This window comes from Rana temporaria, chromosome 2, assembly GCF_905171775.1.
Source record: "Rana temporaria chromosome 2, aRanTem1.1, whole genome shotgun sequence".
NCBI lineage: Eukaryota > Metazoa > Chordata > Amphibia > Anura > Ranidae > Rana > Rana temporaria.
This window is the reverse complement of record NC_053490.1, coordinates 271,474,315-271,546,403: the sequence shown is the minus strand read 5'-3', so window position 1 is coordinate 271,546,403 and position 72,089 is coordinate 271,474,315. Positions and strand designations below refer to the sequence as shown.

The window sequence follows — 72,089 nt, the reverse complement described above, 5'->3', positions numbered from 1 at the left end:
AAAAGAGAATAGATGCCAATCAGTGCCCACAAATGGGCACTGACTGGCAACATGGGCACAAGCGATGCCCAGCAATGCCATCAGTGCCACCCCTCAGTGTCCATCAGTGCCACCCCTCAGTGTCCATCCATTCCCAGTGCCCACCTATCAGTGCCCATCTGTGCCACCCATAAGTACCCATCAGTGCCACCCATGAGTGCCCATCAGTGTCGCCTATGAGTGCCCAGTGCCGCCTATGAGTGCCCATCAGTGCCGCCTATGAGTGCCCATCAGTGCCGCATACCAGTGCCGCCTATCGGTGTCCATCAGTGCCGCCTCACCGGTGCCCATCAGTTCCGCATCATCGGTGCCCATCAGTGCCACCTCATCGGTGTCCATTAGTGCCACCTCATCGTGCCCGTAATCAAAGTAGAAAACGTATTTATTTACAAAAAAAATTACAGAAAAAAATAAAAACTTTATTTTTTTAAAAAATTTCGGTCTTTTTTTAGTTGTTGCGCAAAAAAAATCGCAGAGGTGATCAAATACCACCAAAAGAAAGCTTTGTGGGAACAAAATGATAAAAAAATTGTTTGGGTACAGTGTAGTATGACCGCGCAATTGTCATTCAAAGTGCGACAGCGCTGAAAGCAGAAAATTGGCTTGGGCAGGAAGGTGCGTAAGTGCCTGGTATGGAAGTGGTTAAGGGACAGATGCCGTTTGGCAGGGTTCGTCTTCCGATCCCAACCTGAGGGCCCTCCTGGCCTCAGGGATGTTGAGCTGTTTTGTAGCCTTGGGGGGCTGGCCCAAGGCCTAGCAACTGAGAGTAGGCTCAGGAGTTTCTGGGGCCAACTGATCCAGTGATGGTCCTTCGCTACCGTGTCTATGGAAGGAAGCTGAACCAGTGGGATTCAATTGATGGACGTAGCCTGGTGGATTTACCTCACTGTGCTGCCGGTCCGGCTTAAAGATTCTTGGCACCGTGAGTCGTGTAACTTTTGTTGGAACTATATCGAGTGTGCAGTCGGTTACATTTTCTTGTGGCAGAAGATCGTGGGGCGACCTGACGACACTCATCAAGTCTGTGGCAGAGACTTTTTCGAACTTCGCACCAGCTGCTAGGCCAGTGAGAGTAGGCCTATCTGGTGGTTGCTAAAATCCAGTGTGGAGCTGAGTTAATCCTCTGGATCTAAGTGGTACCTGTGATCTGAGTCTTTCCCTGTCCCTCTACCCCTCTGTTGGAGAACTTTGTTAATAAAACCCTTGAAAGAGACTTCGTGTTGGTGCTACATTCTTATGAACAACTCTTCAAGGACAACCCCTGAAGCGAGCGTATAGAACAGTAAGGTAACAGCAGGCCCAAATCTAAACCAGCTTCTTCGGGGGTAGTTTACCTTAAAGCTGAACTAAACCCATTGATTTAACGGTTTCCCAAAAGAGTTACATTCAAGGCATGCTATCATTGACAACTGACACATTTTCTGGTGCTCTCAATCAGACTGTGAATCCATCGAAAAACCTTGGGTCATAGCTGATCACATGTGAAGCACCATGGCAACTTCAGATCAAACAGAAGCTAAGATGGCAGCTTCCTTGGCTACAGGAGGGTTTAGTTCCACTTTAACAATATGAAGTACCCTCTAATCCAGCAGAAGTTCCCCTTGATACATACACAGTTGAGAGACTGTGCTCTTGACCAACACAGCTAAGGTGCCCACAGCCATACTGTAGAAGGTTTACTGTCAAGATCTGGCCACCTTCTGGTAACTGATGTAAAAGAGTTCCATTGACAGGAAACTTCAGCTTGATCGAATCTTCCAGTTCTGTTCAATAGTAATGGGGGTAGGGGAATAGTAGAATTCGCACACAAACCTGTTTGATCAGTGACTCTCCTCTCCCTTCGGAAGAATATTAAGGCTGAACTCTTGTAAAACCGAAAAATGTTGATTTAAAAACAATATGGACTGTCTACCTTAAAAATATTTGTGATTCTTTTCAGCAACGTTTGTGATTGCGACACATTTTTTATGCTGCATTGCCTGGAGGGTCTAAGCTTTTTAATTGAACTGATGGTGTCACCTCCCTTCTTCCAGCCTGTAAACACTGGGTGACTATAGCTACTCCTGTTAGTGGCTGACGCATCTGTAATATATTAGTATATCCAGGTACATTTTAGGCATAGCACTCTGTTGATTAAAATTGGCTAGTCAGAAGCTAAGGGTGGGAGAACAGCACGCAACAGTATTTGAGGAATCAAGGGTGACCAAAAATATTTTTCTTCCCCCTAAACCTGGTCATACACCAGTAGAATCTTGTTTGAGAAGATTCATTTTTAGAACGTATGCTCGATTTTCGAATAATTAATGTGGCCAAATCAGTTTTAGCTTTCGCCAGTAGAAAAATTGAAGGTGAAGGATGGGATTAATGAAGTTCTCAATGTGATTGTCGTTTTGGTTTGGGAAATATCATACTCGTAATTCACATGTACATCCTAAAATCGAACATAGAATTCAAATGCCCTGTACACACGATCGGATATCTGATTGAATCTAATCCGATGGATTTTTTCATCAGATACCCGATGAAGCTGACTTTCATTAGTCTTGCCTACACACCATCAGTCAAAAATCCGACCGTGTCCAACGCGGTGCTGTAAAACACTACGACATGCTGAAAAAAATTAAGTTCAATGCTTCCGAGCATGCGTCGACTTGATTCTGAGCATGGATGGATTTTTCTGCGATGGAGTTTTTTAAACAGACGATCGTTTTTTTTCTATCGTTTTTTTATCCATAGGAAAATTTTAAAACTTGTTCTATTTTTTTTTCAAACCGATGGGGCCCACACACGATCGGTTTGTCCGATGAAAATGGTCCGTTTTCATCAGACAAACCGATCGTGTGTACAGGGCTAAACAGTGACAGAGGCATAGCTTGCAGCTTCTGGGCCCCTATGCAAAATTTGACCTACGACCCCCCACTACCACCTAAAGCTTTTAACATGCACCAAGATTCTCCTATAGTTTTTTAAGACCTTTATTTACATATTGAAAGGGTAATTCAAATGATTTTGAATACCCTGTAGCAGGGGTAAGCAGTCTTTGAGGGGTGGAGATCTACCTGAACAACATGAAAGAGATCATGTTGTTCATGAAAGAGGTCACCAAGGTGCGGCGTCCTTTTTTTGTTATGTTTAAGCCCCCGTCTGCGGACCAGTTTCAGCAGACATGTTCGGTCGTGTGTAGGCCCGAGCGGGCAGGATTCCAGCAAACATTTGCCCGCTGGGCCTTTTCCCAGCGGGCAAATATTTCCACACTTGTTTTAAAACAGCCCGCTGGAATCCTGTCCCCTCGGACATGTTCGGTCGTCTGTACAGACCTACCGTACATGTCCGAGTGCCGGCCATCCCTCGCATGCGTCGAATGACTTCGACGCATGCGTGGAAGCATTTAACTGGCAGGGCCACCCACGTCGTCGCGTCATCGTCGCGGCGACGGCGCGGACACGCCCCGCATATTGTTTACGCGCGGATTTCTGTATGATGGTGAGTACAGCCACCATACAGAAATCCCCGGGCATACATGTACGGTGAAAACGGTCCGGCGGACCGGTTTCATCGTACATGTATGCTCGTCTGTACGCGGCCTTAGAGAAATGAAGGCCTAACTAAATAGTTAGGGATACTTATAGAAATATAATAAAATAAATGTCACTGTAAAAATATAAACTTAGCCTACCTTAAAAGTGGACAGTTTCAATCAGTAAAGCAGTGGACGGTGTCAGTAGGGCAGTGGATGGTGTTAATAGGTCAATAGATGCTGTCGGTGGAGCAGTGGATGGTGTCAGTAAAGCAGTGGACGGTGTCAGTAGGGCAGTGGATGGTGTTAATAGGTCAATAGATGCTGTCGGTGGAGCAGTGGATGGTGTCAGTAAAGCAGTGGACGGTGTCGGTAGGGCAGTGGATGGTGTTAATAGGTCAATAGATGCTGTCGGTGGAGCAGTGGATGGTGTCAGTAAAGCAGTGGACGGTGTCAGTAGGGCAGTGGATGGTGTTAATAGGTCAATAGATGCTGTCGGTGGAGCAGTGGATGGTGTCAGTAAAGCAGTGGACGGTGTCAGTAGGGCAGTGGATGGTGTTAATAGGTCAATAGATGCTGTCGGTGGAGCAGTGGATGGTGTCAGTAAAGCAGTGGACGGTGTCGGTAGGGCAGTGGATGGTGTTAATAGGTCAATAGATGCTATCGGTGGAGCAGTGGATGGTGTCAGTAAAGCAGTGGACGGTGTCAGTAGGGCAGTGGATGGTGTTAATAGGTCAATAGATGCTGTCAGTGGAGCAGTGGATGGTGTCAGTAAAGCAGTGGACGTGGCAGTAGAGCAGTAGGGCAGTGTACAGTGTCAGTAGAGCAGTGAAAGGTATCATTAGGGCAGAGGACATTGTCAGTTAGTAGAGCAGTGAATGGTGTCAGTAGGGCAGAGATTGGTGTTAGTAGGCCAGTGGATAGTGTCATCCACTGTCCACTGTCCTAGTGACATCAACCTCTGCTCTACTGACACCATTCAGTAGAGCCGTGGACTTTGTCAGTAGGGCAGTGGATGGTGTCAGTAGGGCATTTTTTTTATTTTTTTTTATTACTTTTTTTTTATATATATTATGTCAGCCCTGTTGGGGGGCTTTGGTGAAATTTCAGGGGTCTAAACAGACAACTGATGTTTCACCTTTGAGACAGAGAAAGGAGATTTAGAACACAGCCCACCAATGAAGGTTCAGCAGAACAAAATGATAGAACAGGAATAGCTCTGTACAGAGCTTCCAGTTCATTCACAAACTGAAACATAGTAAACACAGTTTACCAGGAAGCAAGTAACTTGGACAGGAGGGACGAAGGGGGTGGCATATACAGGAACTGATCTCTTTCACTTTCCTCTTGCAACAGCTGAATGCTGGCTGGAGAAGAGGCTAAGCAGGCTTTTAGCGTCTGCAGGAGGAAAATGGAGGGGATCAGCTCCTGTGCTCCTGGAGCATGGGGCTGGGTCGAAATTGCGACCCCTGACGTTACGCCAGAGGTATCACAGACAGCTTTTTAAAGACGACAGAAATTATCCCCAGCAGGACACAGAATTAAATTAAAACCTGAGAGAGGTTCAATCAATCCTCACTGACAAAACTTTCTTCCCCCTGCCTCAGCAAGTTGTGCAGCTCCTACCCTCTGTCCATGATGTGAAAAGAGGACTACAGACACTGATATAAAGGGAGGATAAAAGGGGCCTGTAATGTGAAGAGAGTCTATGATATTGTGAAACAGGGGAATCTGACATGAAGGGTGCTTCTAATATGAAAGGGGGGGGGGGGCCGAGGCACTCTTATATGAAAGGGGACTTTGATATGAAGGAATGGGGGGGGGGGCTCTGATGTGAAAGGAGGAGACTCTGATGTGAAGGGGGGGACTCTAATGTAATAGGGGGGCTTCTAATGTGAAGGTGTTTTGTACACTTATACACTGTTTTGTTGTATCCTTGCCTAGATCCCTGCTGATCTTGGATTTGAATTTCCCTCTATATTCAGAGGTGCTTTCCGGGCCCTTCCATCATCCCGACCTCTGTAACATTATACCCATGGACTAGTGAGATATATTACCTCACTTTTACCTTTTGGCATTCTCAGAACATTAGCATTTTTCTATTTTGGTAAGCAATTTAACACACTCCCAGTTCTATCCCTTTTTTCCCCCCTCCCCTGGCCCCCCTCCATTCCCTCTCCCCTGGCTCCCCCCTCCATTCCCCCCTCCCCTGGCTCCCCCCTCCATTCCCTCTCCCCTGGCTCCCCCCTCCATTCCCCCCTCCCCTGGCTCCCCCCTCCATTCCCCCCTCCCCTGGCTCCCCCCTCCATTTCCTCTCCCCTGGCCCCCTCCATTTCCCTCCTTCATTCCCCCTCTCCCTCCATCCCCCTCCCCTAGCCCCCCCTTCATTCCCCCTTCCCCACCCTCCATCCCCCTCCCCTGGCCCCCCTCCCCCCTCCATCCTCCTCTCCTGACCCCCCCTCCATGTGTCCAAATATTAAAAAAGTCAGCAGCTGCAGTATTTGTAGCTGCTGGCTTTTAATATATTTTTTTCAGCGGACATCCGCTTTAAGATAGCCAAAGTAGTCCTTAAATTGAAAAAATAATGGAAATATCTCTGAGTGGTTTATTTGTGACAATCACAAAATTATGGGATTAATTATTTGGTGGGCAAGGCACAAAAAAGAAAAAAGAACATTTTTACTTTTCAATTGCTTTCTTAAAACATTCTGGAAGAATCGCAATGTTTTCTCAAAGCATTCCTGGAAGTGTCCCGGTGTTTAAAGCGGAGGTTCACCCTAAAAACAATTTTCTAACATTACATTGAGCTCAGTCTCGACATTGACAGTATGCCGATTAATTTTTTTGCTGTACATACCTCGTATAGCTATTTTCTTAGCCGGCTTCCGGGTAGTGAATCCCGCGGGAGTGGGCGTTCCTATGCAGCAGTTAGTGATTGACTTGATGACAAAAACTACCCCCCCCCCCCCCCGTCGCATAAGGAGCGTCACGAGTTGCCGAAAGAAGCCGAACGTCTAATCAGCGCTATACAACGCCTGCGCACCAACGTGCAGCTTCTTTCTGCAACTTGTGACGCTCCTTATGCGACGGGGACGGGGACGGGGGGGGGTAGTTTTTGTCATCAAGTCAATCACTAACTGCTGCATAGGAACGCCCACTCCCTTGGGATTCACTACCCGGAAGCCGGCTAAGAAAATAGCTATACGAGGTATGTACAGCAAAAAAATAAATCGGCATACTGTCAATGTCAAAAAAATAAATCCTGTCAATGTCGAGACTGAGCTCAAAGTAATTTTAGAAAATAGGGTGAACCCCCACATAACACTTTCAGCGTATGGGGTCCCTTTAAAGAGCTGATATTGCTGTGGCTAAATTATTTTTCTGCTATTGTTCTTTAATTGTAAGGAAGGTTTGTTTCTGAGGAAAATCTCACATTTACCGACCTGTCATTGGCCCTTTAAGTTTGCCAGGAAGAGAAACAAACCAATGACCAGACTTCAAAGACTTTGGCCCAGATTCAGTAAGAATCTGCGCCTTTCTTACGCAGGCACAGGGCAGCGTTTTTGCCCTGCGCCCGCGCAAATTTTCTGCGCTGCCCGCGATTCACAGAGCAGAAGCTCCGTAAATTGCGGGGGCGCTGTGTTAACTTGCCCGGCGTAAGGGCGCCTAATGTAAATGATCCCGCCGGGGGTGGGAATCATTTAAATTAGGCGCGCTCCCGCGCCGAGCGTAGAGCGCATGCTCCGTCGGGAAACTTTCCCGACGTGCATTGCGGCAAATGATGTCGTAAGGACGTCATTTGCTTCAAAGTGAACGTGAATGGCGTCCAGCGCCATTCACGATCCACTTACGCAAACGACGTAAAATTTGAACATCGCCACGCGGGAACGTGGCCATCCTATAGCATTGGCTGCGCCTGCTATTAGGATGTGTAACGTTACGCGAAACCCGATGTACGCAAATTACGTAATTTGCGTACGCAGGGCCCGCGCAAGTTTGTGAATCGGTGTTAGTATGCAATTTGCATACTATACACAGATCACAATGGGAGCGCCCCCTAGCGGTCTTCGCTAGAATGCAGCCTAAAATCTGCGTGGCATAAGAGCCTTATGCCGCGCAGATTTTAGGCTGCAGTCGGCGTAGCGATGTTCCTGACTCAGGAGCATTCGCTACGCCGGAGCAAGTAAGCAATTGCGCCGTGTAACCTATGGTTACACGGGCGCAATTGCTTCTTGAATCTGGCCCTTTATAATTTCTCTGAGAGCTTTTTGCCCTCAGCGGCCCAGATTCAGTAAGAATCTACGCCTTTCTTACGCCGGCACAGGGCAGCGTTTTTGCCCTGCGCCTGCGCAAATTTTCTGCGCTGCCCGCGATTCACGGAGCAGAAGCTCCGTAAATTGCGGGGGCGCTGTGTTAACTTGCCCGGCGTAAGGGCGCCTAATGTAAATGATCCCGCCGGGGGCGGGAATCATTTAAATTAGGCGCGCTCCCGTGCCGAGCGTAGAGCGCATGCTCCGTCGGGAAACTTTCCCGACGTGCATTGCGGCAAATGACGTCGTAAGGACGTCATTTGCTTCAAAGTGAACGTGAATGGCGTCCAGCGCCATTCACGATCCACTTACGCAAACGACGTAAAATTTGAACATCGCGATGCGGGAACGTGGCCATCCTATAGCATTGGCTGCGCCTGCTATTAGGATGTGTAACGTTACGTGAAACCCGATGTACGCAAATTACGTAATTTGCGTACGCAGGGCCCGCGCACGTTTGTGAACCGGTGTTAGTATGCAATTTGCATACTATACACAGATCACAATGGGAGCGCCCCCTAGCGGTCTTCGCTAGAATGCAGCCTAAAATCTGCGTGGCATAAGAGCCTTATGCCGCGCAGATTTTAGGCTGCAGTCGGCGTAGCAATGTTCCTGACTCAGGAGCATTCGCTACGCCGGAGCAAGTAAGCAATTGCGCTGTGTAACCTATGGTTACACGGGCGCAATTGCTTCTTGAATCTGGCCCAGCGTTTTCTGTCAGCAAGTCAGTGATCATCTCATTCTCCCTCCCCTCTTTCACTGTGGCACTCTTTATGGAGCTAATGTCCCCCACAAGGTGGGTGGACAACGTTGTTGTATGGACTGGTGATAGAACTTTATCTTCTTTGCTAAGTCTTTGGTTTATGTTCTTAAACGGTTAAAGTTCAATTTATTTACTTTATAATGTAACTTCAAAAAAGGGCCACAGCCATGAAAAGGCATATTTTAAATGTTTTTTTTCTTTTTCTTTTTCTTTTTCTGTTGAAAAGCCTGTGGCGTGCAAAACACAACCCAAAAACTCCACCCGGTGCAGGGAAAAATGTGCACACACATAAAGAGTGACATCATAAAAAACTGCGACGAGTGCATACGTCAGTGGTCCTCCGAAGAGGACCCGTCTCTGATCCCCCGGGGCGTTAGGCTCCTGACAGGGAAAAGAGTTACTGTGGTCCATACAGCCGAAGCCATATGGACCCATCTTGGTCCAAGCAGCCGAAGCCACAAGGACCCAACATCCTCAGAGGGACTGCCGAAACAGAACCCTCCTCGGTGAGGCTCCCCCGAAGGGAGACCCCATGAGAGCCGGTGAACCTAACCAGAAGGCCGAGTCCACCAACTCCCAAGACTTTCAGAGACCGGCCCGAGGACCAGCACCCTACTCGCCACACATAAAGTACCAAGCACCAAACAAAAAGAGTGACAAACAAAACAAACACGGGGGTAAAATAATAAAAGAAAGTGGGGAAAAGGAAGATGGGAGAGTGAGGAAAGTGACCAATGTGAAATACATTGGCCGGCCCTCCGGCCAGGAAACAAAAATTCCACTGGTCCTAGCCAAAAGGCCCGGCCCAAGCGGCAGGTGTGAAAAGTGTGTTGTGGAGATCAGTGACCTGAAGGTGCCACACGATGAGTGCCCCTCAAACACTCGTGCAATGTATGGCACCCCTGGACTGCCACTCCAGGGGCACAATCTCCACGGGCTTTTCAACGGTCCCTAGCCCCCGGTCCGGACCGGCAGCACCCTTCCCAGCCAGGAAGGTGGGAGAAGAGGTCGGGGAGAACCCACCTAAGCAGGCTCTACCCACAACCCCTATCTCTCCCACCTAATCACATTCTGGAAGTACTACCCGCTCCTTCCCGTTTAAAGGAGAAGCAAGGGTTCCCTCCAGAACAACTGACTGGGGCAGATACCACCAAATCCAGGCCAACGGCCAGGGACCCGGCCTCTTGGCTTCGACCTCATGCCTCTCTGTCCTGATCAGAAGGCTTCCACCTCCACGCCAACAGGCTTAGCGTCCGCCGACTGCCATCCCTTTCCCCCTGCCACAGGGTACCGGGGACAGTCAGCTTAGCACCACCTATTGGCAACTGATAAGAACAGATACTACACTTGATCTTAGCCAAAAGGCCGAGAAGCGATATTTTAAATGTTTGCTGTTTAATTATTTAATATTTACTGCTGATCTTATAATTGTTGGTGTAGTATGGAGGTGGAGGGCTGAGCAGTCCCATGTCACTTGGATAAAGTTATGCATGTGACCGAAGATTCTGAAAGAAAACATGTGACCCGGGGGTATCTGCACATACCTCGTTTCAACTTGTAGGGTACCTTTGAGCGCTGAAACTTTCTGTATGCAAATGAAACAGGCAGGAATGAAGCTGAATGAGAATTGTTATGGCCACAGGGGTGGTGATGTAAAATTGGAATTTCAAGATGGCTGTCTGGGTCACTACTCTACTAAAATATAATGGGCCAGATCCACAAAGAAGTTACGCTGGCGTATCTATTGATACGCCGCGTAACTTCTAGGATGCTCCGGCGTATCTTTTTTCTGTATTCAGAAAACAAGATACGCCGGAATTTTGCTAAGATCCGACTGGCGTAAGCCTCTTACGCCGTCGTATCTTAGTTGCATATTTACGCTGGCCGCTAGGTAGCGCTTTCGTAGATTTACGCGAGGAATATGCAAATTAGGTAGATACGCCGATTCACAAACGTACGTCCGCCCGGTGCATTTTTTTACATCGTTTACGTAAGTTACCCCTGCTATATGAGGCGTACGCAATGTTAAGTATGGACGTCGGGCCACCGTCAAATTTTTTACGTTTTACGTCGTTTGCGTAAGTCGTTCGCGAATAGGGCTGTGCGTAAGTTACGTTCACGTCTAAAGCATTGACGATTTGCGGCGTAATTTGGAGCATGCGCACTGGGATTCTTTCATGGACGGCGCATGCGCCATTCGTAAAAAACGTCAAATACGTGGGGTCACGATTAGTTTGCATAGAACACGCCCCCAACCAGCCTCTTTTGAATTAGGCGGGCTTACGCCGCCCAATATACGATATGCCGCCGTAACTAAAGGCATAACTTCTTTGTGAATACAGTACTCGCCTTTCTAAGTTACGGCGGCGTAGCGTTTCTGAGATACGCTACACCCGCCTAAAGATAGGCGCATGTACGTGGATCCGACCCAATCAGTTTAAATGGTCTTGCCTTTTTACAATTCATGAATACCACAGTGGAAAACAATCACCAATGAACCCCTGTACAAGAACAACAGCTCTTATGCAAAAATGATAAACTCTGTCGCATTTTGTGGGCAGTATCACTGTGTTTATTCATAACGGAAGCATAGTAAACTTTGTTTACAATGCTTCAGTTTGTGAATGAACAGGAAGCTGCTCTGCACGAAGCACTTCCCATTCATTCACTGTCCAGTGCAGTTGAGACTGCAGAAAAAGGCATGTCTGTGTGTGTGTGTGTGTGTGTATATATATATATATATATATATATATATATATATACACACACACACAGATACACACCCTTATGGCAGAGATCAGTGGGAGATCTTTCCAATCTCCCTGCCGGCGCTAATGTGCATGCGTCTTCATTAGGATGTACCCAGGCACACCCAGCACACCCCCTGTGCACGCCTATGCCTACTTGGCTTGTTGGGAAAAGTTGTTTAGTATTTAGTGGAAAGAAAGATTCACATGCAGTTATTTTCTGTGCAATTTGAGCCCATTCATTTTGAATGAGCTGAAATCGCATCGCACCAAAAATAGTGCATGCACTACTTTTGTAAACTTCCTTTAACCGCATAGCATGGTACTTCTGTACCATGTGATCCAGTGCAGGCAAGTATTGACACCCGCTGCAGGTCACAACTGGAAGGCATTTTGAACTCGGTGTGGGAAGCACGGACAAATGCAGGTTTCCGGCACCACTTTCTAGTGTGAACTGACCCTCAACATGTCCTCTGGATTTAAAATGCTACAAATTATTCCAGTTATATCATAACATTTTGAAAAGCTTCACAACACATTTTTCTAAGCGATATACGACACCCAGGGGATTGTCTAACATCTGCATTTCAGCATTCTCCTCATACTACCTGCAGTGTACATTGATCACCCAGTAAGGATAGTTTGTGGGCGGGGTCTACTGCGCCCATGCACGTGGGCTAACAGTGGCGCAGAGCATGCTCATCAATACCTGAGACCAGACAGAGACTGTGGTCACGTGAAGAATCCCTGACTTAGAGATGAGTTTCCACTGTGTGCAGTAATAAAGTGCAGAGTTCCTTGTCTCATGTCACCACGCAGTGTAACTTGTATGTTTGCATTAGGAGGGATGTGCCTCACTACCATAACAGAATGAGGTCCCGCTCAGCACCTAGCACGGACCTCATGCATGCTGTCACCTTCTGTAACTCTGTCCTTTCGGCACCACATGACCAGGCCATAGATCTCCGTAATGCTAGTCTGCTCCCAGTTGCCATGGGAGATGGACTGCTAGGGACGGAGCCAGAACATCGACCCCCTCACTACCAGAGGACCTGCCACCTTACCAGATACTAATATTAATGACTAGTTGCTGGCAATTTGTTCCTTCACTTGACTACCCACAGCAACTACACTTTTCTTCCTCAGCTTGCTGAGTTAACCTTTTGTAGTAGTGTTAGGGATGGTTCACGCCACAAAAATGCATTTTAAGATCTGTTCTGCATGCGTTTTTTTGCAGGCACATTTTTGATGCGTTCCGATGTGTTTTTGGACGCATTTATAGATGCATTCCAGGTGCTTTATTTTCTTTTTTTTCCATTTTTTTCTTCACTGTACTGAGCTGCGGAGCGTTTTTGATGCATTCTGGTGCATTTTTGATGCATTTCACTGCGTTTCTAATCACGTGCTTAAAAAAAATAAAAAATTAAAATCCATGCGTCCAGCTCCCTGCATGTAGATTAGGGGCCGGGGACATGAATTAGGGGAGCTGCACCCCTAATGGGCGGTCGGTCGCTGATTTATTTACTACTGTATTTCCATGTAGTTTTAGTAATAGATTCATTCTTATGTTTGTCAGCTCCACCTAGTGGCCAAAATGCAGATCGTTTTCTGAGCTACCTCAAACAGAAAATGTTCCACATTTTAGCAACTAGAGCGACCTTTATCACCCTTTTTAATACAGAGGAATCCTTGAAACAATTTTACGGTCTCAGGGAACCCTTGCTAAATATTGCTATCTCTACTCATGATACATTAGTGTGATGGTCAGTGGGAAGAATGCTCTTTACTTTGGTGGTTAGTGGGAAGAATGCTCCTTACACTTGTGAAGAATTACCCCCCTACAGATAGATAAAAAGATCAATGGTGTCAGTAGGAACTTTTCTAAAAAAACAAACATCAATACCTTTTTTTTAGCTTTTTATAAGTGATTACATTGATTCCCTCTGCTCTCAGCTGCGTAAGAGCTGGGGGAAGGAGAAGCAATAGCACACTGCGCTTTCCAGGTAAAGGCTTTGCAGCGGGGGGGTGTCGGGGCAGGTTTGATCGTTGGAAGAGAGTACACTGAGTTCCTAGCATAGCTAGAGAACTGTCCATGGTGTTTTCTGCTGCTTAGTGTGGTCAATTTTTAGTAGGAAAGCAGAGGGACTATCAGAATCACCAGGGATTTCATATAAAGGATGAAATACAAAGAGAACAGGATACTTTCTTATACAAGTAAAAGGTACAGCAGGCACATATCAGGAATTTGAAGTGTTGGGGTAACAAACGCTTTAAGGAGATTTTACAATCAGATTGTTTAGTGTATGCTCAGCCTTAACGAAGTAGTAAACCGCTGGCAATTTTTTTTTTAACCTGCAAGGCAAAGGTATATTGTGCTAGTATGCATCGCATACTAGCACATTATGTGAAACTTACCTTAGAACGAATCCCTTCCAGCGGTGAGCTCACTGCTGACAGGGCTTCCATCCTCACCCGTCTTCCTTCCGGTTTGCGGACTCCAGCTGTGTGAGTGGCCAGAGCCACGATGACATCACTTCCGCGCATGCCACGTGGGAGCCACTGTTCCTTCAGAGCGCATGCGCCAGTGATGTCAATGACTGCATGTACAGTAAATATCTCCTAAAAGGCGCACGTTTAGGAGATATTTACACTACCTATAGGTTAGCCTTATTATTGGCTTACCTATAGGTATAAATTCATGTATGGGAGTTTACTCCCACTTTAAAGGAGTTGTAAACCCTCAAGGTTTTTCACCTTAATGCATTCTAAAACCTTCTGTCACGCAGCACCCCCACCCCCACAAAGCCCCCGTTTTACTTACCTAAACCCTGTCTTTCTCGCGTCGGGGACAAACACACCAGCGACAGCCGGTGTCTCATGTCCTGATTGTATAGATTGATAGCAGCGCAGCCATTGGCTCCCAATTTATTTATTTTTGTAAAGCTTGTGGTTAGTGAACACAATCCAAAAACTCCACCCGGTGCAAAAAAATTGCACACCAAAAAGTGAGACACAAAAAGTGCACAGGGTGTCCTCCGAAGAGAAGAGACCTTTGCCCTGATCACCCGTTAGGCTCCTGACGGGGACTAGGGTACTTCACATGGTCCATCTGCCCAAAAGCAGATGGACCCAGTTTTCTGGGAGGTCTGCTGAAACAGACCACCCCAAGTACTAGGTGGGGCTCCCCCAAAGAAAGACCCATGAGAGAAGCCAAAAAGCGATGTCCACCCCCTCCCAAGATGTTCAGGGCAGGCCCAAGGACCTACACCTTACTAATCAAACATAAAACATGTACAAACCCAACAACCAAAGAAAATACATAAAGTGACAAACAAGACAAACAACATAAAGGTGGGGAAAAGGATGTGGAGAAAGTGCAGGTGCAATTGTGCTTTACAATGGCTGGCAGGGATGGACTGGCCATAGGGACTACAGGGAGTTTCCCGGTGGGCCGATGGCTCAGTGGGCCGTTTTTTTTTTTTTTTAACAAAAGAGTTTTTTATTGAAATAAAATAAACAGAGCATACATACAGTTGCCAGAGAATCGCCATACATAATTCAACATGTTTATACAGCATTACAGAATGAAGATACATTAGATTACCACGCAAGGTGACTGGTCATGCGTTTGTGAGAGAATTTCCCCCACACAGTGGGGTCAGCGGATAAGCACATACCAAATGTAATTTTAGAAGCTGCAGACTGCATAGCCCTCGTCTCCCACCAGCCCCCCTTCGCAGAAGTAGTCCTCCCCCTTGGGGGTCACATCTATTATGGAAGCAAGATCCCCCCTAAAGGCACAGGGGCAAGCCCCTGCTAGCCTACCGCACAGTGTGTTAGGAGACGAATGGAAAGGGGGGGATGGGCAACACTATACCAAAGCCCCTCATTCATCCGTGGTCCGTACAAGTAGTCCAGCAGGATCCCACTCGGCCCCAAGTACCGTTCACCACCACTCCCATAAATATTAACCTGGTTTTTAGTATATACTGCCTCCCTAGTCAAGGTCCAAATGTTCCGCTTTCACCCAAGCCGCCCACACCTTGTCAAACTTCCCAGGGCAGTTGCGACCCATGTATGTTAGTTTGTACAGAGGAAGAGCAGCATTAATCAGCATCCTCCACTGTCGTATCGTGGGAGGAGAAGCCTCCCTCCACTTCAGTAGAATTGCTTTCCTGGCGTAAAAGGCTGCAAAGAAAATAAAAAGTTTTTTAGCCGAAGTCGCAGGCAGAGTGTCCACTATTCCCAGAAGCAACAGCAAAGGGTCACAGGGTACGCTGATCTTACATACCGTTTCGATTACATTAACCACCCCCTGCCAGTAAGTTTGCAAGACGGGACAGGACCAGACCACATGGAAGAATGAGCCCTCCTCCACGCCGCATCTGGTGCAGATAGGGCTCCTCTCCGGGCAAATTTTGGCTAAGCGCTGGGGGGAGAAGTAGGCCCTATGCAAAAATTTGAGTTGAATAAACCTGTCTCTAGCCGACACCACCAGGGTGAGGTATTGTTGTATGCCTTCCTCCCAGTCGTCGTCAGCCAGCCCCGGAATATCCGTCTGCCACACCGAAAACAACTGGGAAACCTTAGACGTGTCCAGACCCACCAACAGCGAGTACAGAGCAGACAAGGGTTTAGTCTCATCCGCCGCACTCAGCATTCGCTCTACCTTCGTAGTTTCAAGTGTAATGAGCCCAGGGAATTGTACACATGACGCAGTTGGAGAAACCTAAAAAACATCCGATTCGTCAGTCCTTTCCTTTGTTTTAACTCATCAAAGGTGAGTAGTCTGTCCGCCGTGACTATGTCTGCAAGCGTCTTAACCTCGAAACGGGCCCATAGGGCCGGGTCAGGTATGGAGTGGAAGTGGGAAAGACGCGGGTTTCCCCATAGTGGAGTACGCGGGGACCAGCAGCTGGGGCTCTGAACTTTGGATCGAACGACTTCCCACACCCTCAGGGTAGTTTTCATCGAGGACGTAACAGCCGGGCTAGATCTTGGCCCCCGATGGATAAGATTGCGGAGTAGGATCCCAGGAGTGCGGCCTCCAGAGTAGCCGCCGGGTTGGCCGGCTCCTCCGAAAGCCACCACCGGAGTGTGACAAGAACCGCAGCCCAATAATACTTCTGGAAGCAGGGAAGAGCCAGCCTGCCGAGAGTAACCGGCAGCTGCAGGGTAGATCTAGCGATTCTAGGGGTGCCCCCACACCATATGAAAGAAGTGATCAGACCCTCTAGTTTCTTAAAAAACGTATTAGGGATCGGGACTGGAGTTTGTCTAAAAATATATAAAAATTTCGGCAAAACCGTCATTTTGACCAGGTTGACCCTCCCAACCGGAGTGAGGGGAAGTGTCCTCCAAGCAGCACAACTCTGGGTTAGGAGGGACAAAACCGGAGTTAGGTTCAGGGGGATGAACTGGCTCAGGTCCCTATGGACCTCCACTCCCAGGTATCTGAACTGTGATACCCATCGCAGTGGAGTGTCCGCCGGGACCGAGGCCTCCGAAGGTTTTAGCGCGAAAACGACTGATTTCCCCCAATTGATGCGGATGCCGGAGAATCTGCCAAACGTATCAATAAGTGCCAGGGCCGCCCCCAGAGAACCAGACGAATTCCGCAGATACAACAAGGTATCATCCGCGTACAGGGATAGTTTTTCTTCGACCGGGCCTATGGGGATACCCCTCACCTCCGACGAGGAGCGGAGAAGGATTGCCATAGGTTCAATAGCTAGGGCGAAAAGGGCCGGGGAAAGAGGACAGCTCTGTCTTGTGCCCCTGTAGAGGCGGAAGGGCTGGGAAAGCGCCGACCCCGTACGCACCTTGTCAGTGGGCGCACTATATAGGGCCTGTACCCAAGGCACAAACCTGGGACCAAAACCGAACCGACGCAGGACCTCCCATAAGTACGTCCACTCGACCGAGTCAAATGCTTTTTCAGCGTCCAGAGAGGCCACCACGTCGGACTCGGTCAACGCCCCCTGAGCCCCCAGCACCGTGTATAACCTACGGAGGTTAATGTCTGTGCCCTTCCCCTGCATGAAACCAGTTTGGTCTTCATGCACCACCGTATGAATAATAGTGTTAAGGCGCCTAGCCAGGACTTTGGTGAGGATTTTAGCATCCGCATTTAAAAGTGAAATGGGCCTATAAGAGGCACATAGCTCAGGGTCCTTGCCCGGCTTGTGTATCACCACTATGACGGCTTCCGCCATGGAGGGAGGGAGACTGCCTTCCTTAAGAGAAGCTACTATCATGGCGTGGAGTCTAGGTCCAAGAAGTTCCCCGTATTCTTTGTAGAATTCCGGGGGAAGGCCATCCACACCCGGAGTTTTCCCCGACTGTAATTCCCCCAGGGCCTGCTGTACCTCCTCCAGGGATATCCCACCATCAAGGTATGTACGCGCCTCCTCCGTCAGGGTCGGGAAGGTCAACTGTCCCAGAAAGGAGTCCAGCTCCTCCCCGGACCAGTCAGCCCTGGATGAGTATAGAGTCTCGTAGTAGGAGGCAAAACAAGCATTTATAGTCATTGGGTCGACTTCCACCACCCCACCGTCGTTTTTAATCCTGGCAATAGTGGCCGTAGGCTGCTGCTCCCTGGCCAACCAGGCCAGGAGGCGTGCTGTTTTCTCCCCCTGCTCAAAGATGCGCTGCGTCTGGGCTAGTTGTCTCTTCCCCGCCTTAGCCACCCTGATAAGCATGACCTCCCGGTAAGCCGACTGCATATCCGAATACGTGACCGGGTTCTGCGTGGCCACGTACCGGGACTCCAGATCCCGGGCCTTGGCCTCCGCTTCCTCAAGACAGATCACGGCAGCACCTCGCTCACGGGATATGGCAGACTGATAGCACCCCCTAGTGAATGCCTTGAAGGCATCCCACCTGGTACTCAGGGACATGGAGTCCTCATTGGATCCCCAGTACTCGGACACGCGCCTAGAAATCTCCGCTGTGACCCTCTCCTCTGAGATCCAATAGCGAGAAAGCCGCCACAGTCTCTCCGAAGGGGGGGTTCGTGTCTGTAGTCGGAGGAGCACAGGCGCATGATCCGAGATACCCCTGGGAAGGATCTGTACCTCACAAACCTTCGGGAGCAGTCCCCCACTGACATATATTAAATCAATTCTTGACATGGCCCTGAAGGAGGTGGGGTGGCATGTATATACTCTGTCCTCTGGGTATTTCCAGCGCCAGACATCCGTAAGACCGTACAGGGAAGCCCATCGCTGCAGGGGAGAATCAACGTTATTATCCGAGGCCAGCCTATCCAAAGATGGATTGGGGACCATATTGAAATCCCCTGCAATGATAATGTTGTCCGTGGGGTAGGCAGCCATTATAGGAACCAGGGACTTTAGGAAGGACACCGTGGCAGGGGGCAGTATATAGATGCCCACAATCACCAGCTCCACCGTGTCTACCACTGCATGGAGAAGTACAAATTTACCTTCAGGGTCTATTCTAACATCTAGGAGGGTGTAGGCGAGGGACTTGTGGATGAGTATGCTAACCCCCCTGGCATAGTTGGAGTACACAGAATGGTAAGAGTGTCCCACCCATTGTTTCCTCAGGCCCAATACTTTCCTCCCTGTTAGATGGGTCTCCTGCAGGAGGCATATGTGAGGAGAGTATTTCTTAAGGTAGGCCATAACCAGTGATCTCTTTATCTTGTCATTCAGCCCGCGGACATTCCACGAAATTAACCTAATGGGAGCCATGGGGGTCGCACTAATACAGGGCGGTCAGATCGGGTATGGTAGCGCCACCGTGGGGAAGGGTACCCCATCGACCACACTGAAACAGCCACCTCAAAAGCATTGGGCCCCCGGCCTATGCAATCAGCACCGGCCGAAGAAGGCGTCCAAGGCAACATACTGTATGCTATAGTCTGGCAATCACATTGGCAACTCACATGAACATAAAAAAGGGAAAAGAACAAATAAACAAAACAACTCAGCCCATCCCCCCCACCCCGCACGTCCGGAAAAAAGACCGGAGTGCATTGACCCCAAACCAACCCCATCAACCAGTAGGAAAGTCTCCTATGGGGACAACTGACAAGGCGACCCGTCCGAAGGCACCGGGAGAGCAGACACCCGGCTCACCAGTACCAACAAGGGAGGGCACCACCCCCAGACCTGTGTTAATGGACCGGATAATGTGGATCCACCCAGGGTGTTGTAAAACACATAGAGCCCAGCTTAAAGATAAACCTAGTGCAAGATTATAACTGAAGAAGTTGTTGAAAACAGTTCACCTAGGCGACGCTAGGGGCACAAACTTAAACGTTACAACCAGGAGCCGTTAAACAGGCCCCGTAAACCTGGAGGCCTAGGAAAGGCCCCGGCCATCTCCCCCAGCCACCTCCTCACACCCCAGAGCACCCGATCCCAGTCCAACATCCCCCCCCTACTGCGAACACAGCCCCATCAGTCCCCCAGGTTTAGCAGGCTCGTGGCCATTAGGTCCAGGAGGGGAATCCTTGTAGATATCAAGCCGGGTCATGGGGGGGGAAGGGGCAGGCGGGGGGGCAGGGGGCCAAACGAACCAGGGGCATGGAGGCACAGTCCTGCCCCGCCACATAGGCGGTAAATGTAAAACTGAGCAACGTTCAGGTGCAGTAAAAATATCAAAGGGAGGTGGCAATAGGGGGATAAGGCAAAGAAGTCAAACCATCACAGTTACCGCTGCCTGGGTAGGGTATCCAGCCAATGCGAGGCATCCTCCGGCGATGTGAAATAACGAGTGGATTCTCCATCGATGACCCGCAGTTGAGCCGGGAACAGCATGCTATATTTCAGGCCTTTGGCGCGAAGTTGGGCCTTGACATTGTCGAATGTTCTGCGAAGCCGTTGAGTGTCAAGGGAGTAATCCGGGAACATCTTCAGGCGTGTGTTTTCAAACCGGAGCTCCTCCACCCGTCTAGCCTCCCTCAGCGCCAGATCCCTGTCGCGAAAATTGAGCAGCCGGAAAATGAAGGTGCGCGGGGGGGCCCCCGGCACGGCGCGGCCCGGCGGCATCCTGTGGGCCCTCTCGACGACAAAATGTGGAGAGAATTGGGCCTGCGGCAGCAGGTTGCGGAGCATGGTTTCGGTAAACGCCGTCGGGTCCCGGCCCTCAGCCCCCTCCGGGAGGCCCACCACCCGAAGGTTGTTTCTCCTGCTGCGGTTTTTGCTGTCTTCCGCTCTCGACTCCAGGGCCTTAACTCTCACCTGAAGGGTGTGCAGGGAGGCTCGCTGGTCGCGGATGGAGTCCTCCGAGTCCCCCACTCGTCGCTCCGCCTCCCCCAGACGCTCCCGTATACCGTCCAGGTCTCTCCGCAGGAGCCCAAGGTCCAGCTGTAGGGTGTCGATCTTACCCGTGAGGGTGGTTTGGCATCCCTGTATCGCCAGCATGAGAGCCTGGAAGCGATCCTCCTCCGATGCGCTCGCTGGGGAGGGCGCCGTTTGCGATGCCATGTGCGCGCGGCCTACCGGTGTGTGTGTCTGCTGCGGCCGGGGACTCGCCTTAGCTGTGGAGCTGCCTCTCCGTCCGGAACCGGATTTGCCTCTACGCATACCCGGGGACACCGGCTGCCAGTCAAGGTAAAGATATTCGGTGGATCCTATAAGTGATGGGGGATCAGGTCTCAGAGAGCGGAGCTCCTCTCAAACACGTCCATCTAGGTCGCCATCTTGGCCACGCCCCCCGGGCCGTTTTTTAAAACAGAGATGCTGCTTGGAGGACTTTTTTTAACGGCCTGGCAGCGCCCCAGTGTGAAAGCACTCAGGCTTTCACACTGGGACTGCAGCGGAAGCGTTTTTCAGTCGCTTTACAGGCGCCCAAAAGCGCCTAAAAAATGCCTCAGTGTAAAAAGGGGTCCTACACTCACCCCCTCTCTTTTACACTCACTCTCTTTTTCTTACACTCACCCACCCCCTCTCACCCCCTTTTCCTCCTCCCTCTCTCTCTCTCATTCCCCTCTCTCTCACCCTCTCATGATATAATAATGGATGTAGGGGCCTTTTGGTGGGCGTAATTTTTAGGGGGGGGTGGGGGCAGCATTTTATTAAAGTGGGCCGGTCTGGATGAAGTCCAGGGCCAAATTTTTGTCCCAGTCCAGCCCTGATGGCCGGCCTTCCGGCCAGTAATAAAAAATTCCTCTGGTCCTAGCCAAAAGGCCCGGCCCAAGAGGCAGGTGTGAAAAAAGTGTGTGTGGTGCAGTGGCCAAGGTGCCGATAAAACTCATAGTGACACCCCTATTCACAGTGGGTAATTGCGCACCCCTGGACTGCCACTTCAGGGGCACATAAACCACAGGCTTCTTTCGGAACCTGTTCTTCAGCCAGACCCAGTGCCTCTCCATCCCCATCAGGAGGTAACCCTTCCAGCTTTCTCGGGGAGAACCTAGTGCCAGCCCTCAGTTAACGTCGAGCAGTCTGGGTTCAGTTCCTACCAATACTAACCTTCCAGGTTACCATTACATCAGAGGGAGGAAAAAAGTTCACAGCCCTGAAGCTTTATTGAACTGCCAAAGGATACACAGGGAAGGGGGGAATCTTCAGACCTCCTCTTCCTCCTTAAAGTCCATCAAGTTATAGTCTCTGAGCAGACAGCAATCTCTGAGCAATCAAATCCAATGACGTGGGGGCTGAGTCCTGCTGTCTGTTTCAATAAACGCAGAAGCAGGACATGGGAGCGCACCCGCATGAGTGCCCCGAGGGAGAGCACTTCTCCGACAGGGCACTTTAGAAGAGGGGGAGCCAGGAGCGCTGCCGAGGGACCCCAGAAGAGGAGGGTCGGGCCCACTCTGTGCAAAACCAACTGCACAGAGGAGATAAGTATAACATGTTTGTTTAAAAAATAATAATAATAATTACCTTTAGATATCCTTTAAGGAGATTGTACAATCAGATTTTATTGCGCAGCCCTTAAAATTCCCACTTGCCTGCTCACATTTGGCGAGTGGAAAAAGCTTGAGGGCGAGTGTGAGGCTGTCTCGGAGGGGGGGCACGAGTGCTATGGCAGGCAGGGTTATATGGAAGACGTTTTTCAAATGATCGGCCAGGGGGAAAGAAAGGAGATCATCACACAGAGAGAGGATCGCCTGCTGTTACAGCTTTGATTTGAATTGCCTGGCAGCTGCAGTCACACAAAGTCCTGCCTCCTGGACTGGCTCCTTTGATAGACAGCACACTGGTCCAATGCCAGGACGTGTGGCATCTATCATAGAAACTGGTCCAGGAGGCAGGACTTTGTGTGACTGTGGGCGTCGGGGCGATTCAAATCAAACCTGTCGCAGCGGGCGATCCCCACTATGTGTGATGATCCGGTCGGCTCTCCTCTTCCTCTCCTCTCCTCTCTCTGATCCCTGTGCACTGGTCAGTAGGGTTGTCCCGATACCACTTTTTTAGGTCCGAGTTTAAGTACCGATACTTTTTTTCATGTACTCGCCGATACCGATTACCGATACTTTTTTTTAATGTCATATGACAGTTTTCAAATTTAAGAATGTCTCTTACATGGACGTGGTCAGTGGGCACAGGGTATGGTGCACATCAGGGTACTGGGCACAGCAGGGCACAGGGTACTGGGCACATCAGGGTGTTGGGCACATCAGGGCACAGCGGGGTACTGGGCACATCAGGGTACTTGGGCACGGCAGGTCACAGGGCACATCAAGGTACTGGGCACATGGTATGGTGCACATCAGGGTACTGGGCACAGGGTATGGGGCACATCAGGGTACTGGGCACAGCAGGGCACAGGGGACTGCGCACATCAGGGTACTGGGCACGGCAGGGCACAGGGTACTGGGCACATCAGGGTACTGGGCACGGCAGGGCACAGGGCACATCAGGGTACTGGGAACGGCAGGGCACAGGGTACTGGGCACATCAGGGTAATAGGCATGGCAGGGCACAGGGTACTGGGCACATCAGGGTACTGGGCACAGCAGGGCACTGGGCACATCAGGGTACTAGGCAGGGCACAGGGTACTGGGCACATCAGGGTACTAGGCATGGCAGGGTACTGGGCACGGCAGGGCACAGGGTACTGGGCACGGCAGGGTACTAGGCATGGCAGGGTACTGGGCACATCAGGGTACTGGGCACAGCAGGGCACAGGGTACTGGGCACATCAGGGTACTGGGCACAGCAGGGCACTGGGCACATCAGGGTACTGGGCAGGGCACAGGGTACTGGGCACATCAGGGTACTAGGAATGGCAGGGCACAGGGTACTGGGCACAGCAGGGCACAGGATACTGGGCACATCAGGGGACTAGGCACGGCAGGGCACAGGGTACTGGGCACATCAGGGTACTGGGCACGGCAAGGCACAGGGTACTGGGCACATCAGGGTACTGGGCACGGCAGGGCACAGGGTACTGGGCACATCAGGGTACTGGGCACGGCAGAACACAGGGTACTGGGCACGGCAGGGTACTGGGCATAGCAGGGCACATGGTATTGGGCACATCGGGGTACTAGGCATGGCAGGGCACAGGGTACTGGGCACATCAGGGTACTGGGCACTGCACTGGGCACATCAGGGTACTGGGCACGGCAGGGCACAGGGTACTGGGCACATCAGGGTACTGGGCACGGCAGGGCACAGGGTACTGGGCATATCAGGGTAATAGGCAGGGCACAGGGTACTGGGCATATTAGGGTACTAGGCATGGCAGGGCACAGGGTACTGGGCACAGCAGGGCACACTTTCCTTTCAGTTTCTTTTAATGCAGAGTAGCGCAGGAAGCGGCTCACATCTGTAATAAGTCCTTACTATCCTCTATCATGTTGCGCTATTCCCCGGCGGCCCCTCCTCTCCTCTCCCCTCCTCTCCTCTCGTTCATCTCAGATGATGTCACAAGCATACAACGAGAGGAGAGGAGGGGAGGGGCCACCGGGAACAGCGCGACATGAGAGAAGACAGTAAGAACTTATTACAGCCGCTTGTTACCCGCCCTGCTCTCTGCCCCCCCTCCCCACTCTCTGCCACGCTCTCCGCCCTGCTCTCCGCCCCGCTCTCCGCCCGCCGCTCTCTTGCCAATAGACAAGTATCGGACAGGGCATCGGCAGCATTTGCGCGAGTACAAGTACTCGCGCAAATGCTCGATACCGGTCCCGATACCGATACTAGTATCAGTATCGGGACAACCTTACTGGTCAGGCTGTGCTGATGGGAACTGGTGAGGCTGCATTAATGGGCACAGATGAGGCTGTGCTGATGGGCACTGGTGACGCTGCATTGATGGGCACTGGTGAGGCTGCATTGATGGGCACTGATCAGGCTGCATTGATGAGCACTGATCAGGCTGCATTGATGGGCACTGATCAGGCTGCATTGATGGGCATTGATGAGGCTGTGCTGATGGGCACTGGTGACGCTGCATTGATGGGCACTGGTGAGGCTGCATTTATGGGCACTGATCAGGCTGCATTGATGGGCACTGATCAGGCTGCATTGATTGGTACAGGTGAAGCTGCATTGGTGGGCACTGGTGAGGCTGTACTGATGGGCACTGGTGAGACTACATTATTGGGCACTGGTGAGGCTGCATTGATGGGCACTGGTGAGGCTGCATTTATGAGCACTGGTCAGGCTTCTCTGGTGGGCACTGATGAGGCTGCATTGCTGGGCACTGGTGAGGCTGCATTGATAGGCACTGGTGAGGCTGTGCTGATGGGCACTGGTGAGGCTGCGCTGATGGGCACTGGTGAGGCTGCATTAATGAGCACTAATCAGGCTGCACTGATGAGGCTGCATTGATTGGCACTGATGAAACTGCATTGATTGGCACTGATGAAGCTGCATTGATTGGCACTGATGAGGCTGCATTGATGGGCACTGATGAGGTTGCATTGATGGGCACTGGTGAGGCTGTGCTGATGGGCACTGGAGAGGCTGCATTAATGGTCACTAATCAGTCTGCACTGATGAGGCTGCACTGATTGACACTGATGAGTCTGCATTGATGGGCACTGATCAGGCTGCATTGATGGGCACTGACCAGGCTGCATCAATGGGTACTGGTGAAGCTGCATTGATGGGCACTAGTGAGGCTGCGCTCATGGGCACTGGTGAGACTACAGCGCGTCACGACTTCCCGAAAGAAGCTCGGGTCGGCTCGGGTCTATTCGGCGCCTGTGCACAGGCGCCGAATAGATCCGAGACGACCCGAGCTTCTTTCGGGAAGTCGTGACGCGCTGTGTGCGCCGTCGTTTAGCATGCCAATTGATTGGCATGTCAATAGGAACGCCCACTCCCGCGGGATTCCCTACCCGGAAGCCGCGGTGAATTCCACGGCTAAACGATATCTACGGGGGGAAAAAAATAAAGGTCAGTGACATTTTATATGCAGCACGGTGCTGGATGCAGTGTTAGAAATTTTTTATAGGGTGAACCTCCACTTTAAGGTGAAAAAACATGTACCTTTACAACTTCTTTAAGCAGATTGTATTGTGTATGTTCAGCTGTAAGCAGATTGTACAATCATTGTATTGTGTATGCAGATTGTAATGTGTATTCTCAGCTTAAGGAGATTGTACAATCAGATTGTATTGTGTATTCTCAGACTTAAAGCGGGGGTTCACCCTTAGAGGGCACTTTTTCCCCTTAGATTCCTGCTCGTTTTTACTAGGGGAATCGGCTATTTGTTTTAAAATATGAGCAGTACTTACCTGTTTACGAGATGCATGCTCTCCGTCGCTTCCTTCTTGATTGACAGGCTTCCGAGAGGCTTCCGACGGTCGCATCCATCGCGTCACGATTTTCCGAACGAAGCCGAACGTCGGTGCGCAGGCGCAGTATAGAGCCGCACCGACGTTCGGCTTCTTTCGGCTACGAGTGACGCGATGGATGCGACCGTCGGAAGCCTCTCGGAAGAATGTCAATCAAGAAGGAAAGCCCGCTCCCGAAGACCCATACCCGGAAGCGACGGAAGAAGATGCAGCTCGAAAACGGGTAAGTACGGATCATATTTTAATACAAATAGCCGATTCCCCTAGACCGAACGAGCAGGAAGCTAAGGGGAGAATTTTTTTTTTTTTACAAATGGGTGAACTCCCGCTTTAAGGAGATTGTACAATGAGATTGTATTGTGTATGATCAGTTTAACAAACATCTCTCCACACATGCTGGGATAAAAATACTCTTTTTATAATAAATGAACCTGGTTTAGTGTAATTTATTGATTTAAATTTACAGCATTGAACTACAACCAGATAGAACAACGTGGCTTTAGTTGTGTTATTAGCTCTCCAATCACTATGTAGATGTCATCTGCCTGCCTGTCCTCGCTCTGTACACCTCCCTGCCTGCAGTACATTATCAGCCCCGCCTCTGCAGATCACGTGAGCCCTCAGGGCTAGGAGTCAGCTGACACATGTCATGTGACCATAGCAGGAAGCATTGCTCGCACACTGACATGGAGTCAGTAAAGTTTGTGTTGTTCGGGCTCTGGATTATCTGTGTATGTGGAGAAGTTGTGGACAAGGCTGGGGGCCCAGTACCGCTCGTTATATGGCATGGGATGGGTAAGGAGGGTAATATTGGGGGGAGGCTGCTCACTTTAGTTGTAGTGTAGTACACTAATCCTCTGCTTTGTGTTCTCTCCTAACCAGGCGACTCCTGCTGTAACCCCCTCAGTATGGGGGGCATAAAGAAGCTGGTGGAGCAGCAGATCCCCGGAATCTATGTGCTGTCTCTGGAGATAGGAGACAACATAGTGCAGGTGAGTGAACACATTGTACTATGACATGGGGGACTGTGCTGTGTGTAATGTCAGCAATGACTTCCCTTTATTTCCCTTATTCTGTATTTACACACTGCCTACTAAATACCAGCTTATAATCACATTCACTTTGTATAAAAGGTATTTTTGGAACAAACAACCATAGCTGTATGATATACAAAATACAATGATATTTCTGCTTTGTTTTATTTACTTTGTGCTGGAAAGGACAAAATGTGAAGCCTGTATATATGTGTGTGTGTATATATATATATATATATATATATATATATATACACACATTTACTGCAGAGCTTTTAAACATTGCACTTTCATCTACTGAGAATCCACCCCCTTGTGTTAACTAAACCCATTGCTTTAACAGTTTCCCAAAACGGTTACATTCAAGGCATGCCGTGAATGATATTAGTCACAGTTGCTTGTGCTCTCAAGTGAACTGTCAAATGGCATAGCTGATCACATGTGCAGCACATTGGTAATTGTAGATCAAATAGAAGCTAAGATGGCTTCTATTTGATTAGCAATACCCACTACATAATGCTGTTCTACTAAATTAGGCGTCTCCAAGCTTTCTAAACAAACTCAGAGTAGAAAAGGTCCCAACGGCAGTGGGAAAAAGCAATGCACCATCTTTGGTGTCGGTGGGAGAAATTGCGTCCCATCGTTGGAGTCATTGTGCCTCATTGTTGGTGTCATTGGGAGGAATTGTGTCCCGTCGTTGGTGTCATTGGGAGGAATTGTGTCCCGTCGTTGGTGTCATTGGGAGGAATTGTGTCCCATCGTTGGTGTCATTGGGAGGAATTGTGTCCCGTCGTTGGTGTCATTGGGAGGAATTGTGTCCCGTCGTTGGTGTCATTGGGAGGAATTGTGTCCCGTCGTTGGTGTCATTGGGAGGAATTGTGTCCCGTCGTTGGGAGGAATTGTGTCCCGTCGTTGGTGTCATTGGGAGGAATTGTGTCCAGTCATTGGGAGCAATTGTGTCCCGTCGTTGGTGTCATTGGGAGCAATTGTGTCCCGTCGTTGGTGTCATTGGGAGCAATTGTGTCCAGTCGTTGGTGTCATTGAGAGCAATTGTGTCCCATCATTGGTGTCATCGGGAGGAATTGTGTCCCGTCATTAGGAGGAATTGTGTCCCATTATTGGTGTCACTGGGAGGAATTGTGTCCCGTCATTAGGAGGAATTGTGTCCCATTATTGGTGTCACTGGGAGGAATTGTGTCCCGTTGTTGGTGTCATTGGGAGGAGTTGTTTTTCTTTATCGTACATCACGGGACACAGAGCAGCATAGCCATTACATATGGTTATATAGTGCACCTTCAGGTGATGGACACTGGCACTCTCCGACAGGAAGTTCCCTCCCTATATAACCCCCACCCATAGTGGGAGTACCTCAGTTTTTTCGCCAGTGTCTTAGGTGTTGGTGCATTGAAGAGCTCTGCCTATAGTTGTCCTCTGGACCAGGGCAAGCTGACCGGATCCGTCCAAGGTGCTTCATAGCCAAAGTGGACGGTACCCGGGCCCCCAGGTCCTGGAGGGGGTTTTGCCTATAACGCTTCTCCTTTGCGAGAGCTGGACTCTGGGTTCCAGGACTGGTTTCCTGCAACCAAGTAATTCCTGTTGCCAGCAGTGCTATATAGGTCTAGGAGTGTGGTGTTCCTAATCTGGACCCCGGTACCTGAAGGTCTATGACGTTACCCACGTTTTAGGGGGAAGATTGGGCCTCTTGCAGTTGGCAATACCCTGCGGCGTGGAGAAGGTAAGAGGGGGCCTGCGGAACTTGGTTTGTCAGCAGGCCCCCACAGGGGACTCTGGGTTTAGCCCGCTTTATGCCTCTGTGCATGGGCGCCTCATTCCACAAAGTCTGAATGACAGGATGGTTTCTATGTACCCATTAATGCTTCCCCTGGCTGGTTCTGGTAGACGGCTGCATACCATAAGGTTTACAATAAGAGCTGCTATTGCGCTAGGGGGGGTCACTTGTGTAGCATGGAGGTCTTACCATCCGCGCAGCTACATAACTCCCCCGTAAGCCTGTTCGGGCGTCTCACTCCCCTGCAGCTCCACGTGTGTCTCTGCTCCTCCAGCAGCGTCCGGAACGGGCGCGCGCGCGCGCGCACGGTGTAAATAGACGCGGCGACGCTGCGTGAGGAGGCGGAGTTTTCGGGGCGGTCCCTCTTCCTGCTCTGAGAGCCTATATTAGGCTGGCAGTCGGTCTGGGTCGCCGTGGGACACGGAGCAGCGGCAGGTTAACTGCGTGAGAGCAGTACCTTGCGAAGGGAGAGTGACACCCGGTGGTGGATCTGGTGAAGTACACGTTTTCTTAAAGAGCCTGCGGCTCGTTTCTTGTTTGAAAGGCCGGTGTACTTGCAGCAGTCTGAGCCTTGCTACCCACGGCTCTATCCCAGATCAGCATAAAGGTGGCTTTACTTAGCTCATTTTGTGTGAGTTACAAGCCCTTGGGGCATTGTATTGTCCATCTTTATTAGGTTATGGGAAGTTTAATAATTTAACAGCACCCTAACCTATTAATTTTTTTGACACTTTTTTTCAAAGAGGTGTTTTTTGTCTCTGCTGATTAAAACAGTCAGTGGTGTTTAGCGGAGTACCTTGGGTTTGTATAGATGGCTCCTAAGGGCGCGGGAAGCACCAAAAATGCTAAGGCTACAAAAAAGCAGAAGGGTTCCCCATCGGGTTCGGAGGATCTTGGCCAGACCTCTGCAGTGCCTTCTTCCCTGGACAGACCAGAGGTCGTTAGCCCAGTTGAGCCATTGGGGTTGCTAGGTGCTACGGCTGGCCCTACCCAACCAACTCCCTCCTTTGTTACGGAGGAGATGTTAGCCGCCACCTTAGGCGGATTTGAGCAAAGGATGACTGCTTTATTAGCCGCATCATTTCCCGGGAAGAAACGGACTAGGTCCCCTTCCCCTAGGGTCGACTCTCCAGATGAGGAGGTCCTTTCCCAAGAAGAAATTGATTTCTTGGCGGAGCAGGGGGATGACCCCCTGGAACAGGGTTCGGAAGAATCCACAATAGAGGAACCGTTCTCAGCCTCTCAAGCAGAGAGACTATGGATACAGTCCCTAGCGGACATGGTGCGGACGGCATTTAAATTACCCTTGCCTGAACCTCAGGCTACCGTATCCTCCCTTGGTTCCTTAAAAGCTCCCCAAACCAGTGCGGTTTTTCCGGTCCATCCCTTGCTGAGGGACCTAATCTTTCAGGATTGGGCCAAACCAGATAGGATCTTTCTTCCTCCTAAGAGGTTTTCAGTTTTATATCCTTTAGAAGAAGGGTTTTCAAAAAAATGGACTGTCCCTACTGTGGACGCAGCCATTTCATGTGTCAATAAGTCCTTGACGTGTCCGGTAGACAACATTCACATGTTTAAGGATCCTGTCGATAAAAGGCTTGAAACTCTGCTAAAATCTTCCTTTGCCACCGCAGGGGCTGTAGTGCAACCAGCGGTAGCCGCCATTGGAGTATGCCAGGCATTAAAGGACCAGGCCAAACAGGTTCTAAGAGACCTCCCGGCGCAACAGGCACAGGACTTGGCTGATCTGCCTAGGGCATTATGCTTTGCCGTAGATGCCATTAAGGATTCCATCCAGCAAGCTTCTCGGTTATCCTTATTCCTGGTTCACATGAGAAGACTTTTATGGCTAAAAAATTGGTCGGCAGAGACTCCCTGTAAGAAGCTCTTAACTGGGTTTTCGTTCCAGGGGGAGAGGTTGTTTGGAGATGATCTGGATAAGTATATCCAGAAGATTTCCAGTGGCAAGAGCACTCTCCTGCCTGTTAAAAAGAGGTTTCGAGGGCCAACCTTTAAGCGCCCAAACTCTCCAGGTCCAGGTCCCTCACCCTCCCGGCAGTATCGACGGCCTGCTGGCCGTTCACCCGCAAACAGACCGCAAGGGCAAGCTTCAGGTATCAAAAAACCGTGGTTTCGCAAACCAGTTAAAGCTGCCCCTAAAGCGAATCTGTGAAGGGACGCCCCCACTCTCTCGGGTGGGGGGAAGACTCCGCTTTTTCTCGGAGCTTTGGGAGGCCAGAATCTCCGACGAATGGGTTCTGTCCTCAGTGGCTCAGGGATACAAGCTGGAGTTTTCGGGGTTTCCCCCTCCTCACTTCCAGGAGTCCAGGCTCCCAAGCGATCCAAAGAAAAGGGTCTCGCTTCTAGCAGCCCTAGATCGCCTCTTAGATCAACAAGTGATTATGGAAGTACCATCTCAGGAGCGCGGACAAGGATTTTATTCAAATCTATTTATAGTCCCAAAGCCCAACGGCGATGTAAGACCAATATTGGATCTAAAAACCCTGAACCGTTATTTAAGGGTTCGCTCCTTCCGTATGGAGTCCATTCGTTCAGTGATGGCCGCCCTACAGGGAAAAGAATTTCTCGCATCCATCGACATCAAGGATGCATACCTGCACGTGCCAATCTACCCCGGCCATTTCAGGTACCTCCGGTTTGCCTTAGGCCATCGGCATTTTCAGTTCACGGCCTTGCCCTTCGGGCTAGCCACGGCTCCCCGGGTCTTCACCAAAATTTTGGCTCCGGTGTTGGCCAACCTAAGATCCCAGGGGATCCTGGTTATGGCTTATCTAGACGATCTACTAGTCGTCGATCTTTCAGTAGCCAGCCTAAAACAGGCAGTTTGCTTAGTGGTAAATTATCTAGAATCCCTGGGTTGGGTTCTAAATCAGGACAAGTCGGCCTTGCAGCCCACAAGAAGGTTGGAGTATCTTGGGTTAATTCTAGATACTATGCAGCAGAAGGTCTTTCTTCCCCAGTCCAAGGTGGATTCTATAAAGGAATTGATCCAGGTGGTTCTAAGCCGCGCAAGGCCAACAGTTCGCCTGTGTATGCGCCTCTTGGGCAAGCTAGTGGCCACCTTCGAGGCAGTGCCCTACGCCCAGATCCACTCCCGAAAATTGCAGAAAGCAATTCTCGCAGCTTGGGACAAGAGAATCCAGGCCCTGGATCTTCCCATATCCCTGTCCCAGGCAGCCCGTCAGAGTCTGTGCTGGTGGCTGGTCCCACAGAACCTTTTGAAGGGAAGGTCGTTCTGTCCAGTTTCATGGAGGATTGTGACTACAGACGCGAGTCTTTTGGGGTGGGGCGCAGTCCTGGACGGATTAACCCAGCAAGGGAAGTGGTCAAGAGCAGAATCGATCCTGTCGATAAATGTTCTGGAGATACGAGCAATCCGGTTAGCTCTAATTGCATGGACAGATGTATTACAGGACTCCCCTGTGAGGATACAGTCCGACAACGCCACGGCTGTGGCCTACATAAACCACCAGGGCGGCACCAGAAGTCAAGCAGCCCAGAAGGAGGTGGACCGGATCTTTGCTTGGGCAGAGTCCCATGTTCCCTGCATTTCAGCAGTGTTTATCCCCGGGGTGGACAATTGGCAGGCGGATTTCCTCAGCCGCCATCAGATGTCTCCGGGAGAATGGTCCCTCCATCCCGAGGTATTTCAGGCCATCTGCCAAAGATGGGGAGTCCCGGAGGTGGACATAATGGCCTCCAGATTCAATACGAAGTTGACCAAGTTCGTGTCACGGACAAGGGATCCATTGGCCTACGGGACGGACGCCCTAGTATGTCCTTGGCATCAGTTTGCACTGATCTACGCCTTCCCTCCGTTACGGATGCTACCCCGTCTTCTTCTCAGAATTCAGGTGGAGCACAAACCAACGATTCTAGTAGCCCCCGCGTGGCCCCGGAGGCCTTGGTACTCCTTAATAATAAGGATGGCAGTGGAAGAACCTTGGGTCCTCCCGTTAAGGCCGGACCTCCTCTCACAAGGACCGTTCTTCCATCCTGCCTTACAGGCCCTAAATTTGACGGCCTGGCGGCTGAATCCCTAATTCTTAGAAACAGGGGCCTCTCTGGCCGGGTCATTCCCACCCTGATTAATGCTAGAAAGCCAGTCTCTAGGCTTATATACTATAGGGTGTGGAAGGCTTACATTACATGGTGCGAGGCTAAGAGATGGCATCCCCGCAAGTATGTCATTGGGAGAATCTTGGAATTCCTACAATTAGGAGTAGAAAAGGGACTGGCTATTAGCACAGTCAAAGGACAGGTCTCGGCCCTATCCATTTTCTTTCAGAGACCTCTGGCCTCTCACTCCTTAATGAAGTCTTTTTTGCAGGGGGTCATTCGGATTAACCCTCCAATTAAAGCTCCCCTATATCCTTGGGATCTAAACTTGGTTCTCTCGGCTTTGCAAAGCCAGCCCTTTGAACCGCTGTCTGAAATCCCGCTGGTCTTGTTGACTAGGAAACTAGTTTTTTTGGTCGCTATGGCTTCTGCCAGAAGGGTATCAGAACTGGCAGCCTTGTCATGCAAGACACCTTACTTGATTGTACATAAGGACAGGGTCGTTCTTCGGCCACATCCGTCCTTCCTTCCAAAGGTGGTATCTAGCTTTCATTTGAATCAGGACTTAATTCTTCCGTCCTTTTTTCCTGAACCTTCTTCTAAGAAGGAGAGACTCCTGCATTCCTTAGATGTGGTTAGGGCTGTTAAGATTTATCTAAAGGCCACAGCCCAGATTCGCAAGACTGAAGTCTTATTTATTCTGCCGGAAGGACCTAAAAAAGGTCAGGCAGCGTCTAAAGCCACCATTTCCAAGTGGATTAGACAAGTGATTGTACAGGCCTACGGCCTGAAAGGTAAGAGCCCGCCCTTGTCGATCAAGGCTCATTCCACAAGAGCCGTGAGCGCCTCTTGGGCAGCGTATCACCAGGTCTCCATGGCCCAAGTCTGCAAGGCAGCGACCTGGTCGTCGGTTCATACGTTCGCTAAATTTTATCAAATGGACGTTAGGAGGAACGCTGATTCAGCCTTCGGGCAGGCGGTTCTGCAGGCCGCAGTATAAGATCCTCTTGTCCTATGGCACCCGCTGTTTTTTTCTGTGCATGGTTGTTTTCCCTCCCCTCATTTGCATTGCTTGGGGACATCCCATATGTAATGGCTATGCTGCTCTGTGTCCCGTGATGTACGATAAAGAAAAAGGGATTTTTAATAACAGCTTACCTGTAAAATCCTTTTCTTGTAGTACATCACGGGACACAGAGCTCCCACCCCTCTTTTGGGGAATTTTGGGATGCATATTGCTTGCTACAAAACTGAGGTACTCCCACTATGGGTGGGGGTTATATAGGGAGGGAACTTCCTGTCGGAGAGTGCCAGTGTCCATCACCTGAAGGTGCACTATATAACCATATGTAATGGCTATGCTGCTCTGTGTCCCGTGATGTACTACAAGAAAAGGATTTTACAGGTAAGCTGTTATTAAAAATCCCTTTTTCCGTCATTGGGAGAAATTATGTCCCTTCATTGGCCTCAGTGAGAGGAATTATGCTCCATTGTTGGTATCAGTGGATGAAATGGTACATTAAGGGCCAGATAAAAGCAAGCAAAGGGCCGCAGTTTGGAGACCACTGTAATAAATGGAAAAAATAATAATCAAACATTAATAATAAGCACCATTCAATCACAGTGAACTAAATATGTATCCATATATGTTAGCGTCCACCACATCAGTAAAAAATGTTATCAGTTCTCCACTTGTAAAATATTTTCAAATTCCATTGACTTCCAATCCGTGATAGCTCCTCCTAATAAAGTGCTAAACCATTCCCCAACACTTCGTCTCACTCACAGACGACTCCTGCCTCGCATATTACTGATGGTCATATCAGTAATAAAGTCAATACATATATTCTATCACAAATTATCATGAGAACTACTGCAGCATAGTAGAGATTCTTCTTTATAAAATATGGAGTTTATATAAAGAAGAATATTCTCAAAGACAGATATGAGGACAGCAAAAACTCCCTCGTTTATAGCCCATATCCCTATTCACAGTAATAGAAACCACACATAAATTGTGATCCTTTAATTTTTTTTTTTTTTATGCAGATTGTAAAGGGGATTTTTTTTTAAATGACAAACACGGCATACTTACCTGCTATATGCAGTCCCAGTCCTCTTCCTGGGTCCCTTGCCGGTTTCACTGGGTGCTTTCTCCTGCTGCGTGCCCCCATAGCAAGCTGCTTGCTATAGGTCACTCATGCATGCTTGATTCTGAGCCATGGCTTGGGCCCTTCACACCACAAAAATGCACTCCAGATCCATTCCGCATCCATTTCTGCATGTGCCTTTTTGACATGCTCTGGTGCATTTTTGATGCATTTCTGGATGCATTCCAGGTGTTTTTTTTATTTTATTTTTTTACACTGTTGTGTTGTTTTTTTTATTTTATTTTTTAATGTACTGGGGTCACACTGGACTGCATGTTTTTGCTATACAGAAGGGTTTGGGAAGGTAATGTTTACTACAATTTACCCTGACTGTACTGTGCTAGGAGATCCTAATCTGTTGTAAACCATATTTGAACACTCTCCATCCTAAATAAGGGTTAAAAATCTAAATAAGGACAGAATGCATTTCCACTTTTCTTCTGTTTTTGTAGCAAGGCTTACAGCTTGCTCCAAATAGAAAAGGCAAGAAATATTTTATTTTTGAATTATTTATAAGGATAAAGCTAGAGGTTGACCGATTATATCGGCCGATATTCGGCCATTTTGGAGAAATCGGCTCATTTATTATCCAAATTAGGCCGATATTTAACACTGGCCGCACCTGGGTCAGTAGAGTGTGGAGAAGGAACGTGGGGTTCCTCCTCCCTTCTCCACACTCTGTCTGCAGAGCAGCGCCGCGGTGTGTGAAACAGTATGCAGAGAGAAGGGAGCTGTCATTAGTGAGGTTGGATGTCGGGGTGGGCGGGACCCAGCTATCAAACACCAGCCAATGTTATGAGATCTGGGTGGACCGCTAAAGAAAGGGGCGGGCCACATACATGTAACAGCCCGGTCATTGGCTGGATAGCTGCTGGGGCCCGCCCACCTCCGACATCACGCTGAATCTGTGGGTCTCTCTCTCGTGCTCTTGATGAAGGTCATCTGCTGATCTCTCTCCCTCTCTCCCTCCTGTAGTGTGGACTTTTAATGCCAACTATAATCACAGGTAGTGTTACTCGCTGTGTCTCCGACTTTGTGGTGTCTCGTAGCAAGTGACACCTATGCTGAAATCAGGACATAGGGTCTCCTCCAGCCCCTCCCACTTCACATTCCTCACCAGTCAGCTGACCTCTAGTCTCTGCCCACCAGCCATGCCATGAACTGAATGGGTGGCTGCGGGCTCCAAGAACAGCCCAGCTGGGCGGCCACAGGCTCCAGGGACAGTCCTGCTGGGCAGCCGCAAAAAGGCTGGGAGAGCGTTGCAGGCTTTAGGAACAGCCCAAGATTCGGTGACCCCTGGCAAATTATCATTTCGACACCCAGTTTGAGAACCACTGCTCTACATAAAGATGGCATAGGCTATAAGAAGATTGCCAAGACCCTGAAACTGAGCTGCAACTTGGTGGCCAAGACCATACAGCGGCTTATCAGGACAGATTCCACTCGGAACAACTCGCCGTGGTTGAGCAAAGAAGTTGAGTGCACGTGCTCAGCGTCATATGCAGAGGTTGTCTTTGGGAAATAGACATATGAGTGCTGCCAGAATTACTTCAGAGGTTGAAGGGGTGGGGGGGTCAGTCTGTCAGTGCTCAGACCATACGCCGCACACTGCATCAAATCGGTCTGCATGGCTGTCATGCCAGAAGAAAGCCTCTTCTAAAGATGATGCACAAGAAAGCCCGCAAACAGTTTGAAGACAAGCAGACTGAGGACATTGATTACTGGAACCATATCCTGTGGTCTGATGAGACCAAGAAAAACGTATTTGGTTCAGATGGTGTTAAAGCGGGAGTTCACCCATTTAAAAAAAAAAAAAAAATCTCCCCTTAGCTTCCTGCTCGTTCGGTCTAGGGGAATCGGCTATTTATATTAAAATATGTGCAGTACTTACCCGTTTTCGAGCTGCATCTTCTTCCGTCGCTTCCGGGTATGGGTCTTCGGGAGCCGGCGTTCCTTCTTGAGTGACAGCCTTCCGAGAGGCTTCCGACGGTCGCATCCATCGCGTCACTCGTAGCCGAAAGAAGCCGAACGTCGGCGCGGCTCTATACTGCGCCTGCGCACCGACGTTCGGCTTCTTTCGGAAAATCGTGACGCGATGGATGCGACCGTCGGAAGCCTCTCGGAAACCTGTCAATCAAGAAGGAACGCCCATTCCCGAAGCCCATACCCGGAAGCGACGGAGAGGATGCGTCTCGTAAACGGGTAAGTACTGCACATATTTTAAAATAAATAGCCGATTCCCCTAGTAATAACGAGCAGGAATCTAAGGGGGAAAAGTGCCCTCTAAGGGTGAACCCCCGCTTTAAGTGTGTGTGTGGCGGCAACCAGGTGAGGAGTACAAAGACAAGTGTGTCTTTCCTACAGTCAAGCATGGTGGTGGGAGTGTCATGGTCTGGGGCTGCATGAGTGCTGCCGGCACTGGGGAATTACAGTTCATTGAGGGAACAATAAATGCCAACATGTACTGTGACATACTGAAGCAGAGCATGATCCCCTCCCTTCAGAGACTGGGCTGCAGGGCAGTATTCCAACATAACGACCCCGAACATACCTCCAAGACGGCCACTGCCTTGTCATAGAATCTGAGGGTAAAGGTGATGGACTGGCCAAGCATGTCTCCAGACCTAAACCCTATTGAGCATCTGTGGGGCATCCTCAAAGGGAAGGTGGAGGTGTGCAAGGTCTCTAACATCAACCAGCTCTGTGATGTCGTCATGGAGGAGTGGAAGAGGAATCCAGTGGCAACCTGTGAAGCTCTGGTGAACTCCATACTCAAGAGGGTTAAGGCAGTGCTGGAAAAGGATGGTGGCCACACAAAATATTGACACTATGGGCCCAATTTAGACATTTTCACTTAGGGGTGTACTCCATTTTGTTGCCAGCCGTTTAGACATTAATGGCTGTGTGTTGAGTTATTTTGAGGGGACAGCAAATTTACACTGTTATACAAGCTGTACACTCACTACTTTACATTGTAGCAAAGTGTCATTTCTTCAGTGTTGTCACATGAAAAGGTATAATAAAATATTTACAAAAATGGAAGGGGTGTACTCACTTTTGTGAGATACTGTATATACAACAGTATTGAGGTGGTTAAAAGGAAAGCAAAAAGCTTACATTTTCCCTAGCTGTGCATCACCATTATTTACAGTGTTCCTCTGGTGTTTTGACAGTAATTCTGCTGTGGATGAGGAAGGACAGAGTTTACTGATAACGATAAGATAGAAGTTTGGACATCATAAATTCAGAGTACAAATGTTTATCAGGATAGTGAAAATATTTTTTTTTTATGACTGTTTTCACTTCCGTTTGTGGTTGATCACGTGTTTACATAATGTAATTTTACTTTTGCAGTCACATTCAGCCTCCTTTGCATATCCAGCACAAGAACTCCTTCCGCATTTGTCTGTTGCCTGCATACACATAAAGAGAATAGGGTTGATAACTAAAGAAGTGGAGTGTGTTCACTTTCAAAGTGCATTTTCAGTAAGCTCAGTGAGCTTTTTTTTTTTTGCAAAGTATACTGTGTTATTTATAATAAAAAAAATCCCCCATTTTCCTAGCTCATTTAGTGAGTTTTATTTGCAAATAAATTTTCATTGTGTGCCACCTTATTTATTAAGCGAAGTGAAAATTCACTTTGAAAGTAAACACGCCTTTTTTATTTGTGAAACCTTAAATAAAAAATATTGAAACCAGAAGTAAACATGCTTTACACTTTGGAAATTTACAGTGTATATTAAAAATGTATACACCTTCTCCCTGTTTAAAACGGAAGTTGTCAAATGCCAGAACCTGTCTGGACCACAGCTCCACACATTAGCAAATTAATCTCACACCCCTACTAAACTACTATAAGATGAGGCTAGACTTTTCAATCTTCAACCTCCTCATTGTAATCCAATTCTCATACCAGCTGGCACTTGCCTTTTTAGATGGCTGTAAAATGCATTCAGAAATGGGGAGATCGGTAGACTGATAATATCACAAGCAAAAACCTCACCTCTACAGTCTCCTACAGTATTATAACTGCTATTAGGTATACAGTCTATTTTCAGTAGGTTATTTGTAAAGCAGAACTTCATCCAAAAGGAGAAGTTCTGCTCTTCCTTCTCCTCTTTTTACATTTGGCACTTTCTTCCCTTTTTTTTTTTTGTGGGGGATTTTGACAGGTACCTGCTCTCCCCACTTCTAATCATATCACTGCTGCGATCTGAGCAGAAGTTCAGCCCCAGTCCTTCCCCCGCAGCCTTCTGGGACACATCACAGGTTCCAGAAGACTGGGAGACCATTTTCAAATCACAGCATGGCTCACACATGCGCAGTTGGAAACCAGCTATGAACCCGCAAGGCATCCCTGCCAGTTTCCCTTAGTCAAGATGCCAATGCCTGGACCCAAAGCCGATTGAAGAATCGGCTTGGATGAAGACGGCATCAGAGGGCAGGTAAGTGTCCTTATATTAAAAGTCAGCAGCTGCGGACTTTAATTTCTTATGGGGGACTGGAGCTCCTCTTTTAACCTCCTGTAGGTTTTTTGTGATATAGAATACTTTTAGTTGCAAAACTCACACAATTATTATCTGCATAGTCGGTGAACCTATATAATTTTCCCTTTTGTTAGAATATTTTAATAAAATACTGTGTGCATTGTACCTAATTTTTCACATTACTATGTGTGTGCTATGTATACATCAATTTTTTTCTTTTTTTTTTCCCCACAGGACATGGAGAATAGCTTTTTCCTAAATGTAAATAAGCAGGTAGACATCGCTTGTGATCAGCTTGCTAAAGACCCAAATCTTCAGCAGGGCTACAACAGCATGGGCTTCTCCCAGGGCGGACAGTTTTTGTAAGTATTTCCTGTAGCTGGATATTTTTTCATATTGGACATAAAGTGGCACGCACCACTTATTAAACAAGATAAGGACCACCTTCTTCTAGCATCACCTCTTGAAAAGTAGCCTTTTTTTTTTCTCTTTTACTGGATATATAAAATGAATAGAAGGAATAGGAAAACTGGGCTAATCTTAAAGTGGAGGTTCACCCAAAAAATCCATTTTTAACATTAGCTTGAGGCTAATTACGGGAAGCAGAATCGGGTGTTTTTTTCCCCTCCCCTCCCTAATTCTGAGACATACATTAAATAGCAGCTAGACTCAGTTTACTGCAGCAGATCATGCAGCAATTGCGATTGGTTGCCAGAGGTTGCAGCATATCATTGAGAAAAAACAAGATGCGCTACACATAATAATATATAAATATATCCAAAACCGAATAAAATTAATCATCCGTGAATAATATGAGGAATATAAATGAACAACAAATTATCAAAAAAGTCCTTGATAAAAGCAAAAAAAGTCCTTTCACCAGTGAATATGAAAAGAAAAGTCCATATTGGTAAGTGACAATCCAATAAGAAGAGACCTCCACCAAACGAGTAATGAATCTGCTTACCAGATTCCCGGTGGTCTCTTAGTTAAAAGATGACCCCAGGTAGCATGAAGATTTTAAACTCTGCAGAGTAAAGGCTTGTGTGGACAATCCGGATATCGATCTCGGTTGCACTCCCGTGTTGAAGGATACGATGACCATACCACATAAAAAACATAGGAGGCCACAATAGTGTAAATCCGTAAAAAATGTATTTATTTAAAAATTAAGACAAAAACACACTTACAGATTAGTAGTTTTTGAAAGGCTTATCAAGTTGAAGCTCCGGCCGGAAGCAGACCAGACAGCCCATCAATGGTGTGGAAAAATGCAGTCAACGGGGGGTGATACCGATGTGGATGCACGTTCCGCCCGACCTGGTTTCGCGACAAATCGCTTCCTCTGGGGCACAGGCAACACACCGTATCACCCCCCTTAAAATGGCAAAACGCCAATGTGGGAGGAACTGACGTCATCAGCCGCGCCTGCGCATGACTGGATAAACCAAGCCTCATCCTGGAACCAAACCAGTAATAGTGCGCATGCGCTGACGGGACGTATGCCGAAAAAAACGCTTGTAATAGCGTTAATATTCTCATATGTTGCTCACAACACGGCGTGCATTAAAAACAAGTAGGCTCCCGCAGCGCAACATAAAAAACAGCTGCGGGAAACACAATCAATGGATTCGTTATTGGGACGCAGGGATCACTTCCGCATCACGTGGTCACTCGCGATCACGTGAAACGTCAGCAGCGTGATGATGTGACTAAACGGAGGAGCCCTACGTGACAATGTAAATTAAAAACAAGCATTCTACATGGAAATGCTAGTCAAGCCTCGTTTTGGTAAAAACCAAAAAACCAAAGGTGCCGATCAATTGGTCATATTACAACCAATTACACGGCTCTGTTGGGGAAAGGCTGGATGAACGCTCCAGAGACCGGACGCAGCAAGAGAACTGAATGCTGCAGCGTGATCTGATAGCGATAATCATCTGTTGCAACTGGCATAAGTAGTGCTCATTAACCACTTGCCGTCGCCGCACCGTCATTTTACGTCCACAAGGTGGCTCTCCTAGGCGAGACCACGTAAATGGACGTCCTACCTTTTAGCCGCCACTAGGGGCCCCCCGCTCGCCCCCGACTCCCGTGCGTGTGCCCGGCGGGCGCGATCGCCGCCGGGCACACGCGATCGCTCGGTACAGAGCGGGGAACGGGAGCTGTGTGTGTAAACACACAGCTCTCGTTCCTGTCAGCAGGGGAAATGCTGATTTTCTGTTCATACAATGTATGAACAGAAAATCAGTGTTTCCCCTAGTGAGGCCACCCCCCCCCCACAGTAAGAACACACCCAGGCATACTTAACCCCTTCCCCGCCCCCTAGTGTTAACCCCTTCACTGCCAGTGGCATTTTTATAGTAATCTAATGCATTTTTATAGCACTGATCGCTATAAAAATGCCAATGGTCCCAAAAATGTGTCAAAAATGTCCGAAGTGTCCGCCATAATGTCGCAATACCGAAAAAAAAATCGCTGATCGCCGCCATTACTAGTAAAAAAAATATTAATAAAAATGCCATAAAAATACCCCCTATTTTGTAAACGCTATAACTTTTGCGCAAACCAATCAATAAACGCTTATTGCGATTTTTTTTTTACGAAAAATATGTAGAAGAATACGTATCGGCCTAAACTGAGGAAAAAAAATGTTTTTTTATATATTTTTGGGGGATATTTATTACAGCAAAAAGTAAAAAATATTCATTTTTTTCAAAATTGTCGCTCTATTTTTGTTTATAGCGCAAAAAATAAAAAACGCAGAGGTGATCAAATACCACCAAAAGAAAGCTCTATTTGTGGGAAAAAAAGGACGCCAATTTTGTTTGGGAGCCACGTCGCACGACCGCGCAATTGTCTGTTAAAGCGACGCAGTCCCGAATCGCAAAAAGTACTCTGGTCTTTGGGCAGCAATATGGTCCGGGGGGTAAGTGGTTAAGATAAAATTAAAAATTAAGAAAAATAAAACGACTAAATGAGCATAAAAAATCCACACTAAAAAGATGGAATTTAAAGATGCCAACAACCCCCAAATAAAATTGGAACCTGGAAAAAAATATATAAAAGCTGCGTCCCAATGTAGGTGATAAACTGGGATACAAATCTTGATCACAGCAGATTAGTGACTAACATATTGTAATTAAACAACAGTGAGAGCCCTATAGATAGATTCTGATATGTTGACATTCAAGTATTCAGAACCACATGTTTGAAAAGGGCAAACTACTCCATAGTTAGACCATAAAAACCTTAATAAAAAACATTATTCAGACAATATTTAAAGAAACCATATACATTTAAATAATACATGATAACATAATAAGAACTAAATAAAATGACACATAATAGCATAATATGGACTAGGTGAGTGAATCCAAGAGTTATTTATAAAGGCATTAATATCTGTGTCGATATTCAGCCCATATGGCGTATAGGTTTTAACCCTATGGATCCACGCCATTTCCTGCCTGGATATTTCACGTACAAGGTTACTACCCCTCCAGTGCGGGCGATATTTGTCAATCCCAACAAACAACGTATTTGAGGGATCTCTATTATGTTTTAAATCAAAATGTCTAGAAACAGAGTGTTTATCGAATCCTGCCCTAATTTTAGCGATATGCTCATTTAACCTAACTGACAAGGCTCTTTTAGTGCGGCCAATGTATTGCAGACCGCAGGGGCACTGGATGAGGTATATAACCCCTTTAGTCGAACAGGTTATAAATGGTTCGACCTCAAAGGTTTTATTAGTTGCTGTGGATTGGAAGGAACAAATCTTCCTATTTTTGCAACTATTTAAAGAGCAGACTTGACATCGTTTGCACCTAAAATACCCCGTTAGGTTCTCAAGGAATGTCCTAGTAGCCCTAGGGGGGTCATGTACACTGGGGGCAATACGGCTCCCAATCGTAGACGCACCCCTAAACACCACGTTAGGTCTATCCGGAAGCAATGGCGCTAAGACCTGATCAGTTGTCAAAATGTGCCAATGCTTCTGGATAAGCTTCTTAACACTGAAGTGTTGAGCAGAAAATGTGGTGATAAAGGGTAAAGAAAAACTCTCAGTTGGAGACCCTTTAACCTTGTCTGCCAATAATGTTGGCCTATCGGTGTTTCTAGCTCTCTCCATTGCCTGTGAAAGAGTAGATTTGTCATACCCCTTCTCTTCGAACCTTTTGGAAAGGACTAAGGCCTGCTTTTCAAACGTCAGGGGGTTGGAACAATTGCGTTTAAGGCGCATAAATTGGCCCAGGGGGACAGATTTTAACCATGCTGGCAAATGGCAACTGTCCAGAGGTATGTATGAGTTGCGGTCAGTTGGTTTAAAAAAGGTGGATGTCACAAATCTACCATTATCAATGGTGATCTGGAGATCCAAAAAATGGATAGACTGCTGGCTGGATTCGTAATTAAATTTAATGCCCCTGGTATTCTGATTCAAGTGGGCCATAAAGATAAGAAGATCAAGACTCACTGCCATCCCAAAGGAGGAGGACGTCATCGATATACCTCGACCAGAGTAGTACCTCCGGTCGACGTTGACAATCGATGACATCCTCCTCCCACTTGGCCATGAACAGGTTGGCCAAGCTGGGGGCATATTTAGCCCCCATGGCCACACCTCTATCCTGTCTATAAAAGGTGTTATCAAACAGGAAATAGTTATGAGTGGCCGCATACTTCAATAGAGTCATGATGAAATCTATTTGTATCTGTACCAGGCCGGACTGTCTTGTCAAGTATAACAGTACAGCCTCAAGTCCCAAGTGATGTGGAATTATGGTGTAGAGGGAGGTCACATCAGCTGTGACCATCCATATGCCTGACTTGGGAGAGATACTGGCTAATGTATTAATCACCTGCTTCGTATCTCTGATGTACGAGGGGATTTTCTGTACAAGTGGTTGCAGGAAAAAATCAATGTACTTGCCCACCCGGGACGTAATGGAATCGATACCACTCACAATGGGACGTCCCGGGGGGCAAGTTTGATTTTTGTGGATTTTGGGTAGATAGTATATAACGGGAGTCCTCGGGGCACTCGGTAACAGGAAGAGTGCTTCCTTGCTGTTCAGAATACCCCTCTGGAGCCCCCGCTTAACCAGCCCTTCAAGTTCTTTTTTGTAACTGACTACTGGGTCCCTATTAAGGGGAGTATAGGTGTCCTCATCATCAACCAAACGATGCATTTCCTTCAAGTAGTCGCTCTGGTCAAGGATGACTATGCCACCGCCCTTGTCGGCCGGTCTAATCACTAGAGACTTGTTAAGGCATAGGGATTCAAGACCATTAGTCAAGTTCCTATTCAAATTGGATTTGCGTATTTTGAGCTTATCCAAATCGTTCAGGACGACATCCCTGAATACCTTAATACTCGGGGCCAGAGAACCTGGCGGATTGAATAATGAGGCATTAGCCAAAGATGAATGTTGAAATTCATTGACAGTCTGTTGACTAGAAAGGGGATTGGAGAGGAAGTATCGCTTTATACTTAGACGTCTGGTGAATTTGTGTACGTCCATATATGTTTGGAACTTGCTAAGATTTCTAGGTGGGGCATATTTCAGTCCTTTATCTAGAAGCTTAGTCTCCGAATCGGTCAGTGTCTGTTGGCTAAGATTAAAGATACCTATTCCTAGGTTCTCTTTCGTTTTGGACGACTGGGCCCTCCTCCCCCCTCTGGTGCCTCTCTTCGTCCTGTGTTGCCTCCCAGATCGGGTAGGGCCCTGCGAAAATCCCAATTCTGATTAAATGGGTTAATGGGAGGGTTAGCAGGGTAATTGAAACCCTGATGGGCACCGGACGTCTCTGGGTAACCTAGAGGGTATGGGAATGGGTTCCTCATTGGATTAGAAAAACCAAAGCCCGCCCTACTAGGTGTGTGACCACTGATGTTATCAAATTCGGATAGGGGCAAAAAGCGGTTCTGTGTTGGAACATTAAAACCATAACCGCCTTGACCAAAATCCTGTTGATACCCATAATTGGAACCGGGAAAGCCCATATTAGGAGGTGGAACCCTTTGGTTAGCTGGAATTCTCGTCCACATCCGAGGAGATGAATGTTGGTCATAGTGCACCACACCACGTCCTGAATTATTCCCATTGTAAGACCCTTTAGGGCCTGACCCCCTCTGATTAGGTCCCCTAGGAGGACCTTTGGTTTTCCGGGTATTGTTGGGAACTTGAGTTGGGACCCCCTGACGAGGGGGATGTGAAATAACACGTGGTAGTGAGGAGATAGGTGTCGGTGGGGGGGATCACGCCACTATAAGGTTGTGGCGTGGTGTCCATTGTTGAATCACCCTTGTTATTAAGGGAGAGCTTTTTCTGCCATAAGAATACAAGACCTGATTTGTAATTATCACTGTCCCTAATGAACTTTTTCTTTTTGGCTTTTTGTTCCTTCTCCTCCTTATCCAGTGTTTTAAGCAAATTAGTAGAGTGGGTGTTATACTCGTCGCCGTTATGGTTTTAATGTTCCAACACAGAACCGCTTTTTGCCCCTATCCGAATTTGATAACATCAGTGGTCACACACCTAGTAGGGCGGGCTTTGGTTTTTCTAATCCAAAGAGGAACCCATTCCCATACCCTCTAGGTTACCCAGAGACGTCCGGTGCCCATCAGGGTTTCAATTACCCTGCTAACCCTCCCATTAACCCATTTAATCAGAATTGGGATTTTCGCAGGGCCCTACCCGATCTGGGAGGCAACACAGGACGAAGAGAGGCACCAGAGGGGGGAGGAGGGCCCAGTCGTCCAAAACGAAAGAGAACCTAGGAATAGGTATCTTTAATCTTAGCCAACAGACACTGACCGATTCGGAGACTAAGCTTCTAGATAAAGGACTGAAATATGCCCCACCTAGAAATCTTAGCAAGTTCCAAACATATATGGACGTACACAAATTCACCAGACGTCTAAGTATAAAGCGATACTTCCTCTCCAATCCCCTTTCTAGTCAACAGACTGTCAATGAATTTCAACATTCATCTTTGGCTAATGCCTCATTATTCAATCCGCCAGGTTCTCTGGCCCCGAGTATTAAGGTATTCAGGGATGTCGTCCTGAACGATTTGGATAAGCTCAAAATACGCAAATCCAATTTGAATAGGAACTTGACTAATGGTCTTGAATCCCTATGCCTTAACAAGTCTCTAGTGATTAGACCGGCCGACAAGGGTGGCATAGTCATCCTTGACCAGAGCGACTACTTGAAGGAAATGCATCGTTTGGTTGATGATGAGGACACCTATACTCCCCTTAATAGGGACCCAGTAGTCAGTTACAAAAAAGAACTTGAAGGGCTGGTTAAGCGGGGGCTCCAGAGGGGTATTCTGAACAGCAAGGAAGCACTCTTCCTGTTACCGAGTGCCCCGAGGACTCCCGTTATATACTATCTACCCAAAATCCACAAAAATCAAACTTGCCCCCCGGGACGTCCCATTGTGAGTGGTATCGATTCCATTACGTCCCGGGTGGGCAAGTACATTGATTTTTTCCTGCAACCACTTGTACAGAAAATCCCCTCGTACATCAGAGATACGAAGCAGGTGATTAATACATTAGCCAGTATCTCTCCCAAGTCAGGCATATGGATGGTCACAGCTGATGTGACCTCCCTCTACACCATAATTCCACATCACTTGGGACTTGAGGCTGTACTGTTATACTTGACAAGACAGTCCGGCCTGGTACAGATACAAATAGATTTCATCATGACTCTATTGAAGTATGCGGCCACTCATAACTATTTCCTGTTTGATAACACCTTTTATAGACAGGATAGAGGTGTGGCCATGGGGGCTAAATATGCCCCCAGCTTGGCCAACCTGTTCATGGCCAAGTGGGAGGAGGATGTCATCGATTGTCAACGTCGACCGGAGGTACTACTCTGGTCGAGGTATATCGATGACGTCCTCCTCCTTTGGGATGGCAGTGAGTCTGATCTTCTTATCTTTATGGCCCACTTGAATCAGAATACCAGGGGCATTAAATTTAATTACGAATCCAGCCAGCAGTCTATCCATTTTTTGGATCTCCAGATCACCATTGATAATGGTAGATTTGTGACATCCACCTTTTTTAAACCAACTGACCGCAACTCATACATACCTCTGGACAGTTGCCATTTGCCAGCATGGTTAAAATCTGTCCCCCTGGGCCAATTTATGCGCCTTAAACGCAATTGTTCCAACCCCCTGACGTTTGAAAAGCAGGCCTTAGTCCTTTCCAAAAGGTTCGAAGAGAAGGGGTATGACAAATCTACTCTTTCACAGGCAATGGAGAGAGCTAGAAACACCGATAGGCCAACATTATTGGCAGACAAGGTTAAAGGGTCTCCAACTGAGAGTTTTTCTTTACCCTTTATCACCACATTTTCTGCTCAACACTTCAGTGTTAAGAAGCTTATCCAGAAGCATTGGCACATTTTGACAACTGATCAGGTCTTAGCGCCATTGCTTCCGGATAGACCTAACGTGGTGTTTAGGGGTGCGTCTACGATTGGGAGCCGTATTGCCCCCAGTGTACATGACCCCCCTAGGGCTACTAGGACATTCCTTGAGAACCTAACGGGGTATTTTAGGTGCAAACGATGTCAAGTCTCCTCTTTAAATAGTTGCAAAAATAGGAAGATTTGTTCCTTCCAATCCACAGCAACTAATAAAACCTTTGAGGTCGAACCATTTATAACCTGTTCGACTAAAGGGGTTATATACCTCATCCAGTGCCCCTGCGGTCTGCAATACATTGGCCGCACTAAAAGAGCCTTGTCAGTTAGGTTAAATGAGCATATCGCTAAAATTAGGGCAGGATTCGATAAACACTCTGTTTCTAGACATTTTGATTTAAAACATAATAGAGATCCCTCAAATACGTTGTTTGTTGGGATTGACAAACATCGCCCGCACTGGAGGGGTAGTAACCTTGTACGTGAAATATCCAGGCAGGAAATGGCGTGGATCCATAGGGTTAAAACCTATACGCCATATGGGCTGAATATCGACACAGATATTAATGCCTTTATAAATAACTCTTGGATTCACTCACCTAGTCCATATTATGCTATTATGTGTCATTTTATTTAGTTCTTATTATGTTATCATGTATTATTTAAATGTATATGGTTTCTTTAAATATTGTCTGAATAATGTTTTTTATTAAGGTTTTTATGGTCTAACTATGGAGTAGTTTGCCCTTTTCAAACATGTGGTTCTGAATACTTGAATGTCAACATATCAGAATCTATCTATAGGGCTCTCACTGTTGTTTAATTACAATATGTTAGTCACTAATCTGCTGTGATCAAGATTTGTATCCCAGTTTATCACCTACATTGGGACGCAGCTTTTATATATTTTTTTCCAGGTTCCAATTTTATTTGGGGGTTGTTGGCATCTTTAAATTCCATCTTTTTAGTGTGGAATTTTTATGCTCATTTAGTCGTTTTATTTTTCTTAATTTTTAATTTTATCTTAATGAGCACTACTTATGCCAGTTGCAACAGATGATTATCGCTATCAGATCACGCTGCAGCATTCAGTTCTCTTGCTGCGTCCGGTCTCTGGAGCGTTCATCCAGCCTTTCCCCAACAGAGCCGTGTAATTGGTTGTAATATGACCAATTGATCGGCACCTTTGGTTTTTTGGTTTTTACCAAAACGAGGCTTGACTAGCATTTCCATGTAGAATGCTTGTTTTTAATTTACATTGTCACGTAGGGCTCCTCCGTTTAGTCACATCATCACGCTGCTGACGTGTCACGTGATCGCGAGTGACCACGTGATGCGGAAGTGATCCCTGCGTCCCAATAACGAATCCATTGATTGTGTTTCCCGCAGCTGTTTTTTATGTTACGCTGCGGGAGCCTACTTGTTTTTAATGCACGCCGTGTTGTGAGCAACATATGAGAATATTAACGCTATTACAAGCGTTTTTTTCGGCATACGTCCCGCCAGCGCATGCGCACTATTACTGGTTTGGTTCCAGGATGAGGCTTGGTTTATCCAGTCATGCGCAGGCGCGGCTGATGACGTCAGTTCCTCCCACATTGGCGTTTTGCCATTTTAAGGGGGGTGATACGGTGTGTTGCCTGTGCCCCAGAGGAAGCGATTTGTCGCGAAACCAGGTCGGGCGGAACATGCATCCACATCGGTATCACCCCCCGTTGACTGCATTTTTCCACACCATTGATGGGCTGTCTGGTCTGCTTCCGGCCGGAGCTTCAACTTGATGAGCCTTTCAAAAACTACTAATCTGTAAGTGTGTTTTTGTCTTAATTTTTAAATAAATCAATTTTTTACGGATTTACACTATTGTGGCCTCCTATGTTTTTTATGTGGTATGGTCATCGTATCCTCCAACACGGGAGTGCAACCGAGATCGATATCCGGATTGTCCACACAAGCCTTTACTCTGCAGAGTTTAAAATCTTCATGCTACCTGGGGTCATCTTTTAACTAAGAGACCACCGGGAATCTGGTAAGCAGATTCATTACTCGTTTGGTGGAGGTCTCTTCTTATTGGATTGTCACTTACCAATATGGACTTTTCTTTTCATATTCACTGGTGAAAGGACTTTTTTTGCTTTTATCAAGGACTTTTTTGATAATTTGTTGTTCATTTATATTCCTCATATTATTCACGGATGATTAATTTTATTCGGTTTTGGATATATTTATATATTATTATGTGTAGCGCATCTTCTTTTTTCTCTGTTTTCACTGTTTGTATATATCCAGTAAGGTGCAGCTTCACTTTATCACATTTGATTATCACACAGTAGCATTTATCTTTCTACCACTTAACACATTAGCGCAGTTGCTTTTCCAATTTTTCACACATGCAGCATATCCTTGCCACTCACTGACTGGTTTCTAGGAGTTAAATGGTTGCTAGAGGTTACTGCACATCCTTACCGCTCACTGATTGGTTGCTAGAGGCTACTGCATGGTTGAGAAGTGAGCCATGTACAGAGTGCCGGGGTGAGCTACATGCAGACTGCAGGGTTGAAGGGTGCGCTATGTTCAAATTGCAGGGTTGAAGGGGAGAGCTTTTCTCCCTCCCCAAATCCTCTCCAAGCATCTAGAAAACCTCAGGCCCCGTACACACGACAGAGGAACTCGACGTGCTTGGCACGTCGAGTTCCTCGTCGAGTTTTGGGATGAAGCCGCCGAGGAGCTCGGCGGGCCGGCTTCTCCCATAGAAGAACGAGGACAACGAGAAAATAGAGAACATGTTCTCTATTTTCTCGTCGAGTTCCTCGGCGGCTCCATCGGGCCAAAACTGTACAGACGACAGAGATTCTCGGCAGAATCCGGGTTTTGACAGAGTTTCTCGGCGAATTCTGCCGAGAATCTCTGTCGTGTGTACGAGGCCTCAGAGTGCAGCTACAGAAGAGCAGCTAAACTTACAGAATGTTTGTGCAGGCTACTGGCTTCACGAGGAGTTTGTGCCTGTGTACATTCCCTGCCCCTCGGCTCTCATATAGAGATGTGTAGAGCAGAGAGTGCTGTCACTTGTAAATACAGAAGCAGCACTTCTGTATTTACAAGTGACAGTAGTGGGCAGCCAACAAGTGGTGGAACTCTGGTGAGCAGCAGCACAGGCTCAATTAGCAGCTGCTTTGAGCCTCCTCCCCCCCCCCCTCCCACAATGGCAGCTGCCCTATTTGCCCTGCATTAAAGACGAACCTGATTGTGTGAAAACAGATGTGAAAAGTATGTTCACTTGTGTTTCCAGGAACTCTAATGCTTTATATCTGGCTCTTTGTACAAGTATCCACATGGCCTAAATACTGAAAGGCAATGCCATTTTTTATAAATCATTATTAGTATGACACTGATCAGTATAGCTATAGTTGTACCAAGAAATAACAATTGGACCCATACAATTGCAATTGGTTTCCTAACGGCACATGCTGTACATTTCACCTTCAGGTGACAGAACATTCTGTATATATTGCAGGAGGGCTGTTGCCCAGAGATGTCCCTCACCTCCTATGAAGAATCTCATTTCAGTTGGAGGACAGCATCAAGGTACATTTTTCCACTTTTATTCGTGCCTCAAATACAAGAAACAGTTGTAACCATTTTTATTTTTTTTTATTTTTAAAGGAAGGACTAACCATTTTTTAATCGTACATCACAGGGCACTAAATATTCATGGCTACTTGGGTTACGTGGCCACCTCCATGTGCATGGACACAGGCCAAAAAAAAGGCATAACCCCTCCCAGTTCAGCTAAGCCTCAGTTTCTGGCTAGTGTCTGTGGGTGATGGGTGTGCCTGCCCTGTGCCCTACCTGGTCTTTCCTCTTTAAACATTTACTAATAATTTACCAGGTAGATGTTCGCATTTCCAGGGACACCAGTTTTGGGCAAAAGGTCTTTAGTGGGGTTCCCCCATTCTGTTTTAGGCATGCTGGCCTTGTTGCTGTGTTGCCCAACCCTCCTGTTCAGTAGTTTGGGACATACCAAGTAGTCATAAATATGAATTGCCCTGTGTCTTTGATGTACAAAAACTAAAAATTTTTTTATTTATTTATCCGTAAAATCGTTTTCTTGGAGTACATCACAGGACGCAGGGATGGTTTCCTTCTTGTATCTGTCTTCCTCATTGCTTGCTACAAAACTGAGGTGTAGCTGAGCTGGAAGAGAGCGATGCCTGACCTGGGAATCCTTCCTCTTTTTGTTATTTTTATTTATCAGTTTTTTTTTTTTTTTTTGGCCAGTGTCCTGAAGGTGGCAGCATAACCCTAGTAGTCGTGAACATAAAGGGCCAGATCCACGTACCCGAGCGCATTGTTGTGTGCGGCGTAGCGTACCTCTGATGCACTACGCCTCCGTAACTTACAGCGTAATTTCCTGATCCTAAAAGAATTTGCGGCGTAGTGTAACTTTGGCGGCGTAAGGGTGCACAATTCAAATGGATGTGATGGGGGCGTGTTTTATGCAAATACGTCTTGACCCGACGTAAATTACGTTTTTTTTCCTTTTTAACGGCGCATGGGGTATCGTGGGGGTATCCCAGTGCGCATGCTCGACATTAACCTGCAACAAGCCGTGACGTTACGACGTGAACGTCATTTTAAAGCCCTATTCGCGAACGATGTAAAAAATTCAAAATTCGACGTGGGAACGACGACCATACTTAACATAGGATACGCCTCATATAGCAGGGGTAACTATACGCCGAAAAAAGCCTTATGGAAACGACGTAAAAAAATGCGCCGGACGGACGGACGGACGTACGTTCGTGGATCGCCGTATCTAGATAATTTGCATACTCGATGCGGAAATCGATGGAAACTCCACCTAGCGGCCAGTGTAAATATGCAACTTGGATCCGATGGCGTACTAAGACGTACGCCAGTCGGATCTAGCACAGCTTCAGGCGTATCTTGTTTTGTGGATACAAAACAAAGATACGCCAGAGCAAACTAGAAGTTACGCGGCGTATCAATAGATACGCCAGCGTAACTTCTTTGTGGATCTGCCCCAAAGTGTCCTGTGATGTACTTCAAGAAAATAATTTTATAGGTAAACCTAAAATCAACAGCTTTATCAAAATTCCTTATACACATACGGTATCTAGTTTGTTTATTAAATTAGGCAGTGTAAATTGCATTTTCTCCCTAACCTAGCCAATCAGGATTCATTTCATAACTGACCATAACCTTACAATTTTATTAAGGCCCTTTGCACGTCGTGATTTCACTCTTGCACTACTGCATTAAAAATAATTGCTAGTGCTTGCTTGCCAATGTAATAAAAATCTCAAAACTTTAGTGGTAGGAAGAAATCGTATAATAACGTAAAGCGCTGCGCAAACTGTTGGTACTATATAAAACCTGTATAATAATAATCGAGGCTACTTTCTTGCCTTATAAAAACCTGACAATTCAACCCCTTTCACTGAGGCAGTTTTCAGACATTTTAGCGCTGGAAATAGTGCCTGAAAACCGCCTCTTATTCATTACAATGGGTGCTTTCACACTCTGGCGGTGTGCTTGCGGGATGTTAGAAAAAGATCTGCAAGCAGCATCTTTGGGCCGGGTTGGGAGTGCTATAAATGGCACTCCCAAAATGCCCCTGCCCATTGAAATGAATCCGCAGCGCTTCCAAAACACTTTGAAAGCGCTGCTAAAGCACCACAAAAACGTGTGAATGGGATCTTATATACAGTGTCTTACAAAAGTGAGTACACCCCTCACATTTTTGTAAATATTTTATTATATCTTTTCATGTGACAACTTTGCAATTATACTTTGCTACAATGTAAAGTAGTGAGGGTAGAGCTTGTAATACAGTGTACATTTGCTGTCCTCTCAAAATAACTCAACACACATCCATTATGTCTAAACCGCTGGCAACAAAAGTGAGTACACCCCTAAGTGAAAATGTCCAAATTATGCCCAATTAGCCATTTTGCCTCCCGGTGTCATGTGACTTGTTAGTGTTACAAGGTCTCAGGTGTGAATAAGGGGCAGGTGTGTTAAATTTTGTATTATCGCTCTCACTCTCTCATACTGGTCCCTGCAAGTTCAACATGGCACCCTATGGGCAAGAACTCTCTAAGGGTCTGAAAAAAAGAATTGTTGCTGTACATAAAGATGGCCTAGGCTATAAGAAGATTGCCAAGACCCGGAAACTGAGCTGCAGCACGGTGGCAAAGACCATACAGTGGTTTAACAGGACAGGTTCCACTCAGAACAGACCTCGCCATGGTCGAGCAAAGAAGTTGAGTGCACGTGCTCAGCGTCATATCCAGAGGTTGTCTTTGGGAAATAGATGTAGGAGTGCTACCAGAATTGCTGCAGAAGTTGAAGGAGTGGTGGTGGGGGGGGGGGTTAGCCTGTCGGTGCTCAGACCATACGACGCATACTGCATCAAATTGGTCTGCATGTCTGTTGTCCCAGAAGGAAGCCTCTTCTAAAGATGATGCACAAGAAAGCCTGCAAACAGTTTTCTGAAGACAAGTAGACTAAGGACATGATTGCACGAACCATGTCCTGTGGTCTGATAAGACCAAGATAAACTTATTTGGTTCAGATGGTGTCAAGTGTGTGTGTGTGTGGCAGCAACCAGATGAGGAGTACAAAAATAAGTGTGTCTTGCCTACAGTCAAGCATGGTGATGGGAGTGTCATGGTCTGGGACTGCATGAGTGCTGCCGGGACTGGGGAGCTAGAGTTTATTGAGGGAACCACGAATGCCAACATATACTGTGACATACTGAAGCACAGCATGATCCCCTCCCCCCTCCTTTCGGCGACTGGGCCGCAGGGCAGTTTTTCAACATAACGACCCCAAACATACCTCTAGGATGACAACTGTCTTGTTAAAGAAGCTGAGCATAAAAGTGATGGACTGGCCAAGCATGTCTCCAGACCCAGAGGCGTTGCTAGGGGGGTGCGGGGGGTGCAGTCCGCACCCGGGTGACACCCGCTAGAGGGGTGACACCATCCCGACATTAAGGATTTTTAAGAAAAAAAAAAATTTTTTTTTTGATTTTTTTTTTTTTGCCGACATGCCCAGCGCGTGTGTGTGTCTTCCTCCACTCCCCTACAGAGCCAGCCACCTGCGAGCGGCGAGCCTCATCAGAGCTCAGCCTGTGCCTGTCACACTGAACTGTGTGATGATGTGACGTCAGTCATATCATCACACAGTACTTTCAGTTTCTCCGCGCGGGCGGCGCGGCTCAACTTCTGCACGTGTGACCTGCTGCCTTGATGCCCACATCAGTCCTCGCTCTGTCTCCAGAATCGGGCGCAGCATAGAAACAGGTACGTGTCCACTGCCGACCGCGGCATAATAACAACAGGTGCGGGGGTGTCAATCGCCGGCCGCGGCAGGCATAATAGGAACAGGTGCGGGGCGGTGAGGGGACGCGCGCGGGTATCCACTGTGTGCCACCAGTGAGAAGAATGTCTCACCCCCCACCCCCTCTCTCTCTGTCACACCCCCTCCCTTTCTGTCACACCCCCTCCATCTCTGTCACACCCCCTTCCTCTGTCACCCCCCTCTCTGTCACCCCCTCACCCCCTCCCTTTCTGTCACCCCCTCTGTCACACCCCACCCCCTCCATCTCTGTCTTACCCCCACCCCCTCCCTTTCTGTCACCCCCCTCTCTGTCTCACCCAACCCCCTCCATCTCTGTCAGACCCCCACCCCCTCCATCTCTGTCTTACCCCCCCTCCCTCTCTGTCTTACCCCCCCTCCCTCTCTGTCACCCCCCTCTCTGTCTCACCCCACCCCCTCCATCTCTGTCACACCCCCACCATCTCTGTCTTACCCCCCCCTCCATCTCTGTCACACCCCCACCATCTCTGTCTTACCCCCCCCTCCATCTCTGTCACACCCCCACCATCTCTGTCTTACCTCCACCCCCTCCATCTCTGTCTTACCCCCACCCCCTCCACCTCTGTCTCACCCCACCCCCTCCACCTCTGTCTCACCCCACCCCCTCCACCTCTGTCTCACCCCACCCCCTCCATCTCTGTCTCACCCCACCCCCTCCATCTCTGTCTCACCCCACCCCCTCCATCTCTGTCTCACCCCACCCCCTCCATCTCTGTCTCACCCCACCCCCTCCATCTCTGTCTCACCCCACCCCCTCACCTGCACTCTGTACCCACCTGCACCCCCCTGCATCTACCACCCACCTGCACTGTGCACCCATCCCTCTGTACCCCCCTGCACCCCCTTCACCCACCACCCACCTGCATCTTCCACCCACCTGCACTGTGCACCCATCCCTCTGTACCCTCTGCACCCACCATTCACCTGCATCTACCACCCACCTGCACTGTGCACCCATCCCTCTGTACCCCCTGCACCCACCACCCACCTGCACTCTGTACCCACCTGCACCCACCACCCACCTGCATCTACCACCCACCTGCACTGTGCACCCATCCCTCTGTACCCCCCCTGCACCCACCTGCATCTACCACCCACCTGCACTGTGCACCCAACCCTCTGTACCCACCTGCATTCTTCACCCTGCACCCTGAACCCACCTGCACCCTGAACCCACCTGCACTCTGTACCCACCTGCACCCACTTGCACCCTGAACCCACCACCCACCTGCACTCTGTACCCACCTGCACCCACTTGCACCCTGAACCCACCACCCACCTGCACTGTGCACCCATCCCTCTGTACCCCCTGCACCCACCTGCATTCTTCACCCTGCACCCTCTACCCACCTGCACCCTGAACCCACCTGCACCCTGCACTCTGTACCCACCTGCACTCTGTACCCACCTGGACTCTGTACCCACCTGCACCCACCACCCACCTGCATCTACCACCCACCTGCACTGTGTACCTATCCCTCTGTACCCCCTGCACCCACCACCCACCTGCATCTACCACCCACTTGCACTGTGCACCCATCCCTCTGTACCCCCCTGCACATTCTTATCCTACACCCAGTTGCTGTGGCACGCTCACCCCCCCCACCCCCTACTTTGGGGGAAGGTGTGGTGCAAGGTTGAATTCCTGCACCTTTTCCCTGAGAAGAATGCCCTGGGTGAGACTATCAATTAGCACTGCGGCAGGCTGGGGGACGACGGCATGAGAGGCGCATAATGCCCTACTGCCTATCCTGCTGGGGGGGGGTGACATCATGTTTAACCGCCCCGGGTGACACCAACCCTAGTGACGCCACTGTCCAGACCTAAACCCTATTGAGCATCTGTGGAGCATCCTCAAATGGAAGGTGGAGGAGCACAAGGTCTCGAACATCCACCAGCTCAGTGATGTCGCCATGGAGGAGTGGAAGAGGACTCCAGTGGCAACCTGTGAAGCTCTGGTGAACTCCATGCCCAAGAGGGTTAAGGCAGTGCTGGAAAATAATGGGCCACACAAAATATTGACACTTTGGGCCCAATTTGGACATTTTTACTTAGGGGTGTACTCGCTTTTGTTGCCAGCAGTTTAGAAATTAATGGGTGTGCGTTGATTTATTTTTATCTATATGAAAGATGTGGTGTTTTTTATTTATTTTTTGTTAAATTGATGTTACTATCTGATTGCAGGCACCATAATACTCATAGGTCTGTTTTTTTTTTTTTTCCACAAGAAATTCTCATAGGTCTGTTTAAACATACTCCGTTTTGAGATAAAGTTATTGCCGTTGTATTGATCAGAAGAAGGGATATCCATGCTAGGAGATGTCAAATTGATCCATGCTTTATTAATCCATGTTTTATTTGATATTTAGGGGTTTTTGGCTTCCCTCGGTGTCCTGGAGAAAGCTCACGTTTGTGTGACTGGATCAGAAAGGCTTTGAATGCTGGTGCTTACACCAAGGCCATTCAGGAACAGTGAGTATAAGCAAATGTATGGTGATGCAGTAAAGAAACCCCATTGTGTATATTTTAATGTAAAGTCTATGGGTTGTTGGCAGTAGAATAATCTTGTGCCTTGGATTCTGTTTTCTTTAATTAGTCTGGTGCAAGCAGAGTATTGGCATGATCCACTTAATGAAGAGGAATACAGAAACGGCAGCATTTTCCTGGCAGATATCAATCAGGAGCGGGTACGTTTTTAAAAGGCTGCGTTCTCAAACATACTGTTCTATAGTGTAAAACAATGTGATTTATACTTTTTGGTTGTAAAGCCTAAACATTTTTACCTTAATGCATTCCTTGCATTAAGGTAAAAAATGTTTAGGCATCAGAATCTTTTTATAGCCTTTTGTACACATGTATTGTTAGATGTGATGGCAAATGAAATGCAACTTGACAAAGTCCAACTCCAGAAAATATTTTGTTTTTATTTAAAGCTGGGGTAAGGTTAGATCTTTTGTCAGAATGTATTGCAGTACATTCAAAGGTAAGTGTTTTCAAAGAACTAGGATCTGGGGCACCTATGGCTCATGAACTCATTCAAGGACCAGTTCAGTTTCACACTTTTTGAAGGCATACATATGTCTTTCTGCTCATGAACCACCCCCAGCTTGTGCAGTCCACGGCAACCCTTATATGCAACCCTGTGCAGTGTGGGGCAACCCCGATATGCAGCTTGTGCAGTGCTCTGCAATCCCTATATGCAGCTTGTGCAGTACACGCCAACCCTTATATGCAGGGGGTTGCATAGGGCATGGTCAAGCTGTGCTGTGTGTGTGTGTGTCTATGGACGTGCACAGCCTGGCTTTTGGTAGTGCGCCTGGATGGGTGATCCCAAAGCACAGGACTGTGCTGTAGGCACCAGAAGGAAGAAGGAGCAGACAGCACCAGCAGAGGACTTCCAGAAGCAAGGAGTTGCTTGTTGCACAGGGCAGGTAAGTATGACATTTTTTTGTTATTTTAGCAAAAAAAATAAAAAATAACCTTTACAATCACTTTAAAGTGTTAGCTGGCGTTTGGATTTAAAAGCCAAGTTCACCTTTTGTATAACTACAATTCCAAAAATTTGTGACGCTGTGTAAAATCTACATAAACACAGAATGCAGTGATTTGTAAATCTCATAAACCATAAATCTCATAAATTGTATTCACAACAGAAAATAGAAAACATATACTTTGTTTAACCACTTTAGCCCCGGAAGAATTGGCTGCTCAATGACCAGGCTGTATTTGATCACCTCTGCGGTTTATTTTTTGCGCTATAAACAAAAAACCGACAAATTTTGAAAAAAAAACACTGTCTTTTAATTTTGCTATAATAAATATCCCAAATTTAAAAAAAAAAAATGTCTGCAGTTTAGGTCGATTTATGTATTCTTCTTCATTATTTTGATTAAAAAAATAGCAAAAAGGGTATATTGATTGGTTTACACAAAAGTTAAAGCGTCTACCAAATAGGGGATAGATTTATGGCATTTTTAATATATATATATATATATATATATTTGTTTTTACTAGTAATGGCGATGATGAGTGATTTCCTTATTTATTTATTTATTTATTTATGCGGGACTGCGATATTACGGCGGACAGATCGGACACTTTTGATACATTTTTGGGACCAGTGACAATTGTACAGTGTTCAGTACTATAAAAATGCACTGATTTACTGTATAAAGGACACTGGCAGGGAAGGGGTTAACTGTGCTCCCTAGTGTGTTTTCTAACGGGGGGGGGGGGGGTGGGGCTGACTAGTTCTCGCTCTGTCACGAGCGAACCCGGGTGGCCGACGGTCATCGCGCCATCTGGGCACTCGCTCCAGCGGTGAGCCGCGGGGGCGTGCGCCCTCTAGTGGTCAAAAGGTGAAGCGAAGTAAGGTAAAAGTCGTTTCGCCCAGGGGAGCCAACCTGCCACAGGACAACTGCAGTGGCTGGTCGGGAAGGGGTTAAACTGAGAAAAAAATAAGACAATTTTGAAATGGATGGCAGCAGCACATTTCAAAAAAGATGGGACAGGTTAACAAAAAGCTTGCAAAGTAAGTTGTATGAACAAGGAAGAGCTGGAAGAACATTTTGCAACTTATTGGGTTAATTGGCAACTGGTCAGTAAGTCTGGATTCACACCTAATGCAGTTTTAGTGCTTTTTTGCATTTTGCAGATTTGCTCTACAGTCCATTTAACATGTTTTCCTATGGAACACTTTCTGTAGTACAAATCTGCGAAATGCAAAAAGCACTAAAAAAGCTTGGTTGTGAATCCAGCCCTAGGCACAGTTAATACATTATACAATTTTCCTTTAGATTTAACAAAACCATATAATATGAGGTCAAAGCTAAACCCGTTAAATTGTTATACAATCAGGCAGGCCCTTGCACTACATAGTTGAAGGCAAATCTAAAGTAAATTCCCATCTTTCTTTAGAGCCTTTGCCTCTTTCTGAAAGTCTAGTCCCTTTTTTGTGAACCTGGATAGATCCTGGAAAGGTGTATGGTTTCTCATTCCACCATCTCTAGATTCCTCAGGCAGATCATCCCGCACACTCCCGACTGGGATCTACCCTTCCCTGTTAAGGAGCAATCTGCTAGATCTGTAAGTGTTTCTTGGGCTTTTTTTTATTAAACAGCTTTGCAAGGCAGCCACCCGGTTCTCTTTACTTGTTCTCTAAGATCTACCAGGTTGGCTTTGAAGCCTCACAATGCCATCGTTGGGCATAAGGTCTTTCAGGTGGCTCTTTGAGCTGCAGGCAGTTCGTAGTTCTCTATTTTATTTTATTTTTTTGGACCTGTTGGCGTTTGTTAGCTCTGTTCTCCACTTCCTCAATTTGGACTGTTTTAGGTGTTCCAAAGGTTTTAAGACCTCTTATGCCCTTAAAATAGGATTTTTGTACAGTTGAATTATACTTTTCTTAGAATCTACTGAGGGGCATGGATCTCGCCCATCTGTATTCATGCTATTAGTACTTCGTCGCTACAAAACTCAGGCATGCTGGTAGTAAGAAGGATTAGCCTTGGCTGGCCTATAGTTTTATTGCTTACCATTGTTCAATCCTCCCATGGGCAGAAGTATACTCGAACATGAGAGACTTCCTCTATCTCTCAATGGACTGACTGCAAGAAAGGGACATTACGGCCAATACGAAAATCCTACTTTGGCTTTAGATATACTTTCTAAAGTGATTTTACTCTTAGGAGTTAAATAGGCACTTACTGATCAGGAAGAGATTGCTACACCTTTAAATGCACTTCAAATGAGTGTTGGTCAGATTTTTTTGTTTTGTTGTTATATGAAACTGCCATTAATAGAGAGACAATGTCATTAGTGCCTCTGATCTTATTTATTTAAAGTTGATGTCTGTGAATAGGTGATTTCTTCTCACTTTTATACATGCAATACCAAAACAAGAAATCAAGAAATTGGTGTTACTGGTATGAGAAGGCACAGAAAACATTGAAATTAACTTGGAGGTTTTAACTTTTTCCCATTTTAACTAATAAACTTTTTATTTAGGTTACTTTATACTTTTCTAATGACTATTGCTGCCTTATGAGCTTTAACGTGTTTGTTTTAGGGTATAAATGAAAGTTACAAGCAAAATCTTCAAGCTCTGAATAAGTTTGTCATGGTGAAATTCCTCAGAGATTCCATGGTGGAGCCTTCTGACTCGGAGGTTAGAATATCTTCCTAACTAATGTATGCGTTACTCTTGTTTTTAGCTATTATTTATTTTAGGTACCGTCAATTTACACAGCGCTTTACATTTTACATTCACATCAGCTATTAGTGATTAGGTTTAAAACAGCCATTCGTATTATACGCTAACCATTTTCTTTTGATGATTTTTTTTTTATAATTTCTCTAGTGGTTTGGATTCTACAAGCCTGGACAAGACAAAGAGACCATCACATTGCAAGAAAGCTCCTTGTATTCTGAGGTAACAATGGCACAAACCTACATATGTGATTTTTATGAAGCCCCCCCCCCCCCCCCCCCATATTTTCGGACTTGTCCACAGTTGTGCACATCTGTGCAATCGGGTGTGGTGTGTTTTAAAGTGGTTGTACACCCACTTTTACCTGCAGGTAAGCCTATATTAAGGCTTACCTGTAGGTGCTGGAATATCTCCTAAACTCTCCACGATTTAGGAGATATTTACAATAAAACCATCCGCCGATGTCTAAGGCACATGTGCACTTTAGAAAGGGCAGATCGTGCCATTTCTAAAGGGGTCATGCTGTGACTAGCGGCTCCGGCATGCATGCGACTCCGGCCAGTCACAGAGCCGGAGTTCGCGGCCCCGGAAGGAAGAATGGTGAAGATGAAGGCTTGCTGCCAGTGGGGACAGCGATGACATTGCAGGCTTCGGTTTCAGGTAAGTGACACATAATGGTCTACAAAGCAATGCACAGTAGCCCATTACGCTTTGCCTTTGCAAAGGAAAAAAGAGGAAGTAAAACCCATCAATTTGCTTTTACATCATGGCTTCTGCTCGGTCCACTAGAGCAGTGGTTCTCAACTCCTGTCCTCAGGACCAACTAACAGGTCAGGTTTGCAAGATAACTGAAATACATCACAGGTGATATCATTTACTGCTCAGTTATTGCAGTATTTTTTCTAGTCTGCATCTCCCCAAGGTAATACTTAAAATCTGGCCTGTTAGTGGATCCTGAGGACAGGAGTTGAGAACCACTGCACTAGAAAAATGCAATCTACAAAGCAACTTGCTCTTGTGTTAGATGCTCTCAAACATGTGTGACCTTGAAAATGAGATCGTGTTTCGGAAATATGGAGGTTTCTTCTGCTTTCAGTACAGTGGCAACTTTTATTTATGTTTTTCCTTCCACCAAGACCTCGTTAACCAATGGCAAATACATATTAAAACTACTGGGAATTTAATTCTTTCTTCCAAGCTAAGAATTGGGTTGAACTCTATTAATTGTTTTCTTGGCAAATGGCGTTGCACTGTGAGCCTTGGAAAGATTCCCAATATTGCCTAAGGCCAGTTATTGTAATGGGCAACTTTTTGTTATGAAATGTTCTGTGCTTTGTAAAGTTGTTTTACAAGCTCCAGACAAAGCACTTACAAAATGACACAGTTGGAGAACAGAATGTTTTGCAAAGCTGAACATATACATTACACGCCTGACTGTCCAATGTCAGTATAATCTATGTTGGAACTGAAAAAAAATATGCATTGGTAGCCCTGCTGGTTGGTGGCTCTAAGGAAGATTGTACAGCCAAACAAAACTGCCAGGCCTTATTCTCATGAGCTTCAGCCAGGATCCTAATATCAACACTACTTCTTGAAGAGAACAAAAAAAAAAAAAATATATATATATATATATATATATATATATAGTGTGTGTGTAATATATATATAATTAGTGTACGTCGGTTGAGCACTGATTAAAGACAAAGTTCCCTTCCCTCTAGCTATGTTCTTGCCATGTTTTGCTGTCTCTGCCGCTTTGTAACTAACAGAGCAGATGGTGGTGGGGGGGAGGAATTCAGTCACCACCTGTGCCATCCCTAGATAGTGCTTTTATGTTTGTGCCTTATATTCTCCATGAGGTGGTGCTATAATCCTGTGGTCACTATTAATGTACTGGGCAGTGTCATTCAATGATTGATTGCAGATAAAGGGATTTTAATGGTAAGGCTGAGCTTGGGCGTGTTGGGAACCCACACGTGCAGAGCCCGCTAGGAAGTCGGCGCTGCGCTAATGACAAGCAGTGTGACATTTCCCGATCTCTGCAGCCATGGGATCAGGAAAATGTTTTGCTGCCTGCGATTAGCACAACGCAGGGCCGACTTGCTGGTGGGCTCTGCAAGTGCAAGCCCAAGCCCATCCTTAATGATGAGTACAAAACAAAAATCCCATTTTAATAAACAGTAGAGCAAATATGTGACATTAGAAAACAAAACTACCACCTATTTATTCTACAGGGTCTTTGCTTTCAAAAAATGTTTTAAGTGTGTTTTTCATGTAGTTTATTTTTTTTTGTTGTTGTTGTATGTTTATCTACAATTAACAAGGAGCTGAATGGTATTTTAAAACCTTCAACAAAGCATGCTGTACCCACAGATCTTTTACAATATGAGGTCTATGCAAATTATCATTATTGTGTTCTCCCACCATTTCTGATAGCCTAGGATTTATTTAAATTATTAATATAACTTGTTTTATATTTTTTTAGTGAAAAGATATAGGACAACTAATCGCTTAAATTATAGCTTTTTTGTATTGTCCATAACCCCACCAGGTACAGCGTTTTTGGCCATTTTTATGTGGAATTTTTTTTATATTTTGTGGGCATGTACTAGGAGTAGTATGTATGTGTGTTGTATTGCTGTTTTAAAGAGTAGCCTGATACATTTTTGTTGTATGTATGTAATGACAAAAAAAAATCTTTTGTATTCTATATTTGTAGGATCGCTTGGGTTTGAGAGAGATGGATAAAGCTGGAAAGCTAGTATTCTTGGCTGCAGACGGTGACCACCTCCAGTTTTCTGAGGAATGGTTCAATGAGAAAATTGTGCCCTTCCTTCACTAATACGTGTGTGTTGTGTTTTTTTTTTTATTTGCTGTAGCTCGATTCGTAGAAAAAAAACAGGCATTCCTGACAAATTGCACTGGAATAACATGCATTATAGCTTGAACCTAGAGCTGCACGATTAGTTGTTAAAAAAAAAAAAAAAAAAGCTATTCGATTCATCCCCCCTCACCATTTCTATGCAGCATTTACACGATTCATTCATGTAAGTGCAGAAACGTTCTCTAATCGCTCAGAGCTGTCAAAAAAAAAACCGGCAAATGTCTATCACCATTGCCAGCTATAAACAAAATATCCTTTACTTCTTTTAGATCAAGGAATGAACTTTGGTCTGTAAATGAGGTCAGTTTAACCACTTAAAGACTAAACCTTTTTTTGACACTTGTTGCTTACAAGTTTAAAATCTGTATTTTCTGCTAGAAAATTACTTGGAACCTCCAAACATATTTTTATATATATATATATAATATATATACAAATAACAGAGACCCTAGAAAATAAAATGGCGGTTGTTGCAATATTTTATGTCGCACTGTATTTGCGCCGCGGTCTTTCAAACACAATTTTTTGGGGAAAAAAATACACTTCAACTAATTATGTGAAAATGTTATGCCGCGAGAATCGTGATCTTTATTCTAAGCAAAAAAAGCGTGATTCTAATTTTAGCCAGAATCGTGCAGCTCTACTTGAACCTCTTAACCATTTGGACTAGCAGCAATAACAATGCACAAACTCATTACAAAGTGGAAGCATGCGTTTACTGCATTATTTATACACGACCACTAGGGGTGCCAGTAGTTCAACTGTATGTATTCTTAAGAACATTACTGTGGCCCTCAAACATTGGATGTCTTCACTTTGTGTACATGTGAATTCCACTTCATTTCTCTTTGTCTGAAATTGCAGGGATCTTTTTTTATAGCAACATCTTAGATATCTGTTTAAAAAAAAAAAAAATCTATGTTTTTTTCCTTCTACTAGCAACATATTGCAGCTATATGGAAAGGGATTTATTGGGATTTATTTACTAAAGGAGTAGAGAATGTTCACATTTCAGAGTGATTTTGTTTTCACTCATATTAATACATTAAGGCAGGCCATGCACTGTTCGAATCTCGGCCGTTTCAGCAGGAATTGGTCAAGATTTGAACCGTGTATAGACAGGCTGAATGTACCAAGTTGATCTGTCACTTGATCAACTTGGGTACAACCAGCCTGCTGGGTTTTACCTGCAATTATCGCTAGCGACTGCTCTAGCCACTAGTAATTATCACTATCTTCTGGCAAGGACGGCTACACCCCTCGCAAGAAGACAATGGCTTGGCATGGTCTGTGTGGTGTTGGGGGAATCAAGAGAAATTCTTTCCTGCAACCCTTGTTGCTCCGTGTATGGCCGACCTTAGGTTAAACTGTGTTTACGTTGATAACCTAAATGGACCATAAGATGAAGTTGGCACAGCTTCACCTCCCTTCCTAAGCTAAGTGGTAATTTGTTTTGCAAATTGAACATCCTTTTAGTAAACCAATCTCCTGGTCTGTTCTTCAAAAGGTCATTTGTGTGGTTCAAAGGCATGAAAACATTTTGTTAAAATCCCAACTCCTGCCAAAACGTTTAGATAGCTGACAGGCGTTGGCACCTCTGCCATACTTTTACAAATGCATGTGAACCCAGTGAGAAGAAATTTGCTCACTTCTTGCACTGGGGTAAGAAATGAGGAACGGAGATTTCCCAGAAAGGCACAGAATGCATTAAAAATAGAGCTTTTCCCACTCTATTAAGAGTTTTGTTGCTGTTAATCATCAAGTGAGAGATTTCCGATTGCATTGCTGTGCCTCCAACCCCATAGGCTAAAAACAAGGGGGCGCTGTTTCCAATAGAGACTCGGCAGAATAATAAAAAAAAAATCCTGACAGAGAATCTAACCCTTACCCATGCTATCTGTGACCAAAGTTCTGATTGGAGTTTGGATTTAGGGCCTATTTTGTGACAAAACTGTCTTTTTTTTTTTTTTTTTTTTTACTCCTCTCATTTCATTTAAATACAAAAGCTAATGCTACCAAGACACACAAAAAAAAAAAAAAATCGCCAAAGAAAATCTGGCATAAAGATACTTGTATTTTTTTAGGCAGCCTAGAAAGGGTTTTTAAACAGTTTTATAGCTTGTGTATATAAAAGCTTTATTGTACAATAAACATTTACTACAATTTTACACTGGAGTTGCAAAGCATTCTGGGTTTTCCAGAAATTAAAAACATTCTACAGCAATGTATTTCTATCTGTCTTATGTGTGTAATTTTGAGCTTCAGCTGTTTGGATGTGTACTTTAAACCCTTTTAATAATATAAAAATCAAGGTGGACTTCGCCTTCAAAAGTTGTCCACTGAAGTCAAGTTCATTGCTAGATGTCATGGATAAACCCAAAACACTTTAACCTCCCCATCAAAGGACTATTTCACAATCAGTGGTGGTCAGTGGCATTTTAAAACTCCTCCCCTATTATTGCAGGACACTGGCACTCTAAATCCTGCAACCCACATTGGCCATCATGGTGATCATGACACGGCTGCTTCATTTTGTCTCTGTGACTTTTAGGCAATGCTGTCTGTCTAATGATAGTGCGTGTGACAGCATAAACAAAGGACGCATAGTAAGGATGTCTACTGGCCTTTACAACCTCTAAACATAAATTGTTTAAGCTGGTATTAAACCCAAAAACGGAAATTTATTAAATTGCAGCTTTCCAGTTCTTAGATGTGGTGGCTGCATTTGTTTTTAATTTTTTAGGCTTTTTTTCTGTTATTTTCACCTGGTGATCTGGCCAGTAAGTCTCTCTTGTTTTGTTTTTTGAATTTTAACAGAACAAGCTGTCCAGACTAAGTAGCAGTTTCAGGGTTGAGACAAACCACTAACAGGGGCGCTTATACTGGGCAGCTTTTATTTTTTTATGTAAAACCTTTATGCCAATAAAAAAAAAAGGTTTGCTATAATTGCTTATAAAGTGTTAACAGGAGTTCAGTTTGTTGGTCAAGTCCATGTAAATCTGCCAGTCTAACCCTACCCTCTTGCCAGACTGATAATTTTGCTGACCAAAGGTGTCTACTTTGGTGTCTGCATTCTAGTGATAAAGTGGAGGAGGTTCTTTTGGGACTTTTAAGTGAAGCCATGGCCTTGTACAGTCAGGTATTTCCATCCCTGTTGAAGTAAAAAAAGGGGGAGAGCAAGAGAGTGGGACTTTACATGAAGCACGTGGTTGCAATGAAGTAAATTGGTGAACATCACAGGAATTTATTGATTATTATATAGTATATACATACATATCATCCTGGGATACATTATAGATGATCAAAATAGTAATGACATTGTATCTCATGATAGAACAACAAAAATATTACATAGTTCACCAAAAGCTTCATGTAAAGTTGCTCTCCCCCTTTTTGTGTCTGCATTCTAGATTACATTCTACTGACTGAAATCGGGAAGTAAAAACTGCACATTGCTTAGTAAAACACACACACTGCAAACTTGTTAGGCACACATTTAACCCCTTGATTGCTCTAGAATGTTAACCCTTTCCCAGCCAGTGTCACTAGTACAGTATATTAGTTTCACTGGCAGTTAGTCCGTTTACCCCCCCCACTTTCAGATTGCCTGCAGCACTATTGCAATTCCTATTATAAGTCGCTGATCACCACCACCATTAATAAATAAAAATTCCAAATACATCTACAATAGTTTTTAGACACTATAACTTTCATGCAAACCAATCAATATACACTGATTGGGATTTATTTTAACCAAAGACACGTAGCAGAATACATTTTAGCCAAAATGTATGAAGACATATTTTATTTTTTTTTGGATATGTTTTATAGAAGAAAGTAAAAATATATATATTTTTTTCAGTCTTTTTTTCATTTGTATATCACAAAAAAAAGAAAAAACGAAGTTGTGATAAAATACCACCAAAGGAAAGCTCTAAAAAATGTATACAAATTTAGTTTGGGTACAGTGCTGCATTGACTGTGCAATTACCAGTTAGTTGCACAGTGCTAAATAGCAAAAAATGGTCTGGTCATGAAGGGGGTAAAACCTTCTGGAGCTAAAGTGGCTAATACTGCTTTAAGCCAAGCTGTTAAAGTGTATCTTGGCAAAAATCTTTTTCTTTATCGTACACCACGGGACACAGAGCCTAGGTCTTTACATAATGGCTTATATGCTCACCAGAGGTGATTTGACACTGGCACAACCAATCATAGACAGTTCCCCTCCATATAGCCCCTCCCATCCGGGAAGTACCTCCGTTTTTTTTGCCAGTGTCTAAGGTGTAGGACACGTGGAGAAGTGCTAAGGGAAGCTTGGCTAAGGAGACCCCCTGGGGGCTAAAAAAAAAAAAAGGAGCTAGACCCTCGGGTCCATCCAAGATGCTAAAAAATTAAGCCAAAGTGGATGAGATCTGGACCTCATGCATGAGGCATCGCCTGTAACGTCTCTCTTTGGAGGACTGGGCTCTGAGGTTCAGCACTTTTCGCTATTTCAGCTAAAAGGCCTTGGTCAGAGTCTTTTACAAGGCCCAGGGAGAGGTCTCCTTTAAATAGGAACCCATACCCCTGATGGTTGGCACACAAAGCAACGCGGGGAGATGGGTGAAGATCGGTACTGTCTGAATTTATTTCAGCAGAAAAACCTGCTGCAGGGATAAAGGTAAGAGGAAAAAAAGGATCTTGAAGACCTTTTTTTTGACAATTTTGAGTACGGTGTCTTCTCTCGTTTGACCACTAGAGGGAGTAAAGAGCTGAGTTTCACTCACCTCACTCTGTACAGTGTCAGATCCGCAGGACAAGCACACTTCCTCCACTGCAGAGCTCTGCCAAGGACGGCCACCGCTTCATTCCTCCAGAAACGCCAGGTAGGACTCCAGACAGTCCAAACAAGAAGGGAGAAGCTTCCCCTCATCACAGGCAGCTGCCATGTTCCCCTAGGTCGGACGCGCTTTATCGGTGGAGGGGGATTGGGAGCACGCACGCCATTCTTTGAAAAATGGCACTCAGGCAGATGGCAGAAAGCAATCCCGGAGGCTGGCAGCTCTTCCCTTGGGAAACAGCAGCATTCAGGGGGCACGTAAGCTCTAGGTGGTTGGTGTGGCACTACCAGTAAGAGACACCTACTCTGTAGCATGAAACTGTGTGTTTAAGATGCATACTTAACCACTTAAGGACCACCCAATGCCGATATACCTCGGCAGAATGGCACCGCTGGGCACAATCACGTACCTGTACATGACTGTATAAAGCCCAGTGGTGGGTCGCGGGCGCGCTCCCGCGACCCGGTCTGAAGCTCCGCAGCCGCGGGACTCGATCGCCGCTAGAGTCCCCGGAGCTGAAGAAAGGGGAGAGCCATGTGTAAACACGGCTTCCCCATTCTTCACTGTGGCGTTGTCATCGATTGTTGCGTCCCTATATTAGGGAGTACACAATCAATGACGTCAGACCTACAGCCACACCCCCCTACAGTTGTAAACACACGTGGTCACACTTAACCCCTTCAGCGCCCCCTTGTGGTTAACTTCCAAATTGCAAATGTCATTTTCATAGTAAACAATGCATTTTAAATGCATTTTTTGCTGTGAAAATGACAATGGTTCCAAAAATGTGTCAAAATTGTCCGAAGTGTCCGCCATAATGTGGCAGTCACGAAAAAAATCGCTGATCACCACCATTAGTAGTAAAAAAAAAAAATAGGTGGAAGAATACGTATCGGCCTAAACTGAGGAAAACAAATGTTTTTGGGGGATATTTATTATAGCAAAAAAGTAAAAAATATTGCAAAATTGTCGCTCTATTTTTGTTTATAGCACAAAAAATAAAAACCGCAGAGGTGATCAAATACCACCAAAAGAAAGCTCTATTTGTGGGAAAAAAAGGACACCAATTTTGTTTGGGAGCCACGACGCACGACCGCGCAATTGTCAGTTAAAGCTACGCAGTGCCGAATCGCAAAAAGGGGCCTGATCTTTTACCTGCATTTTTGTCCAGGTCTTAAGTGGTTAAAAGGAACACTAAAATCTGATTTATTTATTTTTTAAATAACAAACATGTTATACTTACCTCCACTGTGCAGCTCGTTTTGCACAGTGTGTCCCCGAATCCGGTCTTCTGGGGTCCCTCGGCGGCTGTCTCTGCTCCTCCTCGCAAAAGCTTGCCACTTCATGCGAGCAAGCATGGTGGAAAGCTTTTGCGAGCACGCTCCCGTGTTACAGCGGCGGGCATAGCCGCCGACTGTATCACTCGGCCCCGGTGCGCCACGTCATCCGCTGTGATTGACAGCAGCACCAGCCAATGGCTGCGCTGCTATCAATCCGTCCAGCCTAGCCAATCAACGGCCAGGCTGGGAACTGAAGAGGATCACGTGGACGCGCGCGGGATTTTCGAGGGGGTCAGATAAGTGAAACGGGGCTGTTTTCCTTTACAACCCCTTTAATGTAGATTGCTAAACTGAGCACAGTAGTATATGCTTTTTGGTACCTCGGCTTGTTGCTTGGTAAGATAGCTTCCCATAGGCTGGATTCACATCTATGCATTTTTAGTGCATTTTGCAGATTTGCACTACAGAAAGTGTTCCTCAGGAAACCATGTTAAATGGACTGTAGTGCAAATCTGCAAAAAGCACTAAAAATGCAGAGGTGTGAATCCAGCCTTAGGAAAGGCTCAGGGGGCTAAGAGCAAGAAAGCAACGCCGCAGGAGACAGGAGGCTTTAACCGCACCTGCTCGGTACCTTCTTCCCCTGTAAGCCTTGATTTGCTGATACAGGAGGAACCTTTGCCACCATCAGGAGTTTCTCCAGTGGCACCTGGTCCTACATATGTCACGGAGGACACTTTTGCTGCAGCCATGCAAAATTTTTAAATAAAATTGCTAATTTAATTGCCAAGTCCTCACAAAGGGACAAAACGTGAAGCAGATCTCCCTTTTCAAATTTAGATCCTCTGTCAGAAAGATCTGAGGATAAACGTGCAGAGGACAGGGATGAGGAATCAGATGGCTCAGGGGTATCAGAGGAACCCTTTTCCGCTTCCCAGTTGCTAAAATCGCAGATATAATGTTATACTGAAGCGGTGCGAACTGCATTTAGGCTGCCCTCTTCGGAGTTATCTGAATCACCTGTCTCCTCCCTGGGCTCGTTAAGGTCTCTGCAGAATTCAAGCTCGTTTTCAGTTTATCCGTTGTTAAAAAAAAAAGCTTATTTACGCAGATTGGTTACATCCAGATAAGCGTTTCACTCCTCCAAAGAAGTTTGAAATTCTTTATCCCATGGAGGAGGAATTTACCAAGAAGTGGAGTTTACCTGCAGTAGATGCAGCTATATTGTGTAAACAAGAAACGGACTTGTCCAGTAGATGACGTACAGGTGTTTAAAGACCCTTCAGAAAAGAGGTTGGAATCCTTACTGAAATCTTCCTTCCTGCTGGCAGGTGCAGTTGCACAACCCGTTGTAGCTGCAGTGGGTATGTGTCAGGTCCTCCAGGACCAGGTAAAA

At 46.6% G+C, this 72,089-nt stretch overlaps 1 protein-coding gene and 1 pseudogene across 1 annotated transcript; one reads left to right on the top strand and one right to left on the bottom strand.

Moving 5' to 3' along the window:
- Positions 1–9,875: 9,875 nt before the first annotated feature.
- LOC120929933 lies at positions 9,876–10,006 on the bottom strand (annotated as a pseudogene).
- A 16,705-nt stretch (positions 10,007–26,711) lies between these two features.
- Positions 26,712–64,805, top strand: PPT1 (palmitoyl-protein thioesterase 1). Its single transcript, XM_040336974.1, has 9 exons — positions 26,712–26,896; positions 26,984–27,093; positions 39,876–40,003; positions 51,615–51,685; positions 57,877–57,979; positions 58,104–58,194; positions 61,572–61,670; positions 61,863–61,934; positions 64,432–64,805. Exons 1-9 carry the CDS (start codon positions 26,746–26,748, stop codon positions 64,552–64,554), a joined length of 948 nt encoding a protein of 315 aa, XP_040192908.1. The 5' UTR covers positions 26,712–26,745; the 3' UTR covers positions 64,555–64,805.
- Positions 64,806–72,089: the final 7,284 nt, after the last annotated feature.

Coding starts and splice junctions, on each gene's coding strand:
- PPT1 (XM_040336974.1), top strand. CDS start 26,746: ATGTCATGTGACCATAGCAGGAAGCATTGCTCGCACACTGACATGGAG. Junction 26,897..26,983: donor CGTTATATGGCATGGGATGG/GTAAGGAGGGTA, acceptor TCTCCTAACCAG/GCGACTCCTGCTGTAACCCC. Junction 27,094..39,875: donor TAGGAGACAACATAGTGCAG/GTGAGTGAACAC, acceptor TTTTCCCCACAG/GACATGGAGAATAGCTTTTT.